Source organism: Homalodisca vitripennis, chromosome 1 (assembly GCF_021130785.1).
Source record: "Homalodisca vitripennis isolate AUS2020 chromosome 1, UT_GWSS_2.1, whole genome shotgun sequence".
Taxonomy (NCBI): Eukaryota; Metazoa; Arthropoda; class Insecta; order Hemiptera; family Cicadellidae; genus Homalodisca; species Homalodisca vitripennis.
Window position 1 is genome coordinate 32,903,256 of NC_060207.1, and position 72,089 is coordinate 32,975,344.

General features: G+C 32.5%; 2 protein-coding genes across 6 annotated transcripts; both read left to right on the forward strand.

Annotated features, from left to right (window-relative positions):
• The first annotated feature begins 15,118 nt into the window (after window positions 1-15,118).
• LOC124359560 lies at window positions 15,119-25,482 on the forward strand. Of its 4 annotated transcripts, none has more exons than XM_046812413.1 (3): window positions 15,119-15,222; window positions 20,523-20,813; window positions 25,136-25,482. In XM_046812413.1, the coding sequence occupies exons 1-3, from the start codon at window positions 15,142-15,144 to the stop codon at window positions 25,475-25,477; spliced, it is 714 nt and encodes a 237-aa protein (XP_046668369.1). In that variant the 5' UTR covers window positions 15,119-15,141; the 3' UTR covers window positions 25,478-25,482. The 4 variants fall into 4 exon arrangements, with proteins under 4 accessions (XP_046668369.1, XP_046668378.1, XP_046668396.1 ...); XM_046812422.1 differs by lacking the exon at window positions 15,119-15,222 and adding an exon at window positions 15,232-15,400; XM_046812440.1 differs by lacking the exon at window positions 15,119-15,222 and adding an exon at window positions 16,715-16,861.
• Window positions 25,483-26,014: 532 nt separating this feature from the next.
• Window positions 26,015-34,773, forward strand: LOC124359577. 2 transcript variants are annotated; one of them, XM_046812453.1, is made up of 4 exons: window positions 26,015-26,505; window positions 26,940-27,210; window positions 32,852-32,929; window positions 34,192-34,773. In XM_046812453.1, exons 1-4 carry the CDS (start codon window positions 26,489-26,491, stop codon window positions 34,543-34,545), a joined length of 720 nt encoding a protein of 239 aa, XP_046668409.1. In that variant the 5' UTR covers window positions 26,015-26,488; the 3' UTR covers window positions 34,546-34,773. The 2 variants fall into 2 exon arrangements, with proteins under 2 accessions (XP_046668409.1, XP_046668417.1); XM_046812461.1 differs by lacking the exon at window positions 32,852-32,929 and having other exon boundaries at window positions 26,027-26,505.
• Window positions 34,774-72,089: the final 37,316 nt, after the last annotated feature.

Here is a 72,089-nt window from a genome sequence, read left to right on the forward strand (position 1 = left end):
CCGTTATATTTGAATCATGTTTATGTGTATTACACACAATCAATGTATTACACTAATGTAATGTATTAGACAATAACAACTTAACATTTAGGGCTTAACGCACTGAGCTTGAGATTTATATGTTTTAAATTAATTATTAAAAAATTGCTTAATACCCCGTAAAAATATTTTAAATTATTTATTTTTTAAATTTCAAACACTGCATAATTTATGTGTTTCAGAGTACAAAGCCTAAGAAAATTAATTAAATTGTGTAAACATATATTGGTATAAAAAATGCTAGTGTCAAGTGTGTTCTATCTCCATTGCGTATTTTGTGGACACAATGACTAATAGAATAAAGATTAAAATTGCAAACGATTTTAAAAGTACAATATAGAGTCACATTACTGTACTTGTACTGTACTCCAAAATTAATATCAGATTTATTATTATTATTAAAGTATTATAACACGTTATTACATAATAAGGTAGGTACTACTCTAGAAAAGAGATACTATGACTAAAAACCATTTTTGCATGATTAATTGTTGAAAAATGGTATCATCTTTGAACAATAATTTACAGATTTGTATTTTTTTAATGCTCATTAAAATAATTTTCGGGTCGATTTTTTACAAGTAGAACCTATGAAATATATCTAAGTTTATAGAAAAAACGTACAAACAAGTTTTTCTTGTCATTTCTGTAATACGATTAGGTTTAATGAAACCCCTGTATGATTAATCAAAACTGCTGTACTGCTACAGTGTTCAATGAATAATCAACAAAATATTTTCACATACAGTGATATATTATTGATTTAATATTTAAGACGAATAATTCAATTCAGGAACTTAATTGTATATCTCTAAGCAATGTTGGTTGTACAACGGTTGAATATAGGATTGGAAATGAAGCCAATCGTCTACGAGGCAGTGAAGGGAGGTTAAGGAGGGTAAAGAGAGAGAGAGGAGGGGATGAATCAGCAAAACTTTATCTCAAGAAAGTAGATCAGAAATGGAAGGCGAGAAACCAAACACATTTGCATTGCTAAGTGACAGTTCCCGAGGGGACCTCCACAACTTCTCTCATCCCACGGGAATCGTTGTCTGGTTTAAACGTACCAATCAGCAGAACTGCGATTGCATAGGAATAAGAAAATTCACGAATGTTATAATTTTTAATCATAATAAAGTTTGATATAATAATTAGAACACTTTTCTTTGTTACCGTTATTACTTAAACTATACTAAAACGTAGTGTATGAGTAACGGGTGTTTATTTGTAGTTTCGAGAAGTGATAGTAGTTTTATCAAATTAGTTTTAGCTATTACCCGAGGTTTTGAACGCAATTTCGTGTTGAAAAAAGAGATATCAGGGGTATATTCTTTTTAAATGACAATTAAAACACTCTACTGATATATGTCAGTGGAGAATATTGCAATCCCCTTATTGATTTAAGATTTAAGTTTAAATAAAGTGTTTTGTGACTCTGAAGTCGGATAGTGAATAATTTTTTATGACTAACCGTGAAATAACCGTAATTTTTTTCCAAAACTCCACACACACACACACACACACACACACACACACACACACACACACACACACACACACACACACACACACACACACACACACACACACACACACACACACACACACACACACACACACACACACACACACACACACACACACACACACGCACGCACGCACACACACACACACACACACACACACACACACACACGCGCACACACACGTGTACATATATATACAGTGTGATTAAAGTATGGATACTGGATACACTTTGTTTAGTTTTTGATGGGTTTTTGAGCGGCTCAAAATCTTTAAATGTTAAAAACCCATTAAGTCACAGCTTATTTGAAAGGTCCTTATAAAAAAGAAGAGCTGTGGAAACTAGACCATTATATCTCAACCAAATACAAAATGGGCAGCTCATTGAAATGAATTAAGTTAAAAGCTTGGATGAATTGTATTTAGCTCTGAACAACGAAAGTAACCACTTTTATAGTTATTGTTTATCAAAAAGTCACGCGCAAAACATGCAGTTTACAATTTTCCGAATGACGATTCAGATTATTTTGCCAGTGAACTTTAGGATACGGATTTCCCCCTTTGTTTCAATGACCAATTCATGAAAAATAAAAAAAGAGTTTTACGGACAAGTAAAGTATTTCTTGACTCTTCTCTTTCTAAAGGACTCTAACGGATTTTATAATTATTGGACTCAGTGTGAAGTAGAATACACCAGCTACGAAAGCCTAGGAAAATTAGTTGCGACCTCGGACCAGAATTCTCAGTTTGGTTGAATAAGTAAGTTAAGAATAAGTAGTTGGGGATTCAATGTAGGAATGTTGTCGAACACGTTTATTCAAATCGGCTCTGAGGGAAAGTGGCCCGCCTGTTGAATATGACACACGTTCCTGCAGCACTCGCGGCCTCCCCCGCAATAATAATTTGTACTCTCGCATTCCACTCTTGCGTTCCTCCTCCATCTGTGCGGAATGTTACAAGGCGTACGGCAACAGAAGCGAAGCGAGCAAAGATATGCCCGTTTGTATGCTAAAGTATCTAAACCCTACAATAATACAAAAACATCAGTTATATTCGCGATTTGAAATCGAAATAATCTTACACAATCGTTTTAAAATATTAACTATTTTGAGATTCATTGACATAACTCACCATTTTTCAATCGGTTTGTCTAGCTGCTAAATATATTGAGAGCAAATAGAGCTATGTACTTGGAATTTTATATGAAAATTAGTTTCTCCGTAATCTACATTGAGTTCAATTATATGTTTCCATGGGATTAGGCTGAGCGCCAGCTAAGCTTGTTGCGTGACACGTGGCCTGACGTACTCCTGCATTGTTATTAGCATATTAGGAGCTTTTAGAATTTAAGTAAACGTAATAAGTACGAGATATAAACAAAATCGTAATCTCGTAAATCGAGATGTTTACAAATATTTCTATAACGTAGCTCTTTATATTTCATTCGGTTGAACCCACGTCGAAACTGTCTTTACTGGCGTGACAATAATTGAGTGTATAAAACAGTGATATATCACTGGATGAGTATATCATATACAGCGTGATGATGATACTGGATGTCTGTCCCCAGCTCTCACTACAACAATTATTATAAATGTGAATAAAAAATGATAATCATGCAAAACTTTAAATCTATATCTGCACTAGTTCTTACGATATCGTCCGACAGACAGGTAGAAAACTATAATCATTGTTGTAAGTTTGTATTTCATGATACACGACATACATGAGAGGTATACAAACATTAAAATATATTGAGTAATTAATTTTACAATGCACTGTGTTTGAGACGTCATTTTCTGAGGCGAAAAATTGAAAATATGGGTATTCATTACTGTAGTAAATTTCTTAAATATTTATATGTATCCGAATTATGTCGTAGAAAATCTGTATTTATTTCCCTACTTTATTTGCAGTTTACAAATATTTTATTAAACTATAAGAACTATCATGTTTCTAATGGTTTGATTTCTCGAAACTACAAAAAGACTATAATTGTCTTTATCACTCGTAAATTGTATGTAATTTCAAATTCACGTATTTGCGTACTAAATTATTTTGGGTACATTATGTTTATATATGTTCAAACTTCCGAATTATGTTTGATGGATTCTTTTAATATAATTAACAGTAAAATTTAGTAAACTTAAGTACATTACATAGATGAACTTTTTACGTACCTTTTTAAGTATAAAAAGGTACGTAAGTAAGATTATACGTACGTGCATAACTAATGACCTCTATCTTACAGAAAGTAAAACATGCAATCGTTTGGTAAGGCTGTTAAGTTTAACATACCTAAAACTAGTAACTTTCAATTAAGAATTTTATGTGTATACAGTTTTAAATAAATACTACACAAATATAAAATTGATAGTGTTTAAAGCAAAAAGGGTTAAAATATTAAAAACCTGTAGTTATTGCTTATTAGGAATCTTAAAAGTTTTTATAATTTGGAATCCGATTTTATTTTTGAAAACGTATGCTAGTTGGTTTAAAAATCTTAAATGTGACACTACAACAATTATAAATGTAAAACTTAAATAATTTGTAACAGTTTTGATATAAAAGTCGTATACATCTTTCCATCTCAAACATAACATCTATGTTCTGATTAAGAACATAATAATGATGATTATGTAGTTACAAATATTGATATCGTGTTGTAAAGTTCTGTATTCATTTCGTACAAGATTTCATAGTTGAAATTTAATTTAGGAAACATTATAACTTAATAACAAAGCATTAAAAATAATGATTATGTAACCAAAACACATTGATATGGTATCATATCGTTCTGTATTTATTAAAAGATTTCGTAATTAAAATTTAGTTATGTAAATATTTTAGCTTAATACAAGTTGTATTATACAAGTTAATATGATAAATTAAAAAGAAAGATTTTCGGTGTGATTTTGAAGGGATATGTTTTACACGTGTTCAATCAATTTTGTCCGAATGCTCTGGGCAACTCCGAGAAAAGAAACTTTTAACTGCATATTGGCTGAGGGAGGAGGCCGCACAGAAGTGTACACACACCACCCTTCCGTGTAAGTCTAAGTGACTGCACTATTCATCCTTCTAGTTCTGTGTGAATAGCTCATGTTCACTATCTACTACGATAAATGCTTCTAACAGTTTACTGTCATTATTTGTCTTTCAGTCGTTGATTCACAAATATTGGCGAAGAGTTGCAGATTATGTAATACCGTCTGTTTAGTCTGGCCAATTTAAGAACTAATGTTAACAATGTTTTACATACACCATATGGAAATTTAACTAATACACAGATTAATAACGTTAATATTCTTTAAATATTTGAGATAACCTAGCTATTTATACAAGACTAGCAGTTACCCGCGGCTTTGAATGCGATTTCGTATTGCATAACATATATCGCGTAGGCTATCCTTTTTAAATGGCATAATAAAATAACAGTGAAAGTAAGTGATGGTCACTGGAAGATATTCCAATAATCTGTTTCATTCTAAAATAATTGAACCTTAGTTTAAAGAGCAATAATTAAAGTTCCTGAAGTCGGAGAGTAAAACAATTTTTATGAATACCTATGAAATACATGAATATCTCTGCAGTGTTTCGTAATATTTGAATGAATAGCACCAAAGAATTTAGTAACACTTGAACTAGTTTAGACCAGAATGGAGTACTAATATATTAGGAATACACATGTTATGATGTTTATGGTTCATGTTATTTCAGTGTTCATTGCTAAAAGTTTCAAAAGGCAAACAAAACTGTTACTGGGTCTTATTTCAGGTTTAACGCGTGAAGAAGCATTTCTGGTTCAAATCAAAACAATTACATTTCAGGTACAATATGAGTTTGTCTTGTTGATACGATCAAAACTTATATATACATTCTCGGTCTGAGAAGCCTACTTTAGTAAAAGATTGTCTATTTCCTGCCCTTATAATCATCTCCCGGTTCAGTTATTCCCAGTGTCTTAGTAGCGTTTGCTCTGTTGCCTCGATCAATAAAATATATACAAAAATAAGACTGAAAAGTATTCTTCGGTCAAGAAATTTCTACTTCCGGAAATTTTAATCTACTACTAGTCTGAAGTATTTCCGGTACGGTAGTAGTAGCATTAGCATTATTGCACCAATGAATTTAAAAAAACACATGCATAGGCCTGAAAATATTCTTTGGTCAAATAAATGTTTTTTCGGGCATTGTTAGTTACATGCGGTCCGGTGTTTTCCGTTGAGAGTATGAGGCACATTTGTGTCAAATCTTATCATTGTAGGTAATCGAGGAAGTTGAAATAATACAGTTCTTATAGGAGTTGCAATCCTTTTTTACACTAATGGGCTGATTATTATGAAATATTTCATATATATCTTTTGAGAGTATAAGACGCGTGTTGTGTGTGTGTCAAATCTTATCTTTGTAGAACATCTAGAAGCTCAAAAGACAAACATCGTTGTTCTAGAGTTTGCAAACCATTTCTACCCCTACAGATGTTTGATCTATATAAAAATTGCGTTAGTTTTTCTATTTACATCATGCTAAATATGTGTGCTAAATTTTAAGCTTTCTTCGATTTCGCGAAGTTGGAGAATTAGTGATGAGTGAATGAATGAGGGTTTTGCTTTTATTTTAAAGATATGGGAGAAAAAATATTTAACTCTACACACATTTTATAAAAGTTTATTCATAAAAATTTCAGCTAGTAATATTATTGTTTGAATAATTTGATGATACACACAGGGCTTGGGGATCCAAACAGTGAGAGCTTGCACAGATGGCCATCTAAAATGCTTGACTTTAGTAAAATACCAATGTGATTCTATCACCACTATTGTTCATGTATTACCTCGCGTATTGTTGGAGGACTAAGAGTAAATAAATTAAGATGATAGTCTAAATAATTCAAACTGGAATGTCATACAACTATTAGGTACACTTACGTAAAACTTTTTACACTCAGCAATGGTTGAATGTTGTAATATTCTCATTTTGAGGCGTACACTATTTGCACTGATGTTTTGTAATCCGAATACTGTACTCCTTGCACTGCAAATAGTGTATTGTCGTGTAAAAAGTGTAATCCCACAGAATGAGGTGTGTACTATAATAGCCTTAGAGTGTTTTTATGTAAATATAATATTTTACGTTCATACTCAGCAATGTAACAAGGTAACTGTTTATTGTGAGTTTCCGCACCATTTGTCACTTATAATTTTTTTATATTGACAAATGCAACCTTCAGTTATAGACTGGGGGACCCCAATGGGCTTTCCTTTTTTAAGATATGGTGGCTCACATGGTCAACAATATTTTGACAACTAAAATTCTCTTTAAAACATGTAGGCACGAGTTGATAATTTTTTATTCATGTTTGGATCAGTATCATAACAATATACAAAAGTAATTTTGAAACCAAAGTTACTCTCTAGTATTACCACATCATCAGCTTGGCTATATCTTTGTTCCCTGGAATTGTCGACCGAGATTACCTACTGTCTCCGAATAAGGATGCAGACACAAAGATATACGGGCAGTATTATCACCTCATCCGCTTGGCTATACCCTAGTTTCTTGGAACTATCAATCGACCTCACGATCGATCTGGCCTGTAGTTTACGAAATGCTGGTGACTGCAGATTCACAGAATACTCGAGAGGCATTAATATCTTCGGTGATCTGGGCAATGAGCTGGACTTTCCCGATGGGGATGCGTTAAAGCCCTGTTCAGTACTACCTGGGCTGATCGTCACACACATGGGTATATACCTCTGGGGACATACCGTAAAAACTGGCGAAAGGTGCCCTAGAATCGCTGGGTAACGGATCCGATGGTCACAGTTTACAGAGGAAGGTGAATCTTGTCTTAGTCTGTATCTTAGGGAACAAGTCAAGGGGCTCGTCATTCCGATGTTTCTTTTACCTCTAAAGGAGGCCTATAGAACTGGTCTTCCGGCGTGTCAGAAGGTTAAATACCACAGAGGAGGTGCTTTGGCGTGCAGAACTCTGGATTGGTTGGTCGAAATGTCCCGATGATCTGCAGTACAAAGGTTACTGTTAGGAGGGGGCACGGTAAGGATGAAAGGATACCGATACGCCCTCCCATTCAAATGTAGGCGTCGCGCTGCAAAAGGTGGCAATCTTGGAGATAAGGAACGGTGAGAAGCGAAGAAGAACCCCAATAATTCGTGATCCTGGCCAGTACGAAACAAAAGCTGGGATTTCTCTGATGCTGGCCTATGCAACACATGTAGTATATGTGATGGTCTCTATAGCATAGATACGTAAATCAGGCGTGGATTATCATTAATATCTGAATTACCAATGACTCACAGGTCAGTTAAGAAGCTGTATAAAATAGTTAATGTCTGGATATTCACGTTTGATAATATTCTATAGGCGCTAATAATAGCTTTCAACTCTAAAATGTTTTAGTTTTTAACAGTTTTATTTCCCTTTTTCTGTGTTGTAAATTAGATTTTTTATACCTTTTACTATAGACTTTTAAAATTTTCATCCATATATCTTAGAGTAAATATGTAAAGCTTATAACAACTGGAAGTAATAATATCGAGAGGAGTAGAGGCAGGGGAGCAGTCTTTATCTTCAGAAGTAAATCGGGAATCGGAGGCGAGAAGCCGAACACATTAGAATTGCTAAGTTATGGCTCCTGTGCTGACAATGTTCTCACTCATGCTTTAATATTTATTTGGTATAAATTAAGTTTTTAATCCCCTGAACACATTATAGTTAGTAGTTAATCCTTGTACTTACATTATATCACTAGACACATTAAAAATGCTTTAAATACTTTAACGACTCTTCAACGTATAGGCCTACTATTTGCTCTAAACTGAATTTATTATAGTTGTGTTTATTGAATGTGAATTTAACCAGTACATTATATGACATATAAGAATAGTATATTTATTATTTAAAACAATTAAAAACCAATTTATGCTCTATAAATATTTGTGGTAAGAGCATAATGTGGTATAAAGATATAGAGAAAACAATAACAATGTTTGTCTTTAATTTTAACTTCCTTTACTGTTTTATCCAAAACCAACAAATTGTATTACTTTTACATTTAAAATATGTGATTATGATAACTGATTTCGAATATTTTCTTAATAAATAAGAATTACCCATGATTATTATTCATGTTTTCCATTAGTAAAGTTTTTTTTGAGTGGTTTGCAATGGATTGTGCCTTTTGTAAAGTCAACTGTAAGATGCAATAACATACTTTAGTAGTACAATTTAAGAAATTTTACTTATTAAAACTATTTTGGAAGTAACTTTTAAATAAAAACTTTTGAAGAAAATTATTTTAAAACGCATAAAAAGTACAATTCATATTTAATTGTTTTCCTTCATTCATATCGTATTAGTTTATGTATTATGAGAAACATTAGTTAATTTATTTTTAGTGATATTTTTAATAATATATACAAACAAAGCATTTGCAAAATGTACACTTAAAATAATATTGAATCATAAGATAAGCAATCATTAAACACAAGGCAGTAATTGATAGAATAAAATCAACAAAAAACATTACTCTAAATAAAAAACTGTATCTTTGTTTACATTAGTTATATGTTTTCTATATGGAAAAATACACGTTTCTACGATTTGCTTATATGGTATGATTATATTTAATGATTATAATAAAAAATTTTAAAGAAACGTTACAGAATTATTTAGAATGTTACAAACTAAGTCTTTGTATATCATATCCAAACATACATCCATTGTTACTCACTTAAGCTTATTTCCTTCTGATTTAAAAGCTAATAAGTGGTTTCTTTTAAAATGGAAGATACAACAACATCCTTTTATCTGTGAGAGCGCCACCATTTAAATTCAAATCACGCAACGTCCGCATTTTAGTCAATACTCGAGGGAGAGGAGACGGGAAAAGAATAAGTGATCTGGCACAGGCTGAGACGACCCTCCGAGATAATGTTGACTTCTTCGGGAATCAAACCCTCTTGTCTGTAGATTGTGGGGAAGACGAAGGGAATACCAAGTGTGTCTTAGTGAGAATAAATCGTTGATTACCTCCAATACTTCCACTAAATGGTCGAACCTTGAAATATATTTTTGTTTACTATGAATTTGTTTAAATTACTATTGTTTACTTATTTAATTCTACTGTAAAACCATTAAAGTTCCATTAAACATGTAACACTGCTTTATCAACCGTTATGACATGTGGTAGTTTTGTTACTCTACACAAATAATAAATACATCAATAAATCTTTTCATGTTGGTAAGCAAGTTAATGCCAAGTTATTAATTTGAATCCATATTATGAATTTCATTAAATATACATTAAATATATTAGTTTTGTAAACCCTATTTATATTTCTAAGAATTTCTTACCCTTCAACGGGAAGAGTGTTTAGTTTGCAAAGACCATAAATGTTTTCAGTTAACAAATCAATTATTTTAAATGTCTGCTGCATTTTAAATATCGCTTCCTTGCGTTTTGTTTTGTGATAAGAATATAGAAAATAAAGAGGAAAAGGAATATATAGAAAAAAATTAAAGAATGGATATTTAAGATAGATTTTATATACAAAATCAGCCTATTGAAATTGTATTTATGGAAGCACTTAACGAAAATTTCTGAATATGAAAACTGGACATGAAATATTTTATTTTTTGAAATGATTTGAATTTACCTATGTAATTGAAAAGTCTAATACTGTAGTTTATTTGTTTTACATTACATTTATTCATTTTGCACTACTAACAGAAAGCATACAGCCTAAACGGTTGCCAGAAAATGTTCACTTGCTGTAATCCGTAACAGAAAGGCTTAATAGGAAAATTCCCATTATCTTAAGAGTTACTGATGTATCAAGGTAACACAAACTCTTGCATTAAACACCTTCTGTAACAACTTCAACGACAATTATGTATCCGCTGATACTGTACTGCGTGTGCCTTACTGATAGCTAATAAACAGCTACGCATTGAATTTACAAAGAACTTTCCTCTTCAAAAGCAATGTACGAAGTTACGCTCAAACAACGACAAAGGCTACGTGAAGGGCATATAAGATGAAGTCAAACAAGACCGTATTGTTGCTCTCCAGGAATATATTCTCTGTGAATGTACAATGTAATATTTTATGCTTGACTGTGAGCAATATCACAAGGCCCGTCTATTTTATTGCTTCGTGGATTTATGCCAATTTTATGTGTTTATTTGAAATGTTCGCTTTTTACACTTAAATATGTATATCGCAAAATTCAATTAACTATCAAGTAAGATTTAGTTTTAAATAAGCAATTTTATGAGTTTTGTTCTAAACGTTGGGAACAGTTCTGACTCAGAATTAAAGTTACTGCATCATTATTTAAAACAAGAATTTGGCAAATAAATAACATGTTGGAGTGCAAAAAATTCAAATGACTATATATACAACTTTTTTGTACTTATTATTGAATATTTACACAAGTCCTCAGCTACACAGTTTGTTGAAGCTTTACGTTGACGGCTGAGTATATGAATTTTACTAATGTAGAGACCGAGGTATTATGGCCATATCTTAAGCTTAAATGATTTCATAAAAGTTTTCAACCTAAAGTCATCTCTTTTAAATTTATAAAAAACAGAGGGTAATTATTTAATAAAGTAAATTAAAAAGTGAAGTAAATTAATGTCTTATTTCTTCAGGCAAGGTTAGGGCTAAGAAGCCATCTCTAACACAACCTGGGAACCAACGGCTTAAAGGTAACTTCCGAACCACCACCAACGGCCGGGCAGGCGGCGGGCTGCTTGCAAGGACAGGATCGCCCAGCGGTCACCCATCCAAACAGCATCCACGCTCGACGTTGCTTGATCTGGTTATCTCGTGACAACCGTTGTACCCACTACACCGCCCTATGTTTCGTTAACAAATAAACAAATCAGTAGAAAGATAACTGTTTCTAAATTTTTTAAAATTTATTACTTGATCGATTTAGTATTATGATGTATGCAAAAAGTATTACTTATAAAGAGAATATATTGCAAAAAATTGAGTTAAATGGGTACATCTTAACTTCCTCTTAATCCTCTGTTAGACCGTATAATAACATTAGCATTTCAGTATAAAACATGTCATGATTTCTAAGCATAAAACTAATTTTAAAATATTTCACTATCCACATAAGGCAAGACAAGCTAGAAAATCTGTTTAATACAACCTTAAAAATAAAGAAGCATAGGTTTATTTTTCCAAATCCTGTTATAAAGTACTAGGCCAGAATGTTTGTCTTGGTGAGAAAAGAATTCAAATTTTTTTGTGATATTCATTTACGAATTTCAAATAAATCATTTATTTTGGAAGAGTTATTTTAAATGAAATTACTTGAATTTTAAATAACATGTTAATACGTTGATGATAATATAAAATGTTACGCACTCAAACGCTAAGACGTGAACTGTAGGCAAAAAATCATTCACTGCACTCAAAGATGAAGGTAGGTAAATTTACTTGAACTATTATTGTAGTTTATAAATGTTTTTAACGGCAACCTACTTAGGATTGAAATACGATTATCATGTAGTTGTTAAGCATCGCCTCTACTTCATTTGATTCAATCAGTGAACCACATAGTACAGATAACAAAGGAAAACTATATGTTGAGTTTGGTTTAAAGCTCTGTAAAGTTTTATTGCTATTAAACATTGCGGAAGCTTGACGTTTAACGTGTTTACATAAACCTGTAATTGTAGGCTATTAGTGAAACTAGAGATAACTCATACGATGCTATAAATTAAAGCGGAGGAAAAGCACACCTCGTATGTATGAACTATTTATCTCGTACGTAAGTAATACAATAAAAATAATCAAATGAATCTTAAAATTGTACCCACTTTTACATGTGCATGTTTGACAATTTTCTGTAAATATATGATTCATTGCTACGATATATAACCTTCCAAAATTGATTCTCTGTTTGGAAATCTGAGTAGAAATACAGTAACACAAACATTAAATTTTGAGATCCTAGACCAATGCCTTATGACTTCTTATCTTTCACCTAATTAATAGACTGTGTGGTTAATAGCCACATGAGAAAAAGATTAGATGGCAGATCTCGAAACGTAGTGTTCCCTTTTTAATTTACTTAACGATACAACATTTCCAATAGTTTTCTGTTACATTCGCATTTCTATCTAGTCAAAAATGGCTTAGCCCATTTTGAAAAATCGATTTGATTAAATTTAATTCATAACGACCATAATGTTAATTTAAAATTATCTTTTGAAATTGTACGAAATTTACTGTTCAAATAAATAATATGAAAAGATTTTTAAATTTGTGGATTATCATAAAGTTAGAGGTGCAAACTTGTTAACTTTAACGTATAACGTTACAAAAACATAAAAACTTAAAACGTATGGATGAAATTATAAAAATGTCAAAAAGTCAATTGTAGTTATATCATCTAACATTTCATATGACTTATGATAAAGGATTTTTTGTAAATGGAGCTGAAAGGCTGCTTGGGGGAAAGTGTAATAATGATGATACGGCTGGATCGCTTCAGCATGGGAAAATATTAAAACGTAATGCATACGAGCCGTGTATGAGGAATGTCACTGCGGGCCAGATTAACATGGTTCAGCAGTCAAAGGGCGCGGAATGCAAGAAATGCAGAGAAGCACAAATTATTATTGTGCAGTGGGTGGGGGGTAGTGGGGTGGCTTTGTAAGATATTCGACGCAACAGTCTCCCAGACTTACTCGCCTTCATCAACTCTTCCGTCGATTTACCTTGTGTGGCTAAGTTTCATATTTGTGCAAAGAAGCATGATTAAGTTTTGAAACTGCAATATGATTGAACTAAAAATATGTCTCATTTTAAATTACAGAAGTATCCAAGTGTCGCTCCAAGCTATGACAGTGAAAATTGCTTAAGAACTGTCGTAAATATCTTCATTAATTTTTAACATTTTCGGTCAGTTAGATAGATTATTGATTCCTGCTTACTCATCTGGCATGATACTATAACAATGTGCAAGCGAGCATGCCCACTGGGTCTGGTAGGTGTTAAAGTTACCAATAAATACGAATACTATCATAAAACGACGAAAGATCAGGATTGGGTGTTGTCGGGAGATTGTTACGAGAATGTTACTGCGCATCTTGTACAAAATTTACCTGCCATATGGATAAGTTGCTTTCACAGCTTTTGCAGGTTATGGACACACTGTCAAAGTACTTCCTAGCGTAAATAGTTTCATGGTAAACTTTTTGGCCTAATCCTGCAACAAGGTTCTAGTTATAGAAATATTGCCTCTTGCACAATTTGATAGGTTTTCCACGTGAGTTTATTTTAGTCGATGTACGTCAAAATTCTCATTTTAACATGTTTTATCCATTTATACATCGAAATCTTTAGATTGAATGTATATTTAAGTAGTTCTAAAGTGTTTATCTATAAGTACAGTTAGCCACAGTTAGGGAAGAAATAAGTACCTATGTTATATCATAGTAACAATATAGACCTTTTACCATGAATTATTGTTAGGTTGTAACAGTCGGGGGAAGCGTAGAGAGTTGTTATAACTAACTTACATTTGTAACTTATGTTACAAGTAACCAACTTGTATTAATCAACTATTTACTGCTGACACAGTTACTCTCGTAGAGCTCAAATACACGGATGGTTTGCTATTTTAGGTCCGGGATAATTACTTACTACGTAATCGGTTTGAGTGTCTAAAAAATGGGTTGATAAAATAAAAAATATACGTAAAACAATTGTTTATTATTTGTATGTGAGTTCAACAAAAATATTAATTTTACATGTTTAGTGCGAAATCTGTTAGTTCAGGTATGCACAAGAAAACCCTATACTGTAAAAAAATATAATTATAAAAGAATTAAAAGAATAGCGCACCGAAGGCCATAATAATTATGATTTCATATTGTTACCATCTCGATCAATGATTCAATGATCAAGCTCCAACAATTATAGTTAAGTTCTTATTGGAAATAGCTGATTCTTATTATTAATGTATATTACTTCTTTTGAGATGGTGATTCTTTAGACCTCTTCACTCCATTCAGCAAAAAAGTTGTTTTTAATTTATTTGATTTTAAATAGAGAAAACATATACAGAAACCTCATACTTAATCATTGATAAATGGCAGTATAAACTACAGTGGATAAACTACTTCTTGACACAATTCAATTATTACTATAACAATAAATACAAGTGGGCTATTACTTACTTTTTCATGAAAGGTACACATTTTAAAACGTATTGAAAAAAATGTATTATGTTGACCAGATATCTTATATAACCTTCATTTACATCTATAATATTTCAAAATATAAAAATTTTGAACTGCACTTTTAAAATTATGGTAGTGGATGGTTGAAATCATGTGTAACTGTAAAATATCCATACATTACAATGAAATATAATTTTTATTGTGACAATAGATTAAGCCAACCCCTCTAATTCCCCCTCGAAGGAAAAGTAGTTACGCCCATGAAGGCCAAGTTCTACTTATTAGTAAGAAGATAATATGTTAGTTTGAGCCATGAAGATACACTATCAGGCAAATGACCGAATGGTTCTTGTGACGTTATCAGTCGAAGATAACGAGCAGCTGGCTCAGTTTCCAAGACATCATTCTGTCAAGAGTCATAGTGTAAGTAAACACAACAACTTACTTCATGTTTATAATTATATATGCTTTAGTGTAGATATTAAAGTAAATTATGAAACAGTTTTGTACTAAACAATAGGGATTTCAAAGCAATAAAGCAATATTACAGATGAAGAAAGTCACGCACGATTTCAGTGTTTGGATGTTCCACAAAATTAAGGTTGTTTTGAAACTGTTTTGCTGTCTATTTCTGTATATGTTTATGTTAAATTCCGTTACTGTTAAAAAACAATTTAATATATTAGTTTATCTACTGATATATATAAATGTAAGCCAAGTCAAACAGTTTATGATTTTCAAAGGAGATGAAAAAGTATTTTAAGCATCCGAACTTGTAGCTTATCTAATTAAACACAGCTCATATCTAGCTAACATTAATACCTGCGGTCGGCCATCCATGCGGGCTTTGGTAACACCCCGAACAGATGATCTTGTCTTGATAATAGCCTGTATATCTCATAACACATCAAAATTCTTGGTGGTTTGATCACAAATAATGGAATTCCTCAAAAGATTAAATAACAAAATAAAAGATCATTTTAAAACAGACTCAACGCGGTTTATTTAATATTCGAATTTTAATTATATATTTGTATTATTATAGGAAAATAAGAAAAGGAATAGATAGTTAAATAGATTTTATACAATTAACTCTTTCTTCAGCTTCAGCTTCACTTTTAAAGTTAAATACGACCATTCTTGTCACTTCATAGGTATTTGTTAAGTCACGGTACTATTTACTTAAAATAGTAATATAAAATATTAAATAGTAAAATAGTAATAATTGTCGTATGCTATAGTTCTTTTCGTTTGTAGGTATTTGAAAAAAAAAAACATTTGGAGTTCTGGATGTTCACAGTGTAGGCAGTTGTTACCTTTCAGTGAAATCTTTTAAAGATTATGGAAGTTTATTGTTTTTATGTTCTTAGACAGTTACAAGTACTAATAACCTCCTTATTTTGAAAATATTTTAAATTTTAATAATTCAGTAAACATTCTATACTATCGTTGTTAGTGCTGGAAATATATGACCCTATAAGTGGTGATAAAAGATGGAGTTGTGGAGGTTATAACCTCCTCTCCTAGGGATCTATTTGGTAACACCAAAAATCACACTTTGAGGATAAAAATATTTGGAAAAATATTACAAATAAAGTAAGTTGTCAGCCAGCTAATTTACGTTTCACATTACTTATATTATATTCCTTTTTAGATTATTTTTACGTGCATGTCAATTAACTCCTGGTAAGCCCCTTAACAAAGTCTTGCTAAGCCACTTTTTGAGTACGATTGGTTACAATCGTATAACAGCTTTATTTTTATTTAGTGTCACTTACCTACGACTATTAGGGCCGTCCTAACAATACAAAACCAATAAAAAAAGGTTTACTATAAACTAGTATACGAACATACGAATCATACGTAGATAAAAATTAGTAACTACAAGTAGTACAACAAAATTTATCGAATGTATCGATATGTGTGATTGAAGAATCGATGGCGAGAATCGTAGCGCTTCAATCGTTTATCGTGATGCTATTTCAAGATGGCAAGTGAATGACCTTGTGCTATACACACGACAGACACCAGCTGTGGACACATCACTTGAGCTGAACGAAAGGTTACTTTAGTTGTTTTTAAGTTGCTATTTACTTAGTTTATATCAGTTTTAACTCAAACTGATAAAATGATAGTAAACAAAACTCACGTTTTTCTTCCTTATATTATTCATATGCTAATAATACAATAGGGAAAACCCATGATAAAATCGAGCTTTCTAATGACACAAAATAACATATGTTTTATAATTGTTTAAAAAATAGAACCCCTTATATCAAAATGGAAGCAATAATTCCCTTTAAAAACAATGATTTATTTATACACGTGTTGGTGTTAAAACGAACTATAGTAATTATTCCATACTGTTACCATATATAACATTAAAATGGCTAAGAATTTAAAGATGGAATAATAGTGTCATAACGTTCCCTTCCATATTCCATGCTATTTAACTAAAAAAGTATTATTTTGGAAAAAGGAGAGATGTCCCTAGAATGTGCATTGTAATTGCCAAATGGATAATCAATAATGGATGTAATCATTATTCTGAGTTTAATTAAAACATTAAAATAGAAATAAACATTTCTTTTTAGAACTTAACTTTTTATTTATTTAAAAAATCACAGGATCAGCTTTTTATGAATAATTTAAAAAGAAGCACTCCAATAATAGTTAAATTTAGTTTTTCATGTTAAATACATCTTGAGTGACTCATATCTTTCAAAAATGTCATTCATTCTTGCCGAGTAACCCAGTTAGATAACAAGATAAACTTGCAATCCACCTCTTTATTTCATTTGAGTATAAGATGAGTATTAAAATTAGAGGTTTATTATCAGACTGGGAAGTTGCTATTGTACCGGAATAACGAATAAAGGTCTACGGATGAAATCCAATCTCAGACACTGAAATTTTACTGGATATTAAAGTTGTTTTTAATGCAGTAAAAAAAAGAAATTATTAATTTTAATGAATTATTTTATAATTATAATTGTATTTGTAATATCGTTATTTGTTGCTCTATTATGTTAAATTCATTTACCACACAATTTATCCTTACTTTGTAAGGTATTTGTTACATTGGTATTTCCTGTAAAAAAAAAAAACAAAATTTATATAAAGTTATATTACTGATAATTAACGTGTTTGAGAGTAAAATGTGAGCTTTTATCTCAGTTAAAATTATAAACAAGATAAAATAGAAACATATGTAATGAATCAAGAAATAAAACATGAAAACATACCCAATCATCAGTTACTTTCATGCTGACAAGATCTGAGAGCTGAGAAAATATCCGTAATTTAAAATGATAAAGATTTGATACGACATGTTTCAAAACATATAAAGTCTATTATATATTCAAGTTTGAGGACAGGTTAAAATAATTGGGTTAATAACTAAACCACGTTTAAAAATCTTTAATGGAGCCGTATATGAACTGTTAAGCAATATGAAAGTTTTAGCAAGAAATTACTGGTAGTTGTGGTAACTAAAGACGGAATCTTCGACAGATGAAGTTGGGAAGTGTGATATACGAGTATGTATAATTGGTGCGATATACTATAGTTTACAACTATATAAAATAAGATCTCGTAAAATTTCCAGAAAACGAGTATATAAGGTTTTAAGTAGCTTATTACAAGAATATTTGTGAACACGATAAGTACCGTATTTCGTAATAGATTCAGACCAAACTTGGAATAGAGGTAGTATTTGAATATACTGTAGCTTGAAAGAGTTCGTTATCCAGTATTAACCAGTAAAACATGTCATGACGGCGCCCATTAGCATTTGTGAATAGTTTTAACTCAACTACTTCCCAACATTTACAAAAAGCAATGCGTGTTTAAATATAATTTTAAACAACATTTTTGCATTGCATTGACTTTATTGATATCTTTTAAGGTTTCAAATGGTGTCCATTCATAATTTGGAAAGGAATAATTTATATATGAGTTATTGTGCATCATAACACAACCCAAAAATGTTTTAGAATTCTCGGGTCATTTACAATAATACCTGCTCCTACGTAATTGTTTATATTTTGTAAAGTTTGGAGATAGCGGGCGTATACAGTTATACAACATACGGGAATAAATGAACCTGATAAATACTGTAGTTATTAGTAGATTCAGACTAAACGTGGTAAAGAGAAAATATTTACACTTAGATTGAATGAGCTCGAAAATCTTAACTTGTGTCTTAACGAAAAGTTTCAAGATGGCGGTCTTTCATATTTAGGTAAAATTTGTATCTTGGGTATTTTATTACATAAATAAAGATTGTAAATATATTTACATGTAATTTCGAATTAATTGTAAGTAAATCAATTCCACGTTTTTACAAAGAAATTGATATGCTAAAACATGCTTAACTAAAGTTAATACAGCTTCATGGAATACTTCCTTAATACAGCTTAACAGGAAGTTAATGTCCTATTAGAGTTTTGCAGTCTAACTAATACTAATGTTAATTATCTACCATAATAGTACATCTTAAATTGAACATATTATAGAGATGACGGTCACATGTGTGATCTACCTTTCTTTCCGAATAAGCCGGAAGAGATATTTAAATTAAAACCATTTATATCTTAGCGTATTTCACAAGTTAAAACCAAAGTAGACAAACTCTCACTTACAGTATATCCAAGATCACGGACAAAACAAGTTTCATGACCTTGACCCTCCTACAACAGCTGTCTATAACCAGTTTCCTCGTAGCTCTACGTTAGCCTTACTACGGTACAGACTGGTTTTCTTGTTACATAGCGTCAATACTTGTATGCATTATTACAAATAATTACAAACACCCGGGTCATCTCTTGTCGTTGTTCTGTGTTTGTGTATTTGTCTCTAATTTTGTATTACTCTCATTTATTAACACTGTGAGTACAATTTATTTTAATGCACTTTTTTACGTTATAATTCAACACACGTACTGTACGAAGGACGTTTTCAGCGGAGTAGTGTTTGTTATTAAAGTAACTTCACGTATGTTTTAAACAATTATAACTTTAGTGTTGGTAATAATATTCATCAATGCAATACTGATAATTGTAACTCACAACCACTGTTATTGTTTACTTTTGGAAGTGACGAAATCTTCTATTGTCATACTACTAATTTAGTTTATTGTAAGAGTTTCAAAGCAGATTACATTACTGGGGAGAGTTTTGAGAATTTTATATTTTGAAGATAGTTAGAAATTTATTCATCTTTTTCATTTATTGCTTCATTAAATATTAGAACCACAGTTGAAGATATCACTTTTGGTAGGAACTGTTTTTTATATAGCCGTGTATAACTATTTTGGAAACGTTATAGATAGCAAAGTGCTTTTAAGTATAAAATTCTCCAACATTATTTCACGTATTAACAAAAGTGTGTGCAATATTGTTGGTAGCATTTATTGCTAAAACTAATCCTTTCACACTATTTAAATTGATAGCAAAATGTTGTAACTTTTATTAGGGCTAATTACTTCAGTTGTAATACAGGAGGTAGAAAAATATGTAAATAAAAGATGAAAATGGAAGTTACATTTCAGCATATTTATTTACTTTTATATTTTGTATTTTTTAACTGACATAAAGAGTTGAAATATTACACACGAGTCTCTACTCGTATATTACTTTTCAGTGTTTGGTATTGTTAACTGTAGGACTTTTAATAGAGATCAATATTCACTATCGTCGGGTAATAAAATTTCTTTCTTTCAGCCCATTATGATGGATTTCACAATAAAAAGGGCAGATTTCCCTGAAGATATGAAGAAAATTGACGACTTTATATATGAGAAATTTTTGCCGGACATGCCGCTGATCAGATTGTTCAACATCGACACCAGCAGCCCTCGGCACATGTTACCCTCTCCCCACCAGCCGTCGCCCGACTCTGGCGATATTTACCTCAAGGCGGTGGACGTACACGGAAAGATCATAGGACTCGCAATCAACAAAGAAACTGTCCATTTCAACAATGACGCAGATGCTACGCCTGAATGGCAAAGGGTAATTATATTACAATATTGAACATGTTACTTATAGCCATCAATAGTTGTTCTTTGTTTAAAGATTGTTGTCACGATGAATGATTTGAAAGGTTAATAAGATTTCAGACATTTGCCATCGTTTTGTCAATATAGCAAATTTTATAACATATAACGATGGCAAATGTCACAAATCTTAAAATCATGATCTTACAGAGTAATTCAAGATTTCGGAGAAAACCTTTAAACAGGGTGGCGCATATGTCAGTCTCCCCATAAATTGGGATATTTTGTTTCGATAGGTTGGTAACGAAGTTAAGTTGGCAGCAACACGGAGTAAGTCCATTGTTGTATGTTCCAGTGGCTAGTGTAAAGTGACGCTCTTCGCATCTGTTATTTGTTTGTGTGTGTTTTTATAATGTTTACAACCCAACAACGTGTTTACATCCTTCAGTTGTGGTGGAATCATAATAAAAATACTGCTGTAATAATTAAAAACTTTAGTGGTCGCGATACCCACTCGACAGTATATGCGGAAGTTAAATAATAAATTTGAAAACACAGGAAGCGTTTTAAATGCCCCGAATTGTGGTCGTCCACGATAAATTTGCAACGAAGTAAGCCTGCAGACAGTTACGCAAGCTTTTGTAGCCAGTTCCGGTAAATCGACTCGTAAGGCATCTGTTGAACTAGAAATATAAAGAAGAAGCGTGCAAAGAATGTTAAAGTAATTAAAATTTAAGCAATATCGTCCATCTTTATTCCAAGCTCTTCATGAGGATGATTTCGATAGGCGATTGGAATTCTATGAGACAATAATTATCCGCTCAGAGGCTGATCCAAATTTCTTGCGATCAATTTTGTGGTGTGATGAGGCATGTTGCAAACTAAATGGACGCGTTAATCGGCATAACTGCGTGTACTGGTCGGATGTAAATCATCATAATGTAATCCAAGCAGAACTCAATGTGCCTGGTGTTATAGTATGGGGAGGTATTTCGAGTACTGCACTGATTGGCCTTTATTTTCTTCAAGGAAATTTTAACTCAGAAAGTTACTTACGGTTGCTGTAAAAAGTAGTAGTTCCCGAGCTCAGAAACAATCCAGTTTTAAATATTCATTCGCTCATCTGGCAACAATATGCCCCAGCACATTTCGATATTCTAGTTCGAGATTGTTTTAAATAACACATTTAATGATTGGATTGGTCGCCGTGGTACAATCGATTGACCTGCGCGCTCGCCAGACCTGACTCCAGGTGATTTTTCACTGTGGGGTATTATAAAGGAGACTGTATTTTCAAAACCGCAAAATCTTGAAGAACTCAGAAACCTAATTAAAAATGTATTTGAAGTTAATAACGATAAACCTTTATTGCTCAAAATTTGTAATTCTGTTCTTAGTCGTTGTATGAAGTGTATAAAACATCAAGGTGGACATTTTGAACAGCTGCTACAACATTGTATGGACATATGTAAGTAATTTCGTATAATGAATTTGTTTTCTTGCCTAAAGGTGTTTTATTCAGTTAACCTGTAACGCCTTTGAATTTCTCCTCTGGGAAAACTGACATGCGCGCCACTCTGTATACCAGTCATGGACAGTGTAATAATCGTATATTATTAAAACAAAACTATTTAAACATTTTTACATTAAAAGCACTAAACTTTATCATACAAAATTTTATAAAGAAAAAGGTGCAAATCCATTTCAAATTGAATGCCCTCCGGTAGATTCGAAACCATGATCTCTCGGCTAGAAAGCCTCAGCCTTAACTTTATGCGACATTAAAGGTCAAGGTTATTGGTATTGGTGTAAACGTTGTTGTATGTATTTTTTCACTGTCGCTTGCAACATTAGTGCCACTGTCAATGTGTTTGCTGTAATTCTAAACGTTACTTTCATTTTTTTTAAATGAAAGAAATCATACAGAATATTTCACACAATCATTACCTGCTAGTGGGCGCTATTATAAAGCTACGTACTTTTGAAGAAATTGAATATCCGCTATCTCCACAATCATCAAGGTAACTAAATATTGCTTAATTATACTACATGGAAATTGTTACTGCAACATGGGGTGCATTAGTGCTACATTCACTGCTCATGTTGAGACGAGTAGTTGAACATCGCAGTCATGGTGTTGGCATTCTGTCACCCCTAATATCCCTTGCTAAACAGATTTGTCAACCAATATCATTGGACCTGTCATAGCCGGACAACCAGCTTTACGTTATCACAATAACACTATTGTTCAAATTAAATAAATGGACAATTAAAAATATTTTATTCGTATTATGAGAGTTGGTGTGCGGGTTCTAAAATGCGAGAAAATATTAGGTATATTTATTTATTTATAAGCTAATATTTAAAATTTTTGTGAATAAAAGTGTTGCTTATTTTACATAATTTTGTAAAAGAGCGTAGGAGTCAACATATTTATGTGAAAAGGGATAACAATTCTGTAGTCAGCACCCTGAAAATAACTGACCAGGTAAGATAACTCAAAATCGCCTAAATACATAATCGTATATTTAGTATTTCATCTCATCTGATGCAGTTTGAAGAAGGATGTTCTCATTGCAAATTAAATATTTCTAAATGTTTATTATAAGAAAATCATTATTTCCATTCGCATTCTTTCATGTGGCAAAATGTAAATTTTAGAGCAAACAACATTCTTAAAAATACTTAACATGTAGTCTTGTATAATATTATACATTTTTATTCATAGGAGAATAACGAAAAAGTTAGTTAAATATTGAGAGCTCAATATTCCTACACGCTTGTAACACAATTCCTTAATATAATGTCACTCTAAGTCCATGTATTTTGACCAAAAAACTGCCATAGGATGGATAAAATAAATCATTATATATTTAATCAAATTTGTAATCAGGGGGAGGTGATTGAAGAAGACCATGATTGGCAAATATCTGGTTGCTTTTATAATAAGACTACGATATCTGCCAATTCTTTCCTTTAATATACATAATACGCATATTTAAATTCTTGATTACTAGGCCTATATTATTTCACATATAAAATATTTACAACACATGTCCAAATTGATAACATATGTATAAATATACACTATCTCCTCCAAATTACATGCATGATAAAATTGTAAATCCATAGTAAAAGCTTGATAAAAATAAATTGGTGGATTTAAAAAATATTTTGTATTTTTAACGTTGGCTAATTCGCGTTAAAAATTATACATATAAGAAATAGTTATTTTATAAAAAAAACACCATTTTAGCAATTTCAACAGCACTTAAATCCCTAGGAAGCAAAAATTAAATTAACATGACAGAAAATTCACCATTTTATACAAAATATCAGTCAAATTTTCACCAAAACAAGTTTCATTAATCAGTACATCATGATTGGAGAATTTCATCGTTATACCCGTTTTATCAATTTACATAACATTATCCGATCGCACTTTTACCCACTACTCATGGTAATCTGATATTTCAGACAAGGTCATGTTATGAGATTATCTGTATGCAATAAAATCCCAACAGCTTGCCAGTTAGGCTTCTACAAAGGGTCCTTAACTCAAGGAGCAATTTATAAATTAACCGAATCAATTCTAGAACAATTGTATAGCCGAGTCATTGAGCATCAATTCAGTGTAATAATTCATCATCTTAGCAAATAATTTGTCTGTTGAACCAAGCGGTGTTACTTGAAAAGCTATACTACTAATGAATACCCTGAACTTGGTGAGATCCTATTATTAGGAGCAGAAAGCAAGGTATCGGGGAACCTATACCGATAGTGTGTCGATCAGTTACCAATCTTCAAGAAAAGGTCGTGTTTGTGGTGAATCTACGCTTTCTATCCTAGGACTATAAATATCTTTTGTGTCAATAAATACACATAAAAATAATCTTGCCCGTCGATGATAATTAGGATCACATTGGTCATTCAATACATAGAGCACTAATTTTATAAGGTTCATGCTCTGTCGGTCTATCCCAGAATCTAATAGCTATCTTCCGTGGATTACTCCATAAAACAACAATTTTACGTTATTTCCAAAATTTAGTATCTATTTATAATAAAAATATTAGTAGTATAAGTGCAAACAATCGGCTTTTTCATACTATACATGACTCAATTACTAGTCACATAATTATATGTTCTTATGTCAAAAGTAGTCTTGAAATTGCATGTAATGCTAAAGTACGAGTTACATGAAAATGCAATCCAGTACAATTCGCATAAGGTGAATATTAAAATCAAAGACACATATATATCAGTGTTTATGATATATGATTAGCACACTTGTAAAATTGTCTGATCTAAAGATGATTAATTCTTCCTGATGGGCAGATGGCGGATTTCATGGATTTCGTTGAGAAGCATGCCCAACTACACCAGATGACCGGTAGGACGATTGAGCTGTTTGTGCTCTCCGTGTCGAGTGACTGGAGGCAGCGAGGAGTGGCCAGGAGATTGGTGGAGGAGAGCATGGCGCTTGCTAGAGATGCGGGGTTCCAGACCATGACTATCTTCTGCACAGGAGAGTTCGTGGCGAGGATACCTAGGAGTCTCGGGTGGCGAGAACATTACCGGCTAGCATACCAGGATTATCCAACGCTCTCTGGAAGAGATGTTCCCTTGATCGCTGTACCTCCACATGATCATGCATATTATTTCGCAATAAAACTTTAGCAATATTTGAAAGTGATTATATGAGATATCCTGAAACTCTTATAATACTTATATATATATATATATATATATATTATATATATATATATATATATTATATATATATATATATATATATATATATATATTGAAATCAAATTGCAATAAAAATATAATAGATTCTGCTGACACTACGTCATCTATCACTATGTATATAATTTGAGTAAAAAAGGAAATCGCAAGAAATTTCATTGCAGTAATGGGAGGAGAAAGACTCGATTATGACGAAATGTTAAAATAGATGTGTCAGTAAGATTACTCATTAAATAAACTATAAACTAAATCTTTTTCCTCTGTTTTGATATGAAATTTCTGTCACAGGATAGAATAATTTTAATTCTTTTTATTTAGAGGGGGAATTTTAATTTGCTAGATATATAAAATTCTCGAATTCTAATTTTCACCATTTTTTATTTTAAAGAGTAAATGTTCAATCTTAGGCTATAGTCAAAAAGCAAAATAAAACAAGGAAAGCAAATAAACTAAACAATTTTGTTCCTTTGGAAGCATAATATTATTAATGACTATTGCACAACAATCTATTTCATGTATTCGTTTGAGGAGTGTATTATTACGTAACAGTGACATGAGTTCTTTTTAAATTCGAACATTTGAGAGTGATCTGAGCGACTCATATTATTATTGTGTGTAAATAATAATTTCTAAATAGTATATTTTGTAGAATAACGTTAAGTTAAACATTACATTCACGTATTATACGACATGCATGCGACGTAACACGAGTGAGGGACTGGCAGTGTAGGCTACTAACCTTGATAGTGAACTATTTATTCACAGTAAGATTGTCGGATACAGCTGTGAAGGCGTGACCACAGCTCAGAGCAGACAGCGAGGGTTATCTGTGTTTAAGGGTCATGTTTGTGTTACTCTAACTTGCCTGTCTGTCCAATTGTTCACTAAGCGGCAGGTCTTGAGTGTGCATTTGAGTGATTACTCGGTTTGTAAACTTATATGAGTATTATTAAGAGGTGAGTTGGCTTTAGAAATACCTTATTCGTACAATGGTGGATAAAAAAAATAACTATTTGAAATTGTAATGATATTGTGACATGGTTTAAAATGTTATTAGGTAGTAAGATTAATTACGGCACATTAACTTGGAAAATGTACGCTGGAGGCTAGTATTACTCATTGAATCTTATTATATAATTATATTTTAACTACTGCTTTATAACGTATTATATATGTATCGGTTGAAATTACAGACCTAAAAAACACATTTGAACTATCGTTAACTAGAGAACTTATTTTACGATAATGTTAACTTTTCAACAGTTTATGTTTTGTCGTATGCTATACTTATTGTTTTTTATATTATTTATTATACTTATGTTTAGTTCTAATATATAAGTAGCTAACTATGTGAGGGTAAACAATAAAAACCTTTGGATGGAATTTCCAGCATGGATATCACAGTAGCTAAAGTAACGTGCGCAGAGGAGATGATCCAGATGGAAGATTTCATCAACGAGCACTTCTTGGCGGATATGCCGCTGGTACAAGCGTTTGGGCTTGAGGATTGTCCACCACCTCGGCCCTCTGTACCGATGTCCGGCCATGAGGACTTCTATATCAAGGCTACAGACAACCAGGGACGTGTTATAGGAGTCGCTGTCAACAGAATCAGCCCCCACATGCACACCGAGTCAGACACTCCTCCTGAGGTCAAAAAGGTATTGTTTAGTACGCTACCATGAAAACTATAATTTTTATAGCAGTGACATTTATATATTGATTTTAATAAATGCACATCCTATTATGCCTTAAACGTCAAATAAAAAGATTACTTTCTGAACAAATGTACTCATGTAATATCTAATTCAATAGCAAATACGTGTGTGACGTTTAAATACGTGTTTAAAAACAACATTATAATAAATTATAATAAACGTTCATAAATAATATGCCAATTAAATAGTTAATTTTTAATTCTGGCTTTTCTTTCAATTAGTTCAAACTACAAAAATGGATTTGGATTCATTAATTAATTACAAAAACATGAATTTTTAACCGACTGCAAAAAGGAGGAGGTTATACATTTCGACTTATTTCTATATTCCTATTTTTACGTATGTCCACAAATTTCTTTTTCCGAAACTACTAAACAGATTTAGGTGACACTTTTATTAAACGAAAGAGAGCTACCTCATAGCGGTCCCATTGGTTTTTTATGAATTGGGTCAGTCTCAGACCAGAAACCACTTTGAAAATGTTACATATAAAGTCAAATAGAGAAATCAGGTATAAGCAAGTTGGGGGATAGGCGGTTTTCGTACAATTACTTCAACTTGTCCCAGAATTTATAGGAAACATCACTTTTCTTGTTTGACTTCAGGTCAATGTCCCTATTGGAGGCAATATACGAGTAAAACCGTCCTAAAGTAACGGGACATGATTTTTTGTATGGTTTAACATTTTACAAATCATTACCTCACAGTCACTGTGGTTTCGTAGTCTACATCAGGGTTCCACAAAACACTAGTATAGGAGTACTTTGAAACAACAAACGGAGTAAGATGCAATGTAAGATGTAGTTTTATCAAAACCCTTACGCCACAGATGCTAGGAAACATATCATTGTTCATGGTAATGGTCAGAGGGATGTCACTTTTAGAGGCAATATCGAAAAACCCATCCTGGTGTGACGAGTCAGGGTCGACTGCGGAGATAGGAATTTTCCTAATTTTAAGTTACATCCGAGCTGCTGTGAGAAGGTGGTTGGTTGTTAGACAACGTTAGGGTTCCAGATAATGCTTCTCTAGGAGACAACGTTAGGGTTCCAGATAATGCTCCTCTAGGAGTCCTTTAAATTGAACATGGCATGGAACAATGAGACGGAATATGATGCCGAGATATAGATTTATTGGAATGACCAAGTTATCTTTCAGATGCCAACGAACGTTTCGTTTAATTAAAAAAAAGTACTGGATATAATATAAAACATACGTCCTGGGGATACGGGACAGGATTGAATGCGAAGGCTGGGATTATCTAAATTAATATAAGTTACCTTAGAATTGCTGTGGGAGTTTTATAGTCTACATGAGAGTCCAAAAAATTCTATAGGAGTCCTTGTAAACGACACGGAATAAGAAACCGACATGTAGGTTTCTTCCAATGATCATAACTTACCACATAGATAATGGAGAATGTAGTGTTTTGCATGGATAATGGTTGCGAGTAACGTTCCTGTTGGAGGCGATGTGGAATTCCTGATGGAGCAATGAAGCAGGACTGAGGCAGTGACTGAACTTTTTTAATCACGTTATATTAACTTAGAGTTGTGAGAAATTTAACAGTCTATATTAGTGTTCCAGAATATGGTGGAATCCATTTAAACATGATATGGAGCAAGAAGGCAAAATTAGTTCTCCGAGTTGTAGTTATATTTCGATGACTATAACATACCTCACAAATTCTAGGGAACCTATCTTTATAAAAAGTAACAGTCCTGTTAGAGACAACGTCAAATCTATCTGGAGCAATGAAAGAGGGTTGAGAGCTGAGATTAGAATTTTTCAAATCACATCCGAGTTGCTGTGGGACGCTTCTCACATGTAATATGAGAACCAAATGACTTTCATCTAGGAATCATGGCACGGAGCAACGAGATGGAATAAGTTGCTGAGATGTATAGTTCTTTTAACAACCATAATAACTTAACTTACAGATACTAGGGTATACACCACCGTTCATACATATTGATCGTTTGAGTGCCATTTCTATTTGAAGGAATGGAGAATCTGTCTAAGAACAGTAAGTCAGGAGAGAGTTTAGAAAGTAATGCTTCTCAAATAAAAATCGGTTACTCCATATACTCTTGCGAAATATGTTTAATTGTATCAGGATTTATCCGAGAGGCGTTTGGAGCAAGGCAAAGAGCGACGAGACGGAATATGTTACCGAGATGTACTTTTTTAACAATTAATATCATTTAGGATGCCAAGAAATAATTAAACTAAACAGTTCGGGATAAGCCAGTGCTCCTATTTTTGATTAAATGAATGCTCCATTAATAATCGGCTCATTCTTCTACAAAACAACACATATACTAAATGGATTCGCCAAATGTTTCGTTGTAGCCCCTAGATGTATAATTACAGGATGGAATATATAAAACTAAGAACAAAAATTATAGAAAGAATATAGTTTTCAAAATAATAATAAACAGAGCTCAGCAGTTGTTAAAATGAAGGAACTAAAAAGCAAAAAAATACATTTGATTTGGAGTTATTCAAAGCAATTACCATATAATGTTTTTAAGGCGGCACCAAATCTTATATATCCAACAAATTAATTATGTGATGAAATAAAATTTGAAGATAGAACGCGGGTACCGTATATCCTCACAAGTTTAAGAGAATATAGATTTCTTAGAACGTGGTCTTATGAATTAAATGGTGTCATTGAATTACCTCCCTGACAAGGCAGATGTTTTTTTCAAGTAACTTAGCTGGATATAATTAAATGAAAATTATTTAGATTTATTTAGATTTTCAATACATTTGATTGAATTTGATTCCAATGTTTCTATAACGAAAATATAAATATATCTAAAAATAAATCTAAAGTAAAATTGGTAAGGTGTTACCAAAACTTTCGATAGAGTTAATCTCGATATAGATATTGTGTGGCTCTGTACCTACACCAGCCTTATATCAAATAGAGAAGTTATGGTTGGCTTTGTGTCACTTAGACATTTTGATCAAGGCATATAACATTCCTGAAATCGTAAAATATAAATATGTGCACTTCACGAGCCGGTTTTATTGAAATGATATTGTATCGAATATTGAGCGAAACGAGTTTGGGTGTTTATCATAATTCCTTGGTGAGATATTTAATTTTAAAATTTTCAGATTTATTCGTTAAACAATCATCAGGAATATAATGAACAACGTAGTGAATGCATATTACTCATGCATGACTCATTACTTACATTATTTATATAAAGTATTTTATGGAAGCGCGGGTCAAAAACAAGACAGTTACACTAAGTTAAGGCTTAGCATCGTCTTTAAATAATGAAATAAGTATGGCAGCTAGTACAGCTAATTTATGAAATATATTACAAGTACTAGGTAGACGTGGCATTCCACGTAAATCACATGTAAATAATGCTATTATTGGATATGGTAAGTTATTTTGGATATCATACCAAGGCAATCAATTAAGCACGTGTCGTCCGGTCCCTGATACAACACTAAAGACTAACGAGCTATATTAAACATTGGGGTCGCTCAGTTTCCGGATGTTGGACCGATAAACGGAGTGTTGCCAGTTCGGCTGAGCCCGGTCAGACATTTTATCTCGTCTAATAAATCCATATTTAGTTTATAATTTAGAGAGACGAAATAAGAAAAAAATGATAATTTTCTGTGGTGACCACATTTAGCTGGTTTACATTTTACGGTTGAACTCACACTGGGTACAGGAAAAGCAAATGTTTCCACTTACATATGGTCAGTCTTATAGATGTAAGAAAAGGAACATCAATAACCACAAATGTCGAGATATTAGGATGAACGTGTGTGTGTAGATGACTTTTTAAGTGGGATGGGCCCCCTTAGTGTTAAAGATGTTGTAGCCTAAACATTTCGAAATACCACTTACTACCTCTACCCTCCTGTTCTCCTAAGGTGACATGACTGAGATTTGGTGCTCGCTACCCATGAACCCCGTGAACATAATAAATCGGGAACCACATTGCTTTAAAAGGAAATTAATAGCAACATAAATTAAACTTGGCAGACCAACCAATCAGTCAACCATCAGTAAAGATTAGGCTGCTTTGGTTGCCAATTCTAAAAGATGAACTAAAAAAAAACCAAAAGTATCAAACGGATTAGATATGTATAATAAACCAATGCGGAGTCGCAGTTTGGTTTTAAAAAGTTCATCTAGCATGAACCAATAAGAATAATAATAAAAACTAGAGCCATTCCTGTCCCCCTTCCTTTTTATTAACCGCCATCTTGTTTTTGCCGTGACGGACCGCCATTTGCTATTGGCCTCTGGTCAGTCGTAGATGGTTGGTAGTCGAATACTGTACTGACGTATTGTGACCTGTATTTTGTAGTTCAGTTTTAATGATTAGTGTTGATTATAGTTTTTATGAAGTGCATGTTTAGAGTTAGTGGTGTTGATACACAACATGGTGGTTGTGATTCCTGACTTAGGCGTGTCACAACGCTTTGGTATGATTTCTGTATTTTAACCTAGTTTTTAATTGTGTCTTAGGTTAGTTATTTACCTGAAGAAGAGATCAGATTGCATATATCGAAGCGTAATGTTACTTATTTTTTGTTTCACTGCACAATGGCAAATGTCCGGAAAAATCCTGTTTCCTTCACAATCCTTCCATCGTCAAAAATTAACTTCAAACAAAGAAGTACCCACGATAGATGTAACATGAACTTTCTACAGGAGGTGGTATTCAGCTTACCCATCCTGATTGTTTTGTCACTGGGGAAGCAGCGCAAAAGATCTTAGCACTAATTTTAATTATACGTTTCATTAGTTTTTTTAAATAAGCAAAAAAGGTGAAACATTTTAATTAAAACGTTTTAAACGGAAAAAGACTTTTGGGAACTAAAATGAATTCATCATTAGTTCAGAGTAGCAATTAAAAAGTGCAATGAATGATCCAATTCACAAGCTCAGAAACCATAATGTACTTATATCATGTTCAAAGTTTAATCTTTATGTGAATGTCCATTTAATGCAGCTCTACCTGAGTGCCAGTAACGTTGAATTGTTATAGACCTTGTGCATATCTACTAATACATTTTTTTCACGCAAAGCGAGATAATTAAGAGTGAAAAAAGGATATTTATGGTTTAGAAAGATGATTTTTTTATTTTATTTTATATTTATTTTCATACATATATAAAGAAGGCATTATATGGTCAGTGTCAGGCATAGAAGAGTAATTATACGTAATAAATATCTGTGCCTGTTATATTCTAATGCAGCATACGTGTTAATGTGGCAATAAAAATATAATTAATGACATTTAGTTTTTTATTATTATAATAATTAAGGTTATTAGGTAATATTTTATGTAAGATCAAATTATTATAGACCATTTTGTGTTTAATCTTGAATATTCCATTTCAACTCTTACACTTTACTCAGCCTTTACTTACCAATGTTCTAGTTATTAGCTATTATTTTTGGATAATTTATTATATGTCTGAGGTAATAATTATATATTTTCTATAAAAGGTTTTACTGTGTGACGATTGATCCGCAGAATAAGATAGTGACTACAGTGTAAATTTTCGCGGTGAATTGAATCGCGCTATTTTGTAGGCGAAGGCTTTAATACTTCAAAATCATCATCAACGTGTTATACGCCAAATCGGAATGAAGGCATCCAGAACTTTTGAGGTAAGCTGTCAAAGTATGCGATTGTTAAAAATATATTTTATTTATGTATCTGCGTTAAGGTATTGAATACTGAAAACAGATTGTTTCTCCATGTTTCTCACTGACAAAACACCTACAACAAATCATCAACAAAATGAACTATATTTGATTCAAATTTGTAAATGTATAAATAATGGAAAATCTATAATAACTTCCCTTAATGAAAATTTTGCCTTATTCTGAAGTACCAGGATTTTGTCTAAATTTATTTATTGATCCAGTTCTGGCTTAACGAGAACTGAATGCTGATGGTATTGGACGATTTTCAAACCCTTCTTCTGAGGAGCAGTTCAAGATGTTTGGTTTGACGGACAAGAAATATTACCACTGATGTAAACTAGTTTATTTAATATTCACGCTGAAAATGCCCTTTATAATCTTTAATACTTTAACGAGGAATATCATTTTAGCCTATTATGGAATGGAACATTCTTTAGCCAGAGTTCCTTTTAATGACGACTTTAAGGATTTGGGACACTTGCCATCGTTATTAAATGTTACAACAATAAAAACAAAATTGCATGCTAAATCTAATGATTTACGATTTGGAACCTGAAGATATCAGTTTATAAATCGCGGTGATTCTGATAGCTACTGCAAAAGATGTTTACCACTGTTTAAAACCAGTTTTAGATGAATTGTTGGTTTGTTACATTAATATAACTATCCTAATGTGTTGTTAATTAAGGTCTGTTATTGATAAGATTATTCAAAGCCATAGATACTGTTTTTGGATGAATTCTTAAGTGGAATTATCATGTCCAGGATAATAAAGTTGATTTTAAGATTTAAATAAATAATGTATTGTTTGTTTTTAATTTGTTGCTTCATTTAATTGAAATTGAAACGTCTGTGTGTTTTAGAGCATACTGACTAAGTACTACTGAATTTTCAGTAAAAATAAATGTATATATCTGTACAAATTTCTAGAGCAATGTATAAAAATACTCAGACGCATAGTTATGGATGCTGTTAATGTAGTGCCTGTGCAATCACATTAGTTTCTAAACATTATATAATTATGATGAATTAAAAATATAAAATCTTGCCTTTGCATGTCAATGTACATACATTAAAGCATTAAATATGATGAACTTCATGTACCAGTAAATAACATTGTTACATGAGACATGCAATTGTAACCGCTATTAACAAATTATAACACTGCGATTGACTAAAACACTACATTACATCATTACAAACTTTCATTTCTTTTATTTTAGTTGGTAGAGTTCATGGAATTTGCTGAGGAAGAAGCAGAACTAACCAGACTACCAGAGCGGACAATAGAGCTGAGGATCCTGTCGGTGAGCAAGGAGTGGAGACGGCAAGGAGTGGCGAGGAAGTTGACAGAGGAGAGTATGAGGGTGGCGAGGGACGCAGGTTTCGAGGCTATGAGAATATGTTGTACAAGCGAGTACACGGCGAGACTAGTTAGGAGGTTGGGGTGGCGGGAACATTACAGGTTAGCGTACAAAGACTACCCGAAACTCTCTGGGAGGGATATTCAATTGACACCCACGCCTGGACATGAACACCTTTACTATTACGTAATAGAACTACAGACATTAGTGTAAGTAACTTTTGATTATATAGCAAATATAATCATTTCAAGCATTTTGAGAAAAGAAAAAAACAAGTAATAAATGAATTGAAAGGTCCCTTATTGTAAAGATTATATTCATGTAATCTTTATGTTATAAATCAATTTTTATGCAATTTTTGTTGTTTACTAATGTACAATTTACTTTTTTTTTAAATGTACCATGTCATGAATCAACTATATTTGAAATACATATTTCTCGAAACAACAGTTTATTATTATGTTATGTCCTAAAACTGTCCGGTGCTGCAAAAAAGTAGTGCGTTGCAAGGCAAAAACTGCAATTATATTTCTTATACACATAAAAATAATCCCTAGAACAAAGTAGGGTTTTATAGGTTCAACTTCTTCTAGGTGTTCTATATAAGGTTTTGCCAGATATTGGGCAAACTTCACTAACGATTTGGGTCGTAATGATAATCTTAACGAGTAAATGAACTCATTGATGGAATTCTCAGTTAAGTATCTATATTTACGTCAGAAATAGTTACTCCCCATAATCGATGTGGGTGTTCACCTGCTGAGTAATTAAATAGGATTAATTTTTTAGTTAGATATTTCTTGGAAAAGCAAATTACGTAAATAGGAAAAATACGTTACTATTTACACGTTAATGCACTATAAGTTAAACAAGTAGATGAATTTATATATATATAACTAATGAATATATTGAATGAAAGTTATACGACATTTATACAATTTACTTTTGAATAGATTTAAACTAATTCTTACTTTACAATGAAATATTAAAGTGTGATCCTAACGGTATAAAAAACTATAACCTTAGAGGATGAAATTTAGACAGATTTTAGTCTTTAGAGCACATATTAAGTATTTTGAAATTAGGTTCCAATTTTTTTAAATTTAGCACGAACAGTTTTAATAATCTTTGCTCAGTTTATTGACTGAGAAGTTTATCGCGGAATATATATCATAGAGCAAATACGATTTACAATATTTGTCTAGATCTGAGAATTACTTCAAAATGGACAGAAATAACTTCGGAGTACTATAAAAATAAAAATAGATACATAAAGGAAGCTTGCAAGGAGATCTACTGACAGTGAGGAGTAGCGTTAATTACGAAGCAGGAGATGAGCCAAGCACTCCCTTTAAGATTTCTCGTAAGATGATTTAAAATGTATGTCAGTCTACATGAACGGCCAGACACAAAAAGTCTAAATTAAGGTCAGTGTGACAAAATGATAAAGGAAAATCAAATTTACAACATATAGAAAAGTATTGCTACTAACTTGCATTTTGTCTCGTTCATAGTTGTTTACTCTCACTACAAAAGGAAAATGCTAAATCTTTATGACTATCATTCTAATATAAACTTGATGTTTAGGTAAACAGTGTCACTTTGTACTAAAACATTTGTGGATTAGAAACTACGAAAACATTACTCAGTAATTACTTACTACTATAGTAATTAGTAATTACATTTGTTTTTTTCATGTTTAGTGTTTCGTAAGAGTGAATAAAAATGGACAAGGCTGAGTTTTTGTAAAATATTATTATAAAATATTATATTGTATAATATCAGTATAGTTATGTTTTTGAAGAAATAATCAATAAAAACGCTCGAACGGTAATATATTGCAAAAGAAGGAACTCGAGAGTACTTTTACAATAATAATTATACGTGTGTTTGTCATTTGCTACTACATATTATGGAACCAACATTCAACATTAAGAAAATAAATGAGCCATTTTAAAATTACTTCATATGGTCTACAATTACAATAAATTAGTCTTTGGTTTATAAAAAATAGTAAGCATGGCAATTTAATTAACGTATTTTAGTAATTGACTGATCATACATACTCTTATATAACTGTAAACACTCAAAACATTTTCGATATCCTGCAATAAAGGTGAGTGCAACAAATATATTTAAAGCAATGTACCTAAAACGTAAAAATATATTATAAACATAGTGTTATTCTTACATCCAATGTCTCCGTTAATATCAATTAAACCCTCTTAGAAGTAATGGAGAAGCACCATTTATGTCTTAATAATGATTAATTCTCTCATTGTCGCTTCAAAGTGGTGTTTATTAGTTAAATTCACTGAATTATGCAAATAACCAATAAACGTGAAAGTTAACGTGAAGTTGTAAACTTATTTAGCTGTATTGTACCAGTTATGTAACGTAAGAACATTTTCGCCAGGCTCATAAATGTTCTGGTGGGAAACTCGATTTTTTCAACAGTCAGGGGTTACATCGGCTTTGTATCAACCCTCAGACCCTCACACCCTCAGTTTCATTACGTCTCTATTTGTGGTGGAACTCATTTCCGCGCGCTGAGGTCCCAACTTTCATCGATCACCACAAGAACCCTCTACATTTGAAATGTTCTCCGTATTCTACTGGGAAACATTTTACACTTATAGAAACAAACCAGACTAGACTGTAGAAAAAGAAAAATATAGTTCCAATTTATGTGTATCGCTAGTAAAACTATGTGCTCTCTGTTTACTTTAAAACAACGTCAATGCTTTAAATAGTATAGCGTGTGGTCTGATAATCTCAAGTTATTTAAATAACCACAAGGTTTATTATGGCGAGATGCTCCTTGAATAAACAATTGTATAACAGGGCATTCACATTTAACAGTACACTATAATGTGCATGAGTTTTGAGGAATTTATGTTAGAGAATCTCATAAACTTTTAAATTTTAAATGTCCATAAAAGCTTTTTAAATGCTTTATGGACGTAAAATTGAATTGGAATGAAAACAATAAAGTTATGTTACCCTTAGAGGTTTACATGAAGTGTCTATAAAGAAAATCTTAACACTGTTTACAGGTTCTAAAATTTGTTTTGCTTTTAGTGTTACATTATAAGCTGTGTAAAAGTTGAGAGTACAGCTTGCACACATTATAACGGCCACTATCTTCAGTTGTCTAAGTGAGTAAACGAAATATTCTGTACGTGTGTACGTTTTATGAGCGTACAACACAATATGCATCTAAATCACTTATAAATTACCTCAGTTATCTGAGAGTATACGTTGTGGCGTAAACCTTACTCTTGTGTAGGCAAAAGGGGAAAAATCCTGAAAACCTTACATTGGTGTAAATGCAATGGAGAAAGTTTCCCGAGTTATTAAATTATTATCTACTGTAATCCTTAAAAATTTTAGCTGTCCTACATATTTTGATATGTTCATATAGATAAAACAAGCTGATAGCTTATCTAGCTGAACTCGACTAAAACTCTGTATATATTTTATTAAAACATTTTAGAAATGCTGTCATAATTATTCCCAAGCTATTTAAAAAGTATTAAAACAGTTTTTAGATTACAGTTAGCAGTCCTAATATTTAAAGACGTAGATTTATAAAATATCTAATTTACTTCGGCGAGGCATTAAACGATTAATTGAATTTAAACATACGCTAATGCTCTCCAATTACCAGCATATGCAATTTATATTTTATCAATATATGCAGATATTAATTCATATGTTTGGTCCAAGCGTCCCTCCCGGTTAGCCTACTAAATAATGAAGTATTTTAATGGATAATTAATATTGATAAATGTTTAACATGACCCATTTTATCCCGCAAATGGTTGGTATAGTTCCAATTATATGTAATACGTATTATAGTATATGATAATTACACTGTGGTACTAATTTGCTCAATTGGGAAACGTTACACTATTTCTATTTTAATACAAAACTTTTATTTATATAGTAGCCTACATAAAAATCTCGTCATTTAAAACGTCTTTAGATCGTTAAATTAACGTAGCTAAGTTATTTATTTTTGATAAATATTTTTAATTTAACAGTGTTAATATTAAAATGTTTTAACAAAATGAAACATATTTTGGAGTAGTGAGGAACTGTACAATAGATGGATACGTGGGATATTAAATTTAGAATAAGCGCACCTTTCTTAAACATCGTTAATCCTGGTGGGAAAATTGCTGAAAGGAATTTGGAGCAACACAAATCTCTTGCAGTCTGTCAATTTGATTGAAGAAAGTTTCCATCAATCAACAGTTGTCAAAGAGAATAAAAACTTCTCGTGACGTTCCTCAATATCTCTTCCCTGTCCGTGTATTTATCGATCCTTTCTTCAGGTTGATTTATTACCTTTTATTAAACTTCCAAAATTCTTTCTGAGACCTGCCCCATCTCAGCTTTATATATTTTTGTATATTATCAGATTTCACGTTTCCCAAAGTCGCATAATTTTATTTACTAAAATTTGTATACGGCTTAACAAAGAACTTATTTTGTTTGTAATACAATAAATTGACTCTCACCTCTTGAGTTAAAATGTTGTAACTAATTGAAGAAAACAAAATAAATTAAATTTTAAGACTTGTGTAATATTTTTTATTGAACCGATAATAAGTTGTTTATAGAAATATTCTAATGTAATTGTCACCTTAAACAAAAAATATAATATACATTAAATAAGCGAATTGAATGATGAATGAGCTAACTCAAAATTTATTTCATAAATATTCCGTTATTATAATCAGGTTTCTAATATTCACATACTGTGTTGTATATAATTATTTCAGTGTATAATTTAATAAACATACGCAGCTATTTCGCAGCTAAAACGCAGCTACAGTAAATATCCAAATAAAAACGATTTAAACTGCGTATGATTTTTAAATATTAAAACAAATTGTAACCCATACCACAGTCAATAACACATGACTTACAAAGCAGCTATCACATTGGTTATATTTTATATATGCACTCGTGAAGTGTATTGTCACCCACATTCAATGGAAAATATACTACATATTTTTATATTTACAAAAATTTAATAAAAAAAGTTATTAATGCCTAGCTTTACACTTTCTGTTTACTGAAATAACAGGAAACTGAGACGTGTCGCTCTAGCAGAAGAATGGCAGGAGAACGTTCGTCTGTGTCTTAGTTATGTGACGGATGGAGACAAATGGGTTGAACTCATCATTTAACTAAGTTTAGGCTCGGACACCCCTCTCCCACGAGAGGGTGTGAAATGTTAAACTAATTTCATGTGTGACTCAGACCTCAGCTGCTGGCCAAAATGGACTTCTACAAAATACGCACAAATTTGGAAAACTCTGAGTTACTATGCTACATTTTGATATGTTTAGACAAGCGAAGTGATTTAGTTCAGAAATGAATCGTGTGAGGAGTGGGTATTTCATGTAGTTATCGCTTTTGGAAAAGTTTTGGTATAATATGTTTTCCTTGCATTTATAAAAATAAAATTTATGCTCTAATAATAATTCTAGTCGAAAAAGATGTCGGTAGATATTGTAACAAATTAAATATAAAAAATGTATTTTATACGGTAACTATATGTTATAAATTTTTCAAAAATCGTTTGAGATGCAAATCAATTGCTTGTAAAAAATATTTAGGAAACGCTTTGCTCATTCCAGAATAGATTTAACTTTTGATAAGTCGATAAATAAGTTGTGATTTTAAAAAACTTTAATGGCAGCCATTTTGGAACATCAAGAGGTGCCTTGTTGGTCAATGAACGTGGCCGAGATATTTAAAAGACAAATTGTACCAATTTTGAACTTGTTAAGAATTTTTCTCCAATTCTTGGTGATTCAGTAATTCTGACGGGATTTACATTTAATTGTTATCTCCAAAATCGTTCGAGTTACAAAACAATAGTTTATTATGCTGCCAGGTGGGCAATTTCAATAGGGAGATTTGCTATACAATATGCATCTAAAACCAAATATTTAAATAATATTAACATTTGGTACGATCCATATTAATATTTATGCATTATTATACAATATAAAGATGATTCTCGTATCAAGTGTGCACCACTTTCAAAGTGGAAACATTTTCATAAAAAATTCGCCTGCATGTAAATTCCTAAACCGAAATTCCATAGTCACCAAGTATCAAATCCTCTCTGTAAATGATTGAATATATTGGATATATATATATATATATATATATATATATATATATATATTATTCATTACATGAGTGATGGGTTAATAGTTAGATAACAAAATAACAGGCAATCAAATATTAAAAGATTTATGTCTTTAATAAAAACACATTTATGTCCCAAAAACTAATTTATTTATATTGTTTGTACTTTGTTGTCCTTTTGATCTAATTTACCAGCAATATATTTGTACACAGAAAACACTAGCATGACAATTATGTTCTCGTTAAACATTCTTAATTTAATGAAACAAAATTGTAGGCCGTCACTGTGTTTTAAAGGGTAATAACAATTTTACAATGTTATTGTTGATTTGTAGACTTTTATTATAAGTAAACCTCGATTGGTAGAATTCGTCCAATGAGTAGAATGATAATTTAAGAGACATTTTCTCAACTCCGTTTTCAGATTTTGTTCCGCTTTTGCTCTGGAAGTAGATTGTGCATCTTCCAGCCTATATATGAGGGTTTAGACGAAACCCAGAGCTGTGGTGGAGAGGCGGCTGGGATCTGAAGATGTATCTGGTGTCATAGCTGTGTATGTCCAACCTTCGTTGCAGTACTTCTTGGTCCACATTCAGTATCATCTCTTAGATATGAAGCAATAACAACGTTTCCTCTTTGAAAAAGTCCGGATTTTATCCTCGTTAACGCTTACAAAAATGACTGCAGCAATGAAAAAAATCATCTCGTATTGAAACAGTGTACCATTTCAGTATGATAATTCATCATTAACATCTCATAAAGTTAAACTGAATAATGAAAACAGAGAAAATGATTTGAGCGATAATTAGAACAACAACTAAATCTCTTAAACTCTCAATAACAATTAAGTTGGGCTTTCAATAGTTATTATTATTGAAACACGGACCGTTTTAATCTTCCTTCAATGGAATATTCTATTCCATTGAACAAGAGTACGTGTAGTCTGGAAAACAGCTGTAGTCTGTGACGAGTTCATGTTCGTACTTTAAGTACCAAGTAGGAGATAATGAGGTGCAAGCATCAAGACCCCATGAGTGACCAGCCGGTATGAGGAGGATGCTTGTCCGCCTCCCCTCCCCACCACCCCCGTTGGCGTCTGTGTCCACAAGATAGCCGCATCAATATGCATGAAGTCCACTGTTTTACATAGAACCCCAACTGTGCTGCTAATGGAATCATCAATTGGTGGGCAGCCCCTACACTCCGGTCTTTCAACCGCATTAACGCAAATTCTGTAATAACAACTGTGTGAGTGTGTCGTGTGTAGTAGTGTAGCATCGACACATTACAACAGCACAACAGTAAAGATCTAAAATGTTAGTTTTGAAATTAATCGTCTTTTAAAACGACTAAGATTACAAAACGGGAAGTGAAATTTAACGCCGAAAGTTATACAACAAAAGATTATTGGAGATTCGCCATCATTCAGCGTACACTGTTGTCTGTAACACAGCGTAGCTTCCCGGACCTGCAATCTAATCTCTTCCTCTTTGTGGATAACTAACCTAAGACACAATGTAGGTTAGAATAAACAAATCACACCAGAGCGTTTAACACAAATTGCTCAGAAGTCACGACAAACAAATTTTGGATCAAATTCTTACACACGATCTTTAAAACATGCATTTAATAAAACACCTTTCACTACGATGACTGCACTGAAACATAAATAAAGAATAGATGTCTTAATGGATTTAAAATCGATGACCAACCAACCACCAATATAGTTTTCAAATTACATTACACTATATTGCATTATTATATATAATGGCAAATATCCGAAGAAACTAAGTCTTTTTTTTTAAAGGAGAGGCCGATCCCCTTTTAAGCCTTACTCTGTCCGTCCTCATGGACCACTGGCCTGTGCGAGGATCTTATCAAACAGAATAAGGGGGAGAGTCGATACAGTACAAGGTCGATGGTACTGATAAAAAGTGCAACGGTCACAGACAGGATTTGAACCCGTGCTATCTCTAACTCAGACCCAAAGTCCAACGATTTATACCGCTCGGCCATCGGCACTCCCGAGTGAAGTTACCTTCACAATTTTTCCATCGCCAAAATCTAACTTGAAACAAAGAATTTATAATACGACTTGAGATCAATACACAATGTTCGTTGTTGAAATATATTAATACAACAAACAATAAAAATATTTTATTACACAAAATAATTTAATGCGCATAAAATCAACACCAAGTTTAAATATAAACATAGTTTAACGAGGATGTAACAATGACTTTTACATTTTTGTAAGATATTTAAATAAATATAGTTTAATTAAAAATATTTAGCTTTCTCACGAAATGAGGCTTTTGGGGTGTTTACTTATGAAACTTTATTTAGTTTGCTTTATTATTTTATTAAACGGGATATCCTTTGATGTGAGTAACTACTTCTACAAGGCAGCAAAGAATCCTATACTAGTAACCCATAGTAGTATCCGCAGCCAACTGCCTAAAACAGTCTTTCACTCGTGAAATTGTAAATGAATCGCACACATTCATCACGAATTATAACAGAGACTGCAAGAGGTCTGTGGTGGTGGCACGATGATGACTAATGCCCGTAGTCTGTGATGTATGAAGACTAATGGGTTGTAAACATCACACGTAGACTAACCGTGTTAGGCGCCGCACCACGCTGCCGATCCCCAGCGTCTGACGCTACCGGGACATTATAATATCGCAACCAGCGTTTGCCTTCCTATACATCACCCATTGTTTTTCAAGATATCTACTGAATCAGATATTTATCACGTAACAGCAAAGATGAATTGTGCTATAATTTGTCTCAGATTGTTGGTAGATAATTTTTAACTACTACAATAATTTATTTAAAACAAACAGCGAAACATGCACTAAGTTAAATTTTGGCAGTATAGTTCAGAAATCAAATAATGCTGCTTAATATGTAACAACGTATTTCAATATATAAATAGATTCCTGAACTCGTGAAACAATCATTTACTGACTCACTACTAATATACTTTCCGTGTACTAAGAATGCTAACAATACAAATATTTGTTTTGTTTTTAAGTATAAAAATATGTTGATAGAGACTTTGCTTTATTTTTGTAAATGAAATGTTAAAAAGCTTATGATTATAATTTTTTATCAAAATTAGAGATATCAAAAATTTAAAACAGAACTTTAGCCGACACATTTATATGTGTAGTTTTTTTATGAAGGAAGAGGTATTAAAACGGTAGTATTTGCAAGAACAGCTACAATATTATAAGAAAAACGGAATATGACTTTTACATAGATTATTGATTTAACAGAACATTGTAAAAATACGTTATATACTTGAGTTCGCCCATTTATAAAATATAATGTTTTGAGTAGTGCACAAGACATACATTTTTTATACGTGTGATATTATTTTGGTTCAGTTAGTTATTTTATACTTCAGAGACACCATCCCACGAAAAGGGTTCAACAAGAAGTTACAAACACATATAGAAGGTTAGTAATTCTATGAAATTTTTCTATCAGAGTCAAGGAAAAATGGATGAAGTTAAGAATATAATCATTTTACATTATTGGATCTGCAGTAAATTGCACAGTTAAATTAATTGCAATTATTTAAGATAACATAGCTACATAAGTAACATAAATATTATTTAATGAATTTACATTGTGTAAAATTAGGCTCCATTCATTTATTTACCATATACGTCCAAACTATAAAATATCAATTATTGATTTTCAGTATTTTTACGTTTATCTGATTTCTAAATGCCCAAAATGATGGGTGTAGTTTCTCGGCTGGTAATAACAATTTTTTCAAATCCAGGAAGTTATCTCAAAGGGTTATAAAATAATAAAATAATATCGAACTTGAAACCGATTTCACTACATTAAATTAAAAATTTAATCTTTGTAACTTAATCTTTTTGTAGAGTATTCTATAAAATTAAAAAAAGTGTTATCGGCGAAACTATTGACTTTGCGTCACAATATCACTCTTACCATATAAATAATGGTTTTTAATTATTCTATCTAGATTGAGTACGTAGATAAAAATATTTCAATTATCTCCACTAAAATTGGAGGCTATAAAATGGTCCAAATATGTGAGAATATACTTTGAGTTTATAGGCCTGGTACAGTTTGACCAGTTCCCACAAGACTTATGAGCTCGCACTAAATCTAGTCTGAGTAATATATTATCTGTTCGTAGTCAGACTGGAGAAATAGAACAACGAACAGTGATTATTAGAGATATGAGGGTGTTTTCACAATGAACGTCTCTGCTCTGAGGAATCATCGGATACTCACGTTAAAAGAACATCCTGGTATGTCAATTACGAATGAAAATCTTGTAAGCCTGATACAGAAATACCTCACAGTGTGTAGGGGTAATGATTTCTCGTAATACTCCTGATTAATCTCACGGACGCTTAGAATCCCTCATATTTAGTAAGTTACAGTAAGTAAAATCTATCAATTATTTGAGGTTGAGTGGTAGAGAATACTTGACTTGTTTTATTTACAAAATCCAAAATGGTGTAGTATTAAAAGAAACTTAATATAATTAATTATACTTAGCACATACATCCTCTTATTAATGAATCTTTAATACGAGTATAAACGGCGAAATTGATAACTTTCAGGTGATTTCTAGTGGGTACAGATATTAAGGTAGACTTTTTTTCCAAATTTCATGTTTCTAGTATACCAGGAAATTGAATAGGGCCTACTTTAAATAAGTCAGTCAGAGGGTTTAAAGTTAAAGGTGCCTGTTTAAAGTTCGGAATACCTGAAGAATACTTATATTTGGTTATATACGGTAATCTTTATCAGCCGTATGAGATGGTCAGGTGGTTTTATTTCAACTAGAATTACATTCCCAGGGAGGATATGGTTACCGGGTGTTAAGAGAACAGGCGCTTCTTTCCTTGAAGAAGTTGAGTCGATTATGAGAATAAGTAAAGCAGGGTGATTGGATCATCAAAGTTTAAATTTACCGGATGGTTAACTTAACCGAGGGTATAATTCTTTACCAGGAGAATAAATCTGCTAGAGGTAAAGTTATGTTAGAAGTTGACCAGATTTTTGTGTGGATATGAGCTAGTTAAGAAGGAACTTTTGTGTATTAATATGCTCCACCCTTAGCTACTAATGACTCTTCCATCACTTTTTGACCACATGGTTAAGTTCTCAAAATTATAATGTAACCTACCTCGTGTGAATCTACTTTTTAAGAAAAGGCTGATCCCCTTTTAAGCCTTATTCTGTCGGTCCTCATGGGCCACTGGCCTGTGTGAGAATCTTATCAAACAGAATAAACGAGTGTTTCGGTACGGTACAAGGTCGATGATGCTGATAAAAAGTGCTTCGGTCACAGACAGGATTTGAACCTGCAGGATCTCTAACTCAGACCCAAAATCCAACGTCTCAGACTGCGCGACCATAGGCACTCCCAGCTTTCTTCTGACTGAGCTTGAAGGGATATTTATTACTTGTTTTAAGTTCATAATTTACGATAGGAAGATTGTGACGGTAAAAGAAAAGTGTTTCGGATACTTGCCATTGTTTATTGATATAAAAAAATAATCAATGATGCTGTTTCTTTTTTTTATCACTGTTTGGTATTTTTCACTTTTTGCATATTTAGTATGGGTTGAGTAATCTGTTGCCTAGGAAACAAAAATGTTCTTGCAGCAAGGACACACATTTATTGTAGATTTACGTCTGAACTAGACTGTACCCATCAAACAGAGATAGAGAGAGCAGAGGGAGGTATAAGACAGTAAGTGGCGAAGTGGGAAGGAAGCACATAACACTAATAGAATCAGCGTCCCTCGAGGATACTGCTGTACAGTACTTCTATCTGGCCAATCACCGTCACTTCAAATTATCTTGACTATCTGCAGTCATTCTACAAGGAATACTGGATATGATCACATTCTATATTTTTGTCAAATAAATAGGCGCACTAAAATAGATTAGTTGCACAATTTACAAATAGCCGTTAAGGACATGTTTTAAGTATGCGAAAGCTAGAATTTCGTTCGATTCTACAATATAAAAAGATAGCTATCGGATATCAGATAGTTTTATTACTACATATTTCAGACTGAAGTTACCTTCTTTGCAAAACTTAAAATGTACAAAGTTTCTGTTTTTTGTTTTTTAATGTAAGCCCTATACTCCTGAAAGGATTAAGCAGATTAACACCACATTTCCTATATAGTGAGTAGGGAAGAATTATACGGTATAACTCAGATTGCAACAAATTGACGTAGGAAAACTCAAACCATATTTAAAGTTATAGGATGGTGAAACACAAGTATCAATTACATACTGCTAAGGTATTGGTATGTACTTACCTACAAATGCTGAGATGTGTATACTATAATCAGTATGCATCTGACTTTTGAATATATGATTTATTGGATAATCTTACTTGGTTATTTATGGTTTAGTAGTTCAAAATCCGCAGTCTTCTTGTGTAATCGAAATTCTAGTGAATTTTTAACACCTTCACTGATACTGAAGGCCCTACGCTATACTGCGGTCAAGGGCGGCTGTCGCAGTCAAGGATTAAAAAACTATTAAAATTATTGCTTACTGGAAACAATTAATGTTCAATACAAATATATTATACTTTTGGCGTAGCCTTAATAAATATCATAAGAGTTTCCAGACTACGTAAACATATAAAAGAGTTGCTACTAATGTGAATAGTCAGTTTATCTATTAGAAAAGAAAATGAAATTTCCATAAATAATGGGAAAATGTTACAGATGTGAAAAACGTTTTTTAACCAGAGTGATAAAGGTTTTGGAATATGAATTTCACTAGAATCCCGTCAAAAACATTGTCACTAGTGAAAAATTGTATTATATTCTACAACCTTCAGCTCTAGGATAGCAAGTAGACCACAGCTGTGGGGTGTAATGCTCGCTGCGGTTTCCCCACACCACAATCCTCCCCTCCCTCCCTTACCACAACTGGTCACACGCCACATTGTTGAATGTCCTTGTATAGGCAATACACAGCGTGTTTAGTAAAAGGGCTATTAATGTAATTCTACAATAAGTCATAAATTATATTGGTCACAATTTTACAAATACTACAATTTTCCAGATTACAATCTTAACATATACTATACTATACACATACATATTTATGATTTATGATCAAATAAACGCTTTTATAGTTATCAGCCTTAATGGTATATCAGCCTTTTATAGTTTTTAACTCAGATATATCCAAAGGAAATTTTAAATTCTCAATTCTATGTAAATTTCAAGTTTTTTCATGACTATGCTCTGATCTAATAGTCCAGGAGCTCAGAGTCAGTTTGCATTGCATAAACATACAAATTGGTTTCTCTTGGAATCGATAGAGACAATTCATCAAGAAGGAAAATCACTTGTCATCTGTATTAATTTTTCATGTTGAAATTGGGTTTATTATTAAAACGGTTTTAAATATTTTCTCTTATAATATTTTTCTTAGCTTGAATCACAGAACTAACCGTCACAAACGTTAAATCACCGTAAGATAACTATACACCGACCATTAGAATGACGACTCCCAGCCCTTTATCAAGTTGCCTGTCGATGGTATAACTACATTTGTTGTCTCTGATGATCGGTTAAGTATATTGAGCTAAAAATAAAATCTTAAAAACATTTTACAATTCGATATTTTAACCCTTTTAATACCCTCCCATTTTGACATCAAACAAAAAAAATACATTTTTCAGAACGAAATGATATTTATAAAACCTTATTGAACCAAGGATAGGTTAAGAAGAAAAAAAAGTAACAAATGATAAGAATTTTAAAGATAAACAGTTTAATATTTCTAACATAATTTTGGAAAATATATTTATTATTAATATTAAATATGATTATTTTCGAAGAAGCTATCATTCGATCCTTTATTTTTACTTTAAAACTGCGATAAGACGTGAACTGATCTACAAGAAATACTCGTATATCACGCTCAACGTGTGTATATTACGAAGTACGCACAACCCCTCTTCCAGTTAACGCCAAATATTCCCAGATATATTGTGGGGAGAAATATCATTTCTGCGTCCAAAACACAGCCATAAATATAAAACAAATGTAGTGTAAACCTTGGCCACGACCTTTCCGGCCTGAACGGGAGAATGGCTCAGTGATACATGGCGGCACGGCGATGCTACTTCCATCCTGCCCTTGCTCCAGGGCGGATACTGGACATTCTTTCTTTCTTACCACTAAGTAGCTCAGCTAAAAGGTTACTGCATATTTCTAGGCCAAAAACGTGTACTAAATACAATGTAATTTGTCTAAACTTAAGAAAGTTTTATTCACTCTTTTTTCACATCGAATAGTGAAAAGTTTTTTTAAACAGTCTAAGCTTCAATGGTTTATGGTGGTTATATAAAATAATCATAACAAATAAAAGCTACTAATAATAGTGGCTTTTAACCAATCCTTTAACCTCTAAGATTACTTGCTTAGAATTTATAGTCTTTTATTCAAAATATAATTTTAAATTTCAATATAACTTTTTGATTTTATTCACGGGATTAGGAGGTGGGAGCAAGACGCACATAAGTTTTATAATTTATAGTTTGAATACATTATCCTAGAATTTGTGTTGTATTTGTGTAATACATGATTCAGCCGATTGTTGTTTTGGTTTATTAAGTTGTATTATTTGGGATAAAACTATCAAAAAATATACAAATGTTCGTATTAACGCAAATTTGTACTAAGGTAAATTTTACAGCATTGCTGAGCAGGGCAGTTTTTTATGCTAAGTTACAAAATAACCTAAGCGACTATTTTCCGTTTCAAATTTAAAATAGCGAAGTGCATAATTCAATTTAAGACATAAACTTTTTAAGCCATAAACGCATGACTATTGATTACGAAATTTAAAGTAAGTAGTAGTGCAGAGAAATTAACTTAAAAGGCTGATTATTATAAATTTCTGAATTTCCTAATTTTCTTTGCAGTTTGTAGAAATGGGAGCCGAGTGGCTATCACGTGCTATTCGGACACTTCCGATAGTCACCATTAATTTACTGATTACCGATGAAACCCATTAATTTGTGCAAATACAAAAGAAGAAAGAAGGATGAGTTTTAAACACAGTTAACTAAACTCAACCAACAGTTTATTTAATAGTAATATAATAAATAAATTAAAAAAACAAAGACAGAAAACGTGACAATCTGTGAGTTATGCTATCTGCATAGCCATTACGTGTATTGTAGCCATTCCTTACGGCCATTCTCAACAGAGACCGGAGAGGATTCTGCTATAAAGCTTTATAGACCATTTATCGTAACTTATTGAACATTTTGCTTCTAAAAGTGAATATTATTCTGCGTCCAATATCAGTTGCGTCTTGTATTACCTAGAATATTTCATAATGCAACTATATAAAAGTCAATTTTAGTTATTAAACGAAATACGAAGTGATTTCAAATTAGGAATTCAGATGTCACTAAACACATTAGTAACACAGAACTGAAACAAAGTAACAAAACTCATCTCCCGTTTTAATGCAGCACAATATTGAAATGAATATGTGTGTATGTCTGTCTGCATCCCCCCTCTCTCCCCCCCTCCAATTACCCTCTCTGTCTCCTCACTCCATCCATCAGTCTCTACACCGTTTCGTCTCTCGACAATATGAAAAAAATAGTAAATGATCAATGAGCTTATGCCGAATTATTATCACCTTATTAGTCTAAAGCAGAGAGCCAATTTGCTCTGTGTAAACACTCTACCAGATGTTTTGTAATTGGTGGAGAAATTTCTCTTAAGAAATAAATTTACTGTCAGCCACGTTAGTATTGGTGAAGATCAAAATGGCACGGTGTTCACGGGAGAAAAATATGAACTTTATTTTTTCTCAGAGTATGTTTCCAGATTAAGCACTTAAAACTGACATATAAATAATAATTATATCTTCGTCAGAAAACTAGACAATGAGACTGAAAGTCACCACATTAGGTATGTACTATGTATCGTAAGCTGGCATTGATTTATCATGTATCTAACTGTCTGACGGTTGGTTTATTTAAGTGTATCTAATTTAGAATAATATGATTTAAGAAAATATCATTTCATATTTTTAACTCTTTCAACTTCCACCAAAACAAGCGCAAGTAACTATTGATTTCTTTAATAGGGTTAAATTCCTCTATTGATTTCTAGAAAAACCGTGTTGTTTGCTAATAAATGGATATTGGCTCTCCGCTCATAGACTATACAGTATATTTAGAATTTTAATTATTAAAAGTATTATCAAGAAATGTGAAGAAAATCACACAGATTAAATTTCCATTTAATAAAATGTCAAATAGCTAAAATATTCCATAGTTAAAATAATATCTTCATTCTCATTGTGGTATAAACGATGAATATACCTTACAACGTTAATCTATTATTCTGGTGTCTAGAACCGAGTAGAGATTGTTTGTTAAAGACCCGCCAGGCCCTTCATAAAATTAAGTTTTGTTCATCTGTCTGTGCGGTAACTCAGACGTACGGTAACGGTGACAGAAAGTTCATAGAGAGTCAAAGTTGGTTCGTAGGTTTGCCTTGGTCCAAGGAAATTCTCTGTTGATATTAGGACGAGAAAGTAAGAGACGAGAGTAAGAAGAGTAGCCCGACCATCTGTTTGTTTCTCTGCCCGTATGATAACTCCTTATTATGAATGTTCACTTTAGCTCAAGTTCACCTTCCTCAATGCAGCGTCTGGATTCTGTTGTTGATGCAGACTTGATTCGTGGAATCTGGAGCTATGTTCGTCTGAAGAAATCAAAAAAGTTGACGACTAAGAAGCTTAAAATGAACCTTTATATCTTTCAACATCAGAGACACCTAGATAAAACATATAAAATATAGTGTAATCCAGGTGAATTGGCATTCTCATTGTTTCATCAGGTGCACAATTGAGTGCACGATGTCCCAAACACGATGGAGCAACCGAGTTTCCTACGCACAAAGCAGCTATGGTGTGAAGGCTGTTTTAATATAAGTGCACGCAATTGTATACATAATGAGAAAATGAGAATGCCAATCGGCGACGTTTTTCGATCACTTCTGTTGAACGTGGCTCCAGATTCTTCCAGGAGTCAAGTCTTTAACAGCATAAGATTCTAGACGCTGCAATGAGAGGAAGGTGAACTGGAGCTAAACTTAACATTCGTATTAAAACAACCCTTTCTACCATAGCTACGTTATCTGTCAACACATTCTATTGGGATCTTGGGCGTATCCCAACAGTGATCTATCCCAACAGAAGATACTGTTACTTACAGTTTATTCAGGTACCGTGAAACAGTGGTTGAAACCTGTATGACTTTTAATGGAGACACCCTTTATAGTGTATACTCGTTTTAATATGACTCAGAACTACAGAAAAAATTCACGAAGTTCACAAAAAATAAGATGAGGGATGAGGTAAGCCGACTTAAATTAGTTGATTTCAGGCCTACAATCATGAGTAAAACTTTCCCGGGAAGCTACACAAAAGTGCTGCTACCCTGGCGGAAACAGTCTTCCAACTGAGTAAGCGCATTAGCTCCCTTCCGGACACGACGAGTTGGAGGTAATCAGGCTAGAGGGCGCCGGCATACACTGCCCTTTTTGCCTTCATGACTGGCGCAAACTGTCTTAGTTTCCATTGTTATGCGTCCTCATTATTAGAACACTGCCTGTGATTAAAAATACTTATCAAATTAATTTTCAGACAACATATTTTTTAATCATACACACAAAACAGGTCTTAATAACATTTTTAACTGTTTATTTGATATTTAATATAGTTAGCAATAAATCTTGTGGATGACTTAGATAATAACATTCTTTTAACAAATTCCGTTTTCAATTACAAGTTCTGTATTTATATTCTATAGCTTATGTTATGCCTTTCTAGAACCCTTTTGACGGTCTGGTCATTGTTCAGTGGTTAAGTTAAATAATATAAATCCTGGTTATCAAGGGAAACTCACGCTTTAATCAGTATTAGAAATAAAACCTTAGAATGGTAGTAAAACCAACTTTAATAAATAACCAGAAATAAATCATGTAACTTACATTACTAAAATAAATATTTTAATGAGTGCAGTTTTTCAAATTAATAACGCTAAAGTTATTTGGGAATTTCATAAAAACCTATTGAAAATAACCTTATGACATATTTTTTAATGTCGCCATTTTTGGGGACCATTACTTCCAGATCTAATATACACCACGTGCTCGTATATTTTATTCAGTAACTCCAAACGTATTCAGATTAATCTTGGAATTATAATGACACTTACTATAACTTTGTCTTTTATAAATTTGGTTGCCGATCTCATCCTATAATAGCTTTTTAACTGTAGCTATATGTACGTTTACTCTAGAGACGAAAAGTTTGTTTTGGAAACTGTAGTTAACCAGCTCCAAACAAAATTTATATTTACAAATATTTCGTGAGTTTACTTTCATGTTCACCATTTTATCCCTGATACTTCGCACCTAGAGTACGACTAATGAATTAAAAATTTTTAGATAGTTTTTTCATTCGTAATTTACCTAAATAAGCAAGTAGATGAAAGTTTAAAGTGTTTATAATAAGCATTGTAAACATTTTGAGCGTTACTGATTGCAGATTCCATATAGATTTATATTGTAATTGGCTGAGCTTTAGTGAAGCTTATCACTCGTGGAGCTGAATTAATTCTCATTTCTGTTTGTCTGTCAGTCTATCTGTCTATATGTCCTCACGATATCTTGAAAACAAACTCACATATAAACTTCATTTCTAAATGAAGTACTCTGATTTCGATGATGGTACATGTTTCTTCATAGGATTTGGATGTGTCAATGAAGGATTGGGACATCTCTAGAATGAAATTAGCTATTGATTTGTAATTTTTCACGCAACCTCAGTGAAGCCTGTTAAGACGCGTGATGTGGCGTACTTCTAGTTTGTAGTTAATTAGCACAATTATAATATGATTCGTAAGGTGTTTAATTCGGTAGATAATGTTTTAATTCTAGCCTATAGATTAAAAACATCAGAATGCGAAAACCTAAACTTTTATAAAGGTCTCATTGCTAAATAATTATATTTAAGTTTTGGTATAGTAATAAAACCCGTAATGATTTATTAGGTAAGTGTTTTCCCTTTGTATAGAAATTTATATCTCGTATTTGAACTCAATATTATTATTATTAAGTCAGCACCACAACTTAGTAAAGTATAACGACCTACACGTACGCTCTGACGCACGCATTCACATTTACACTGGTCACTGGGGAGATGTTCGGCAGTGGCGACTGAGTCCACAAGATAGTCTTCATCAATATTCATGAAGAATTCCCTGTTTTAGATAAGACCCCAACTTGTTGTTAATGAAATCATCAAGTGGTTGTAACTTCGATCTAAGACGCAATGTCTCTTCTTAATTATATGCATGTTCGAATTGTACCATGTTTCCTAGTCACATTAAACTTACCCAACTAACGTTAAAAAAATTGTAAAGGATATATATAAGTGTGTATGTATGTGTGTGTGTGTGTGTGTGTGTGTGTGTGTGTGTGTGTGTGTGTGTGTGTGTGTGTGTGTGTGTGTGTGTGTGTGTGTGTGTGTGTGTGTGTGTGTGTGTGTGTGTGTGTGTGTGTGTGTGTGTGTGTGTGTGTGTGTGTGTGTGTGTGTGTGTGTGTGTGTGTGTGTGTGTGTGTGTGTGTGTGTGTGTGTGTGTATAATCATAATGCGTGTACATGATTGTGTGATAGTAAATACAGTCTTTTTAGGTTTCTTTCGTAAAGTCTGTTCGTAAAGTTTTGATTAGTTACTTAATATTAAATTTACTATTTACTGAATTTTATTATGTAATATGCCAGTACTAATACTTTAGAGGAATTATTTCCATAATTACTTGAAATAACTGCGCAATATTTTTATACTATATTTTTCACGTTTTCACAAAAGTGATATTCTTTAACTTTTTTCTCATGGAATTAAAATTGTTTGTCGCATATATTCTCCAAATTTAAATTTAATTTTTTTTCCTTTTTGACCTGTTCCTAAGATTTCAGGAAGAACTTTAAAATCAAAATCAACACGTTTGTTGATTTTTCAGACTAGAAGCTTTCGGCTTATTAGGACTTTGAAGTCTAGAAAACCCCACCCTCTGGTAGCTTTTGGATATCAGAAGCTCCTTGAATTTCCCCAGCCTCTGCAAACGTTTTGCATGTTGGATCTGTCAGCTGTGCCTTAAAATTCTGGAATTTCCTATCCTACGGGAGTTTCTATTTTCAAGGAGTTTAAAAGCTTAAACCTTAAACATACTAGGAACTTGCAACAAATCTCAGCTACCTCAGCTTGTCAACGTGTAAGTCCGTGAACTTTCAGATTTGTCTTCAGAAAGGAACTAGATTACCTCGACCAGGTGGTATTACTTGAAGCGGTTCTCTTAAAGATACCATTGAATCGCTTGAATTCATCCAATCTCATTTTAAATTACCATTCAAATAAATATCTTATAACTTCATCTTAGAAGAAATAATAGACTTACACAACGGTGGAACCAACACTTTATGTAGTCTAACGTACTTTTTCAGTTTGTAAGCTAGTTTGTAAAATACACACACACTATATATATATATATATATATATATATATATATATATATATATATATATATATATATAGCTTACTCAATGGAAATAAAGCGTTGTAGAGTAATACTCTAATACAAATCGAGTAGTTCTATAACTTTTTAACAGCTTCTCTAGATTCCATTAGGAAAACTGTTGTACTGAAATAGCGCAAATCTGATTGCAACAACACGAACTTGTTGACAGCACTGCAGTGAGGGAACAATGACACGTTTTCACCATTTGTGGATTGCTGGTTATTTTGAACGATAGTTTTAATACTTGTATTGAAAAATATGACTAAATAACATTTGTATGGTTTATAAGGTTAATATACATTTCTAGAGTGGTCTGTAATATCTTTTAATTAAATTTATCAAATGAGTGAAAAAACACATTTCAACAACATTTTTAAGTAACCGTACTTTAATTTACTCCTTGATATCAAATAACTCACTATCATAAATTATTTATATTCATAATAATGAATTAAACTTACGCATATTGCCTCCTTATGTATGCGAAATAGGTATTATAATTTACTTTGAAACATACCCTTTTTCATTTATTTCTTTGTATTCATAGTTTTTCAAGAGTAATTCTGTCTTTGGAGGTGCAATTACAAATATTTATTGGGGGTTTTCGTCGTTAGAAGAGTGATGTGTTCGTAGACAATTTCAACATTTATCTTAGTTGTATAGGTTTTAGGATAAGTAAAGAATTCCGTCTTTTGTGGTCACATAAAAGTTAAAACAAAGGTTAGCTGCAAGGTATTATAGCACGATCCAACGACGAGGCCTGCATTGTACGAAACTAGACACTAACGAGTACTGTAGACAGATTTTAATTATTAATTAACATAAATGAGACATCTCGCTTTGGATTGCCTTTGCTTATGGACGGCCATTGAGAAGTCACTTATATCAGGGAATTATATACTTATAATGAATACATAGTAATCGAATTTTCTAGTGGTTCAACATTAACCATCGTTTGAAGTTTATTTTTAACGATGAAAGGATTGTGAAAGAAATTGGATTTTTTCCGGAAATTTACCATCGTTTGGTGAAACAGTGTATTAGTGTTACTGATTTTTGGTTTCACTTAACGAATACAAGAAACGCACTGTTCCAATTAAACGATGGCAAATGCCCGGAAAAATCCTGTTTCCTTCATTAACCATCGGCTTTTATGCTATATTAATATCATATTAATGGTCTAATAGTATTTTTAAAAGAGGCTAAATGTATTATTATTTGAAAAATATCTTTGGTGTTATTATGCCATAAATATACATATGGAGAACCACAAAACGGAAACACCGCCGCGCCATGCAGATGGCGCTACGTCCCCTAAACTGCCCGCCCATTCAGACATTATCGGCTGCAGCCGCTTAGTTTTATGGCCAATTTGTTGGCATAACGGTCTCAGTCTACTGAGCTAAAACAACCATAAACCTCGAATGTGTTAGGTAAATAATCGAGGCTTTAGACCTTTAACATACACATACTGGAAATTCAAATCGATTTTGTGCTACATTTTCAAAACCTAATTGTAAAGCTAGTTGGTAAACGTTCAGTACATTGGAGATTTACTTTATTAATGAAGAATACGTATTGTTGGTTCAGTTATAATTTCCTTATGTGCAGTTGCTACAGATTCAAATCTATATACAGTAAAACTTTAGTTTGTTTAGTAGGTCTACAAATTTTATTGATACAAATTCGGGAGTAGGATAAAACAAGCAACTGTATAACAACACATTAGAGACATTCCACCAAAAATTTTGAACAAAGCACATTAGTACACATAAATATTAATTCATCCAGCTAGTGTTCTTCCATTAAAAACATTGCCCAGAAACTGCGTGAGATTTAGATTCTCAAACGACTGGTTCACCACACACACACACATACACGATACACACACATACATACATACACACACATACACGATACACATACATACACACACATACACGAAACACACACACACACACACACACACACACACACACACACACACACACACACACACACACACACACACACACACACACACACACACACACACACACACACACACACACACACACACACACACACACACACACACACACGATACACATACATACATACATAAACACACACACATACACGATACACATACATACATACACAACCATAACACGACGAACTGTAAATTTGAAAATACAAACTTTAAATTTGTATAACTAGCTAGAAGAATTACTAGTTAAGCCTTTACATACGAGTAGCATTTATCTATTTATATAAGTCGTCCTAAATGTGTCTAATCTCAGTGGTGTGACGCTAATTATAAACTGCCAAGTAAAGAGTTTATGACTTTATAAATCCCTCCAATAACTGAAAGTATTTTAACCCACCAAATCTCAAAATTACTTGTTGCTGGGAACTTTCAATAAAGAACGCAGAAGGATTGATCGTATAAAGAATATATTTTTGTAAATGTCCGGAGTACGAGAATTATTCTCATACCACAGTGATAAATTTATACATAACTAAGAATTATATTCTATTTGTACATAAGAAGCGTAGAAATCGAGAAGTGTGAACGTTCCTGCGTATCAAAGACGATAAACCACTATAATTGTTCCTATTGATCATCCACTGAAACAGATGGCAGCATCATATACTCCTAGGTTTGGGGTTTCAAGATCATCACAGAATCCTTTCTACTATATTGCAACTCTATTTCAGATTTGGGGTCTTACCGTGGGGATAACGCTTTAGTAGTTCTTTGTTTGGGATGTCCTTGGCGACAAAATAAATTACGAATTTTAACCAATAAAAATAATAGGCATACATCTAAATATGTAAATGAATGTTTGCCTGTATGTTCGTCATAGACTCAGAAACTATTTGACCGATCATTATGAACATTTGTATGTATATGTATTTTTTCACGCGGAAGGTTATATGCTATGCCCAATGATGTAACTCACTATACCAGGCAGCGCTGTAAAATATAAAAGTTATCAAAGCGCCTGCACATTATAGACTGCAATTACAAGACAGTTACGTATATTAAATATCCAAACACGATTTGAAGCCGCTAAAGTGTTATATATATATATATATATATATATATATATATATATATATATATATTTGTCTTTAAAATAAATTGCTAGATGAACTTAAAGCTTGAGTGTTAGAACACTTTATAATAAATTACATGCACTTGTACAATGGCTATAAACACTCAATTTAGACAGAGTTCCTTGATCTGGGCAACAAGGTAAAGTCTAACATCGACGTTGGAGATATAATCCACTTGAACCAGAAGTTAAAAGTTAAAAAAATTCATTCACGGTTAAAGCTTACGAAAAGAGTGCGAAAATTCACAGAGTAACATGATCATTGACATGAGCAAAGCCTCTTGAAATGACTCCAATATAACTAACTATAAACTAATATATAGTGTTATATTTTTTCAAGGAAGAATAAAACGTAGAATTTAAAAAATCAATCAAAACTTAATGGCTGATAATTTTCTCTTTAGTTTGAAAAGTCTACTCGGTCAAAAAGTAAGGTACAGTCATTATATCTTTTAATCTAATGCTATTTTTGGAGCCTGTTCAGATTATTGTCCTGATAAACAAGATATACATATACACAAGGTCTGAAAAGTCGTCTTGGTCAAACAGGTCTATTTCAATCCATAGGAAACCGATCTAAGATATTCAGTCGCTATACTAGCATTTGCCTCATTGTCACGATCATGATTGTCCAGATCAACGTACGTTGATCTGAAATGTCAAAAAGCGAATACTTCCAACCATTTTATTTTACTTCCGGTCTTACGTATTTCCGGCGCTGTAGTAGTGCTGTTGTCCCGATCAAGTAAGTTATGCGTAGGTTGGTCGAAAAAGTCTACTTAAATTAAAAAAACTAATACTTCTGGCCATTGTAATGTACTTACGGTCTAGTGCCGGTAGACTGCTTAGGGCATGTGTGTCAAATTTCACCTTTCTATGACATCGGAAAGATGAAGAACTAAAACATAATTCTTGTAGGGGCTGCACTCTACTTAAGCCCCATGGTTGGCTGATCTGTATTAAAATATTTTCTTTTCTATTAAGACACAGGTGTGACAAATTTGATCACATTAGACCACCAGGAGATTGAAATACAAAACTGTAGTTTTTCTTGAATAGGATTGTTTAAAAGAAATAGGCAACTGTATACTTTGATAACATTCGAAGAAAAATTGTAGCGATAAATTTGAACATTCTGGGCGTTAAATATCATTGTGAAGTATGTAGACTCAATATTATCGTATTCAAAATTCATTTACACATTATTATAGTGTGGGTTTTAAGGATTAAATACAAAAAGCATAAAAAAGAAAATATAAACATTTACAACAACCGTACTCATGTTTTATCCGCATATATCACAAATGGTGAACTTGAACTGTATTGATCTCCACATCGGCCCTCTTGGAGCAGTTCCAAGTACGGGATCAACTTTTTACGGCCTCGAGACGGGAATCGGTAGTTCCACGTCTGCGACCCTGGCACTTAAATATTGCCCTGAATGTTTATTATAGTCCCTACCCTAATATGATTTAATGTTTATTTGATATCTATTATTTAGTATTACACTAAATCATGTGCAATCATTGTAAATTTACATCTGTCATGTTACATTGATTTAATATAACACACACAAAATTAGTGCAGGATAAACAGGTTGACTGACTCATTCAGTACGCTCCAAGTATTTCCACAAGATTTTAATCTTTTACAAAGAAATCCAAAATAAATAATAAAAGCAAAAATGAACGAAGAGGTATTTACCCACTTTCTAGAATCGCCCATCAATTTACTGCGTGTTTACAATGTACTTTTATTGGGAGAATTTGGGTAGGGTTTCTATTACATTTATTAACGTTTGGATATATTGTCTCTCAAGGATATCCATGGCAAGAGAAATGTGATGTTTGATGTCCAATTCCGGTTGTCATGACGTGTGAAGGACTGGATCCGAGGACATGTCTTCAAAGACCAACCTAAACGTCATTTTTACTAGTACGAAACTTCGTCTCCTAAACAGGTTGGGTTGGTTCCTGGGGAGGTTTGGTGGATGAAATACCATGAAGTTTTCCCCTCCAACGAATCCAAGAGATATTGTGGATTCTCCCAGAAATGAATGTGGAGACGTTAGTGAATGCAATGGCTAAACATTAAAGTGCGGGATAATTTACCTTGATAATTGGGATAATTGCTTGTGTCATATATTGTCTTTAGCGCAATTTTGTGGGAGTGTTGGTGTAGAGGTCAGGTTGGAGTTTGTGGCAACTATAAATTGTCCAAAGGGATAGTTTATATATAAATATGTATTATTTTTATTTTTACCATTAACTGAAATACAAAAAACTAAATCAGAGCAGCCATTGAAATCATTATGGTGCACCCTACCGCTGTATGCAACATGGTGGCTATGGCTACTTGGGCTGCTACTCGATTAGCTTGATATTGAAAAAGGATGTTTTAATCCTGAAAAAGCATGTAAAAGAGGCGACGACCTGATTTGTGATTGACATGCCGATTGTAGTAGCGTCTCTGTGTAGGGTTGTTTTCTTACTGCCTTGTATATCTGTATTTAACATTAGTTATCAGACCCTTCTATGTTGTTACGATAAGGAAATATTTAGGCAACTTACTATACTTCGTGAGATTATCAAGGTCAAATAACAACCAATATGATGAATAAGTTATGTACAAAATAATCGTAATAATCTAGGCACTGATGGGATACTCCAGACCTTTTTGCTCCAAACCCTTGCTGTGGCTACTTTCACTTTGCCAACCACAAAAGCAGTCAACTTAGGAACTATCTTCCACAAGTTTCTATAACTTTACTACCATACCTAAGAAAATAGCTCCTCACTTCAATTAGGGAGCTCCCAGCATTTTCCTACATTTTTGAAGCCTTTGCGATATTAAACGATGAACAGAAATGCAACTGTCGATGAAATAACCACCTAATCATTATTTTGGAGCATCTATTATAAGAGAATAATGCAAGGTAGAGATAATATTGTAATATAGAGAGGATAATGTACTATATAGATATTAACTTACTGTAGAGAGAATAATGTAGTATAAAGAGAATAATCTAGTATAGAGACAATAATGTACTGTAGAGAAAATAATGTACAACAGATAGCTATCTATTTTACCATCAATATACCTGTAGAGCAAGCGGGCTTCAGCCCTGATCATAACTGATGTTAAAAGGTTCTTCGTTCTCACTTCATTTAATGAGAAAGTGTTTAATGATAATGCATTGATCTATTCGCAACTCATGACACAACTTGGAGAAAGAATCTGTTATTCAAGTTTTACAGTTTTCTTTCTTGATTTCTCCTCTTTTAAACCTAAACGTTTAATTTATTTGAATAATAATTCTAAAAGAGGTGGGAATTATCCTGAGGTTTTAAGCCTAAATCTGATGACGCTGCACCATTCAACAACTCCAGTAGATGTTTTGGATTCACCCATAACTGAGTGGCCGACTGAGTGAATGCAATATCTGAAAGTCAAAGTGTAGGGTGGGTTATCAAATTCTTTAATTGCAACTATGTGTGATATACGGTGTGAGGCAGACCAACCGTACAGTATGTATAGCGGGAGAACAGTTTGTTATATTACACAAAACAAAGTGTTTTCTGCATAACTCGCCAATGGGGAGTCCATTGAAATATGTTTATCAAAATCTATGTACAGAGTGTTCTAAATTTAAGAGTCGAGTATTCGAATCTAAAATTTTTTACTGTGAGCATAGGGCATATGATATATAGTTTTAAATGTTTTGTTAAAAGGAACTCATCGATGAAAACAGAATTCCCCTATCTCAATCCGTTTCAAAATATCAGCCATATTCCTTTGCAAAAAAAATTGAGATTTACGCATGAAAAAATATGTATGTATAATGGGTAGTATTAAGTAAGATACATATATATTAAAATGCATAATAATGTTGTATTTAATTTTAAGATTTAATGAGCTGAGTAATACTCGTATATGAGCCGTACAACATACACATGGAGTGTTTCATGGCTGATGGCACTTTGCTCCTGTCACGTGACGCCCTCTACATAAAACAAGGTGAATCGGCTTTATGTGGCTCCTGTCTTACGTGTCAAGGGTGTCTGCAGTTCACACATCTCTTTGTTAGAGTAAGGAACAAAGAAAGCAGGGTATGAACGTGTTATACGTAGAACTAGTGTTTCTAAGCCTCATGTATTACATTTCTTGTAGTAATTAAAATATTTTAAAAGCTGACAGTTGATGTTATACGGTAACATATGTATAAATGTATCGAAAAACGAATTTTAACAGATACGTACTAAATTATCCACGTGGCATACAAATCCAGACTACTCATAGTTAACATAAGTAGCTTTAAAGGCTGTTGCGGCAGTCAGGGGCTTAGCTAACTCCAGGGTTATAGCCGGTTTTAAACTTGGACTTGAATATCTGGGTTCGGGAGTCAGGGATTACAAAACTCTGGGGTATAACCAAACTCCTGGATTTTTTTTAGTATCAACTATGGGGTTTCAAAATTTACTTCGCAAGTCAGGGGTTTGCGAGGTACGCGCCTTTCGTTAGATCTGCACGGGCACGGCAGTCACGGATCTATGAAACTCTCTGGCTTAGGGTTTAGTTTTCACCTGTTTGGGCAGTTTTTAAATCCTTGGACAGAGCGGTTTAAAATGGAACTCCGGAGTTCAGCGTAGTTATTAGCCATTTTGGTGGAGTCAGTTACAAATGTAATGCAGTTTATCTTGATTATCTATATAGTATATGACGTATTTCCCTCATATACAAAGCAATAGTGGAGCTGAACTCAACATTCGAATATTGTTTTGTAGTAGTAATCAGAGTTAAACTGATGTTAAGAAATCAGCATATATATATATATTAACAATTTATGGAGTTATGTAAATACACTAGAACTGGAAAATAGTAGAGTCCGACATAAAGTGCAATCGACTCTAGAATAACCTTTTATTAAGTTTTGAAGATGTACCATTAATTTTCGTGTAGATTTTGTCTTGCTTGCCCTTTGAATTGAAAATGAGGTGATCAGAATATAGACGAGTTAAAGGTTACATAAAAAAGATATTCTGCATTCTCAAGGACACGTAAATATGTTTCTATTTGTTTCGTTGTATTGTATTTAATAAAAACACGAGTAAAGCAGTTCATCTTTGTTTTGTTGGCCCTCTGACTCTACTTGGTTACTCTAGACTGTATCACACTTGAGTGGATAAACTACCACTTACCGACTCGATGCTAAACGGATAAACGTTAGTACTCCTTGTCAAATGTATGGCTCGACCCATCCGATGGAGTAATAACTAACTATCAATAGTATATTTTACCAAATCAATAAATAATGACTTCAAACAAAGTGTTCATCAAAGCAAAACTCTGTTTTTCAAGACAAATCATGTCAAAACACAACATCACAAACAAGCACTCACATAATAAAATATACACAGTTACAAAAAAAAGCTGTTTAAAAGTCATAGTTCAGTACTAATGCCTAAGAGACGAAACCCATTACTATCTGCATAAAGGTAGTAAAATTTGTAGAATTTACAGTAGATGACAAAGAGTTCTACATTTTGGATCCACAACACAAAAACCCTCAAGTACCCAATCAAACCCTGCCAATGACTCTTGTAGTACCAATCTGTCGAGTGCGGTCACCTAACTTCTGAAAATAAGTGTTTTATTAAAATATAAACGTGCTCCAGCTAAAAGGAATTTGTGCTCTAAGAATCCAGTCTAAACAAAACAGCAATCCTTTAATTAGGATCAGCCTGACAAAATCAGGCTGATGAACCTAGTTTATCAGGGTTCTAGTTTTTATTTTTGCAAATGTGACTTGCCAAAATAGTACATTTCAATATGATTACCTACCGTCTGACAATCTACTTAATACTAAAAATGCCTCTGTTATTTTTCCTAGAAAAGAACGATACTTACTAATATAGTTTTATTACTTCAACACATTTTATTTCAAAAGCGCTTTCGTCTATTAGGGCATCGTCAGTTAACATTTACATAAAGCATAAAACGCAGAAAAAAATACTAATACTGTCGAATATGTTTAGGTCGAAGATGTATCTTATAGCACTAATCTGTAACCTAGTGAAAAGATTAAAACTTTACTAGGTAAAATGGTTTCCAAACGTTGGTAGAACATAGTAACATTTATAGAGAATTAATTATTAGTAAAATCATACCTTGAACGGTCTTTAATTTTTAATAGCCACAGGTAAAACAGTTTTAAATCTATTGTTTTCAAAATCAGTTCTTTAGTTAAAAGTAAAAAAAAAAAAAAAATGTAATGTCACTAGGTAAACTCAATATTAAAACACTTTACTGTCGGTTTTACAATCTTTACATTACCAATTAAATTTGAAACAAATTTCGTTATCCAAAAACTCCTTTTGAAAGAATATTAATATTCAAATCAAAATAAATAAATGCTCTCTTCTCAATAAAAAATAAAATCGGCTCTTCAAATATAAACTAAATTTAAATAGAAATGAAATTAAAGCTTCTTCTTTTCTTAATATTAAATAATTTATAATATTCAAAATAAATTAATTCTCAAATTCCTATTGTGCACCTTATGCTAAACTTAAACTGTGGGATTTTGTCCAGTTCTCGTTATGTTTCAGTTATTTTTTTTAAATTTAAAAGGAACTTGCTCAATTTTTTTTCGATTTTTGAGGTACACAACCCCCTTGTGAATTCTTATTAATGTCAAAAATTACACAAATTATACAAAAATTGTTCACAAAATGTTCAAATCTTAACTACTATAAAGATTAAATTAATCCTTTGTTCAAACAGGAAAAACAAGTATACTACATGAAAATATTCTTTCTTCTAACAGCCACCGTTTTTACTGGATTACTTTAATAAATCTGCAATCTAACCTTGCGTAACTGCATAAAACTCTCTATAGTAAGAAAGCTCATAAATTATGCACGGACCAGGGAAACTATTTAACGTAATTCGAAAAGAAATGTGCACTCACCCAGAAAATTACTCGTGGTAATTTTTAGACACACTGAACGGACTGACATAGATTCGCACACTCATACAACCGGTACAACAAAGGCTCAATTCAGAATCGAACTACTATCCTCAAGTAACAAGAACAGACTTGCCAAAATATTACATTTCAATATGATTACCTACCTACTTACAATCAAGACTGACAATCTACTTAATACTAAAAATGCCTCTGTTATTTTTCTTAGAAAAGTAAATCTATAAAATTGTAAAAGCAAAACCAATGTAGCATAAAACGCTATAGAAAGATAAACATAATTGAACATAAGGCTTTGAACATACTGACTTACAGCATAAAAAGAGCACCATAGTTAAACAATTTTCACAAACATACCAAACAAGCGAGATGTAACTTTGACTGAAATCTGTTTCTAAGTCAGTAACTCCAGACAAATGAGAACGCGCCTTTATGTGTGTAATTGGTTTTATATATTGAACTAAAAAGGAGACTAAAGTAATTTCTTAGAAAGACCGTTTCTCTTGAAAACGCAGCAAAGTAATTAACGTAAACTGCCAAGTCTGTTGACATTACTTCCTTGTCGTTTGTGTCAGAACGTGCAACGACATAAACTCAGACAATGTGTAAGGCCTTCTTACTTCAGGGGAATAAAAATCAGGAAAGTAATTAGTGTAAACTGTCAAGTCTGTTGACATTACTCGTCTGTCGTTTGTACCAGAACGTGCAAGAACATAACCTCTGACAATGTGTAACGCCTTCTTACTTCAGGGGAATAAAAATCAGGAAAGTAATTAGTGTAAACTGTCAAGTCTGTTGACATTACTCGTCTGTCGTTTGTACCAGAACGTGCAAGAACATAACCTCTGACAATGTGTAACGCTTTCTTACTCCAGAGGAATAAAACGGAGGAAAGTAATTAGTGTAAACTGCCAAGTCTGTTGACATTACTTCCTTGTCGTTTGTATCAGAACGTGCAACGACATAAACTCAGACAATGTGTAAGGCTTTCTTACTCCAGAGGAATAAAACGCAGGAAAGTAATTAGTGTAAACTGCCAAGTCTGTTGACATTACTTCCTTGTCGTTTGTATCAGAACATGCAACGACATAAATTCAGACAATGTGTAAGGCTTTCTTACTCCAGAGGAATAAAACGCAGGAAAGTAATTAGTGTAAACTGCCAAGTCTGTTGACATTACTTCCTTGTCGTTTGTATCAGAACGTGCAACGACATAAACTCTGACAATATGTAAGGCTTTCTTACTCCAGAGGAATAAAAATCAGGAAAGTAATTAGTGTAAACTGCCAAGTCTGTTGACATTACTCGTCCTTGTCGTTTGTGTCAGATCGTGCAAGAACATAACCTCTGACAATGTGTAACGCCTTCTTACTTCAGGGGAATAAAAATCAGGAAAGTAATTAGTGTAAACTGCCAAGTCTGTTGACATTACTCGTCTGTCGTTTGTGCCAGAACGTGCAAGAACATAACCTCTGACAATGTGTAACGCCTTCTTACTTCAGGGGAATAAAAATCAGGAAGTAATTAGTGTAAACTGCCAAGTCTGTTGACATTACTTGTCTGTCGCTTGTGTCAGAACGTGCGAGAACATAAACTCTGACAATCTGTAAGGCCTTCTTGGCGTATACTTTACATAAAATTATCATTATAATGGAATAAACACAAGAGTCTGGATTTTTCTATTAAAGTCATACAATATTAATGGGTGTGTTTCCCAAATGAAATTCTTTCCAGTGTCTCGATGCAGAAGAGTGGATAACCCGATGTGATCAGACAAAGGCGTTGTTTACTGCTCTCTACCCTTGGACTTGCGGGTGTTCTTATAAACCATCCAGACAGCTGACAGTGCTGACAGGTCGCTCGTTTCTGACGCCCTGAAAGAAAAACTTTCCAAGAGAAAGCTTTTCTTTAAATATTTTACTTTTATGCATTTCGTAAAACTGTTAACTTATATGTATATAAAACATTTCTTCTGTAATACATAGTGTAAAATCATTCCATATTGTATGTGCCTAATCTAATCTTAAGTAGTATTAAGGAATATAATCCAAATGTGATATAAAATCTAAATCTTATTGATTAAAATCAAATCTTTCGTATAAATTCATTGTTGTTTGTTACACGAGATTGTATTACTGCCAATATCAATAACACATGCACTTAGTAGCAGTGAAGGATTTACTCAAGGGAGGCAATAACGTATATTGTAGAACCTTTGACAGACGCCACAAATATATAAAATTCATCAGAGTATACTTGACTAAATCACTTCATATTAGTGCATCTTATGTTTCACTATTGCTTTCGACAGACAATTTATTGTTATCGTAGAGAACGGATTTTAACTATTTAAACATTACCTCTATAGAAAAAAAGCAAAGCCCTCACTCATTACTAATTCTCACACTTTCCGTTATTTCAGAAAGTTGAAAATGTGAATGCCTCATGACGTAAATAGAAGAACAGAGGAATTTTCATAAAGATTGAATATCCATAGGAGTTGAAATGAGGTTGAAGCTCTTGAAGAACTATATTTTGTTTTCGAACTTCCCGAAGTTCTAGAGAGATTAAATTTTACGCATACGTTCCTCATCACCTAAATAGAAAAAAATACTGTTAATGTATATCAACTGATCATACGAGTTTAAATGGGATTGCAACTCCAAGAAAATCTATATTTTTCAACTTCCCGCTGTCATAGAAAGGTGAATAATAGGATCACTTGCCGGAAGACCGGAAGAAAATTAAAATGGCTTAAGTAGTCACAAATCAAAATTTCATACCAAAGTACATATACAGGATATCCCATCACTCTCTCTTTCTATCAAACTTTTCAGAGATTATTCTTCTACCAATATATATTCAAACTATCGAACACTCAATAATTACCTGAACAGTAGCCATTTTTTTTATTAATTTATCTCTCAATTTATCTCCCTTATTTATTTACAGCTTTGTTACACTTGGTATCGATGTATTTGTAAATAAATGTTATAGTGTAAATTTTTTATGACGCATTTTTGTTAATTATGGCTAAATATTTAAAAAAACCGCCATTTTGAAAATAAATCTCGTGAAATTAATTATTTGTTCTATAATGAGGTATTTATGTTATAAGACTATATATACAAATTTCAACTAATTACAACACGCCTTTCTAAAATCAAAACAATAGAGAAAAATATATAAAAGTTATTAGTAGTCGCTATTAGGAATATAATCAATTCTTAATAACGTAAACAGTAAAGTCAAAATGAGTTTTAATTAGGCTAACCCATAGACCACCCATTGAAGATAAATTGGGATGCAGCCCCTAGAAGAATTATATTTTTTATATTTTAACTTCCAGATGACCTATAAATAATAAATTTGAAATGCACGTGTCTTATTATCTTAAAAACCAAAATAAAGATTTTCAAAATCATCAACCTTTTATAAAGGCTGAAGTGAGGTATCTACTGCAAAAAGAACTATATGTTGTTTTTAAACTTCTTGACATGTATAGAACACATTTTGGCATTTTCATAAGGCTCAAACAACATAGTGGTTGAAATGTGGTACAATCTTTAAAAGAACTACATTTTTGTTTTTCAAAATCCCGATGATCTAGAAAGATGGACTTTGAAATACACTCTCCTTATGTTCTCAACAGACAAGATTCTTATGAATTTCAACGCCCTTAATAAGAAACATCTAAGAAGATGCTTAAATAGTGTTGTAATTTCTAGAAGAACTATATTTTGTTTTTCAATTTCTCGATTTAGTTGAAATGTGAAATGTGATACAAATATAGGCTATATTATACTCTTAACAGACTTCCGGCACCGGAAATACTTAGACCGGAAATAAATTGAAATGGCCGAAAGTAGACGTCTTTTGATTGATTATGACTTTTCAGACCTATGTGTGTATATATTTTCTTGATCGTGACGACAAGACAAACTACTATGGCATGTGAAGTATGAATGAATGTAACAAAAATTACAATTACAATGTTCTGTAACCTTTGAACTTCTTAACCAACTCTGAAATAGTATTTACTTTAATATCTACCTCTGATTAAAAACTATTTGCTGGGCTACATCATATTATATTATAAGTGTTTTCACCAAGTTAACTACGAACTTCTTATTCTTCCGCTCTGGCCTAAAATATTTCAATTATTCCTGAAATGTTTGGAGCTGTTTATTTCAATATTGTGGAACGTTGTAGAGAAATATTTGTATATAATTGGCGCTTATGAAAACTCTTTCACTACCTGATTGCAGGCCACAAAAATTACTCTTTAAAAGTAAAGTAATATTATTCTGAAATGATATTTATGAATTTTATGAGTGTTGATTATGGTATTTAAAAAGGATATAGCTATGAAGTAACTGTTACTCAATAGGAAAAAGGACGCAAAGCTGCCGGTAACTGGTAATGTTTGTATATAATTGGCGCTTATGAAAACTCTTTCACTACCTGATTGCAGGCCGCAAAAAATTGCTCTTTAAAAGTAAAATAATATTATTCTGAAATGATTTTTATGAGTGTTGATTATGGTATTTAAAAAGGATATACCTATGAAGTAATTGTTACTCAATAGGAAAAAGGACGCAAAGCGTTAAATATAAAATAAAATGTCATGATACAAAGTTTCATCGGTATCTTGTCTTAAAATAAAAATACATTACATTTTAACTCAATCTGTAAACATAATTCATGTTATCAGTATAACAAAATTGAAAACTAAAACTTGATGAGTTGAACTTAATATTTCTGCTCACTGGAGATATCACGCTTCTACTACAGGACAAGCACACTTTTGGTTTTCTTAATAGAGTGGACAAAACATAATGGCGTTAAAAATATTTTAGTAAATGTGGTTTATAATTTGTTTTATATATATATATATAATATATATATATATATATATCTTCAATAAGAATAGAAAAGAATAGAAGAAAAGAAAATAAAAATTCTCTATATTTCGTCTTAAGACATTTTCAAGAGATATACAGTAGGTAAATAAGCAAATATATCAACAAAAAATAATAAACAAAAGAAACATCATATGTTAATAATAAAACTAATTTTGAATTACGTACAAAGAGTAAATAATTTTGCTTATTACAAGGAATATAAAGTTATAAATTAAAATTGTAGTTAAATGTGTAATGTTATAGATTAAAAATTGTAACGTGTAATTTATACATACTGCTATCCGTATCTTAAATTTAGACCATCCGGATGTTTAGTTTGTAGCACCCTCTGATGAGCTATTTCTAAATAATTTATTTTAAGTTTATGGGGGTTCTGAATTTTGTTAATACTTTTTAGAGAAAAGCATTCATCGAATTTTTTGTTATGCTCCATTGCATGGGCCGAAATAGGATTTGATTTAATTTCAAGATTTGTATCGCTGCGATTTTTGTTCATTCTAATGTGCAATGGAGTTATGGTCTGGCCAATGTAGTCCTTCGGACAGTCTTTACATAACAATTGGTAAATGACATTGCTGGATTCACAAGTCATTTTACCAATTATCGGATAATTTCTTTTCGTTGTGCTGCTACAGAAATGTTTTGAACTTATTATTAAATTACATGTTTTGCAGCGAGGCTTAAAACAGGGTTCACAGCCAAAAGGTTTGTTTAAATTTTGAGTTAGCTCATCAGAGGGTAGTTTTGGTCTTACTAATATGTTTTTCAAATTTTGAGGCTTTTTAAAAATTACTTTAGGTGGATTAGTGAATATATTTTTGGTTACAGGTGAAGCCTGTAGAATATTGTGTGCAGTTTTTATTATACCATTAATTTTGTATAGCCCTGGATGATAGGTGGTAATAAATTTTCCTTGGTTTTTATAATTCCTAGGAGTAGAGTTTTTTTAATTTTTGCATGTTATCATTTACAATTTTGTTAGGATATCCTCTATTTCTAAAAACATTTTTTAATTTTTCGGTGTGACAATAATAATCATGTTTATTAGAGCAGAGTCTATTTGTTCTAATAGTTAGACTTTTCGGAATAGATTTTTTTAATGTAACCAGGATGGCAGCTTGAGTAGTGTAAATATTGCATTGGATTTGTATCTTTGACATGGATTTTCGTTTTTAGGTGTCCCTGGTCTAAAAACACATCGACATCTAAAAACGTAACAAGATTTTTAGAAATATTGAAAGTGAATTTTAAAACTGAAAATGAATTTAATTGTTGAATAAAATGTGTTAAACTATCCATGCCATGTTGCCAAATAATAAAAATGTCGTCAATAAATCGGAACCAAACTAACGGTTTTTAAATTTTGAGATGTTAAAAAATTTTGTTCCAGAAGTCCCAAAAATAAATTTGCATATGAAGGTGCCATTCTGGTTCCCATTGCGGTTCCTTTCATTTGTAAGTAATTTTTGTTTTTAAATCTAAAATTATTCATGGTAAGTATAAAGGTTACTAGGGCAGATAAAAAAGAAGTAGAAGGTTTTGAATTCCTAGGTCTTAAATTTAAAAAATGTTCTACAGTTCTTATTCCATCGTCATGAGGAATATTTGTGTACAATGATTCCACGTCAACTGTAGCCAAAATTAGTTCACCGTCCAGGGGCTGGGGTATTTCAGAAAGTCTGTCAATGAAGTGATTGGTGTCCTTTATGTGTGACTGTAAAGATTTGGCCAAAGGTTGCAGATGAGCGTCAACGAAGCTTGAAATTCTTTCTGTTGGCGAATCGTAGCTGGAAACAATGGGTCGTCCAGGCGGAGGGCGAATCGGTTTATGTATTTTAGGTAGCGTGTAGAAAACTGGAGTTCTAGGTGAGTTTGGTGTTAATAGATTGATTTCTTGGTCGGACAAATTTTGA

Coding starts and splice junctions, on each gene's coding strand:
- LOC124359560 (XM_046812413.1), top strand. CDS start 15,142: ATGGTTCTTGTGACGTTATCAGTCGAAGATAACGAGCAGCTGGCTCAG. Junction 15,223..20,522: donor ATTCTGTCAAGAGTCATAGT/GTAAGTAAACAC, acceptor TCTTTCTTTCAG/CCCATTATGATGGATTTCAC. Junction 20,814..25,135: donor CTACGCCTGAATGGCAAAGG/GTAATTATATTA, acceptor CCTGATGGGCAG/ATGGCGGATTTCATGGATTT.
- LOC124359577 (XM_046812453.1), top strand. Junction 27,211..32,851: donor CTCCTCCTGAGGTCAAAAAG/GTATTGTTTAGT, acceptor GCTATTTTGTAG/GCGAAGGCTTTAATACTTCA. Junction 32,930..34,191: donor AGGCATCCAGAACTTTTGAG/GTAAGCTGTCAA, acceptor CTTTTATTTTAG/TTGGTAGAGTTCATGGAATT.